This window comes from Stegodyphus dumicola, chromosome 2 (assembly GCF_044657685.1).
Source record: "Stegodyphus dumicola isolate Sdum_Otavi_A_Nest chromosome 2, ASM4465768v1".
NCBI lineage: Eukaryota > Metazoa > Arthropoda > Arachnida > Araneae > Eresidae > Stegodyphus > Stegodyphus dumicola.
Genome location: NC_140769.1, coordinates 256,117,367 through 256,181,391, shown reverse-complemented (window position 1 = coordinate 256,181,391; position 64,025 = coordinate 256,117,367). Strand labels below are relative to the sequence as shown.

At 34.5% G+C, this 64,025-nt stretch overlaps 2 protein-coding genes across 2 annotated transcripts in view; both read left to right on the top strand.

The window, feature by feature from the left end:
* Positions 1–11,360: 11,360 nt before the first annotated feature.
* On the top strand, positions 11,361–32,144 carry LOC118193787 (protein roadkill-like). Its single transcript, XM_035364929.2, has 2 exons — positions 11,361–12,468; positions 31,944–32,144. The coding sequence occupies exons 1-2, from the start codon at positions 11,539–11,541 to the stop codon at positions 31,974–31,976; spliced, it is 963 nt and encodes a 320-aa protein (XP_035220820.1). The 5' UTR covers positions 11,361–11,538; the 3' UTR covers positions 31,977–32,144.
* Positions 32,145–60,845: 28,701 nt separating this feature from the next.
* Positions 60,846–64,025, top strand: part of LOC118204261 (uncharacterized) — a 5,712-nt gene continuing 2,532 nt past the window's right edge. The window contains exon 1 of the mRNA XM_035376601.2: positions 60,846–64,025. This exon is cut by the window's right edge and continues 2,532 nt beyond it. Within this exon, the coding sequence (XP_035232492.1) occupies positions 61,307–62,521 (1,215 nt within the window). The 5' untranslated portion in view covers positions 60,846–61,306 and the 3' untranslated portion in view covers positions 62,522–64,025.

Sequence of the window (64,025 nt, the reverse complement as noted above, 5' to 3'; positions counted from 1 at the left end):
TTTTTTTTTTTTTTCATTTTACATCTTCGTGCTTAACTTTTGGAAGTGAGTGCATAATTTATCCCTGGGGCATTAACCTTTAACACTTTTAAACGGTATAAAATCCCACTTAACTCTTTTTCAAACTATCCTTCAAAATTAGAAATTGTCGCATTAACAAAAAATTTAGTTGTTGTGGATGTATTTCCGTATTAAGTAAAGTAGTTTTTTTTTTTTTTTTTTTTATTAATTCATTCATTACCAGCGATGAAAGAACAGGGCTGTTTTGATTACTTGCGTTTAGAAACATGAGCTTCAAACACTTGCGCCGACGGCTAAAGAGAATATTCGTATATTCTTGGAGAGGGGGGATGAGAGTCTCGACCACCGGGCATTATTTATTGCATTTCTCATTTCGCAATGTACTTGAATTTCTGGGATAACGCAAAGAAAAATTATGACAGCTACTTTTTCTATTCCGTTTGCATAAAGAGCAAGAAAATTATGATTTACAATTATTAAGCAGATGTTTTCCCAAACAATAAAAACAATGATTATTTTTTAATTACTTCAACTCTTTCAGAAACAGGCTATGATATATATTTTTTAAATTTATATAAAGGATAATTTTCCGAACATTTATGATTATTTACAATCGTTAAGGGTTTTTCCCCCCGATATAAAAAATAAAATTGCTTCTTTACCCAGTGTTATGGAATCAAACCAGTTACTGAATTCTCTAACGCTAATATGAGACAATGTTTCTTTTTCTAACGTTTGATATAATTTGTCTGACACAATTAATTTTTTAACTATTCAAAACCTGACATTTCTCTAAATTTTATATAATAAGCAAGGCATTGTCTAAAATTAGATAACAATCACGATGAAAATTGAACATGGGTTTAATTTTCTTTATCTGGTCGTTTTTCTGAATTTCTCCAAATGTAATTGAGGGGTTGGTTCAAATTCCCTTGATACTATTTTCTTTACTTTATCAAAATAACCCAACTTATTCTCACTTATATATAAGAAATTACGTATGAAGTTTTTTCACCTAGTAAATTTAAGAGAACTTCAGCTTTATATAATTATCGGTTACGTTTTTGTTACAAAGGCTCTTTCGAAAGAAGCAAAATATAAACCCCATTAGGATTAACGACTGGGAATTTTCATCGTTAAAGTTTTTATACTTTTTATTAGCGAATCTAGAGGATCATCTTTCTCAAGTTTATTTTCAAGTTCTTCATTAGAATTTGAAACTGTTTCGCATGCGTGACAAATCTAATTCAGCTTTCGCTCTCTCGAATTTAATTTTCTCTAATTATTTATTTTTCTCGGATGTCTCTAATTCTATTTTCCGGTCCCCGATTATACTCTATGAGATTAGAAACGAATTCAGGATCTTCTCTAAATTTATCACTGCTCTTTATAATATTAATGAGATCTGTAATAGTCATTTTATTTATTAGCTCTCCTAACTCTGTTGCAGCAAGCTGCAAATCAAATTTTCTAGCGTTATTAAACATTTTAAAAAACGGAACACAATTACAAAACACTACACACAATTAAGACCTAATTAATAAACAAAATAATAACAAATATTATTTCATGGGCGCAAATGACCAGAAAAAACTCATGCACCTACTACTTCATTACTTTGATTATTAATCCGATACATTGCTCGCCTTCGATGTTACCACATCGCGCAAAAACGAAAATGAAAGTTAATTTCAATAAATCACATATATCCATAGGTTACTGATTCGACTCAGGCTTGACGGACAACGAATGTTAATTAAGGAATAAATTCACCAAATGCTGAATAGGCAAGTGCCCGCCTTTAGATGTTAATAATAATAATAATAATAAAATCTGAAATATTTCAGATTTTAACTTACGTTCAAAGGGGCGTTTTTTTAACATGTGAGTGTTACATTTATTTATTAAATATCACGTTTTTCGCACTTAAACCATAAAATTCAGTTCAACAACAATATCGCAAAATAGTTTTAAAATGAGCATATCTTTAGAATTTCCGGTACAGAGACTAGCGCGTTGGAGATAAAAATGTTTTTTTCTGTACAACGTTGCCATTCCTTGCTTTGAAATCCTTGAGTTTGTTAATCAGAAATTCGTTAAAGTTTTGAAAAATATGAAATCGATAATATAACGAATTCCAAATTTCAAATTTGGTCTTCCACATGCCCATATTCGTAGGAGGATTACGTCATTCAAAATTTGACGGCTCTATGTATCGTTGTTTTATCACAATGCGCGAAATATACATACATTTATGCAGAATTTTCATTATTTAATTTCTTTAAATATAACACAGAGCGATAATACTTTGTGGCAACAGTTTGAAAAGTGATCCGCCGTTTGTAGTGAATCGACGCAAAATCGCAAAACGAAGACAACAGTCCTTCAGGGACAAAGCCTCTTTGGACTAAAAAATTCAATTAAAATTCTTTTAAAATTTCTAATTAGCCGCAATATGTCATTCAGACACTCGGTTTTCTTTAGTAACCGAATTCTGATATCAGGAAAATATTATTTTGTTGTTAATTTCGGATCCATGCCATTTAACAATAGCTTGCCGCCCAAACGGTAGAGTGGTTAGCGTTGCTAACTTGCCGAACCGAAAGGCCCGAGTTCGAATCCCGGAGAAAGCATGGATGTTTGCAAATGTATAGTGTCCGTGCGGCACGGGAGGCACTCTAAATATGCGGCGATCTGAAAGTCCTCTCGAGAGGTTGTAGGGCAAGGGAAGAGGGGTGGGAGACCCTCGGACCCGCCCCCGGTCAACTGCAAGGCTGTTGCCAACGGCAGGCGTAATCTTGCGCTCCTTGCCACGAGGAGTTTCGTGGATTTGGGTTGACTATAAGTCACACAAGGGAGCATTAGCAACAACAACAACGAGTAGATTCGAGCAATATTCAAAATCTCCATAACTGACCAAAAACAGACCAGCATTTAAAAAACGAAATACTTTATTCCTTTAAATCCAGTGTCGGAAGTAGGTAATTGAGCATAATTAGGTATTGTTTCGTGCGACGAGTTCATAATGGATTGAATGCACACACAACCGATGACAGTTTGATAACATTTATTTCCCCAAAAGAAACACTTTACTGTCCTGAAACCTTTCGCAAAAACACTCGTACAAAAACAGCTCTCCTTTGTGTGACAGAGCCATAATCAGTAGTTACCACTTCAAATACCAAGAACGTGAAACACCAGATAATATAATAGTTCTCAATGCGTAGCTCGTACAATACTCTCAAAACTCTGAACTCAAATTTGAGCTAAACTGATGCTCTCTGTGGTCTTATACAGTTTTCCCCAGTTCGCAGAGCCATGCTGGAAAGCGAACACAGTTATAGTTACATAGAGCCGGATATGATAACAGTTACATATAGGAATCAGACAAATTACAGTTATGCAAGAATCGGATCGAAATATCGCCAAGTGTGGCTGGCGACTTTTAGCGATCTCTTCTAAATTTTGCGTTAAAAATGAATCGCCAAAAACATCTCCAGAGATTCGCCAGTTTTATATTCTCTGTGGGAAAGTTTTATACTCTTTATGAAAACATAAAATTAGAAGAAGTTTGAATTACGTATGATAAAAGTTGACTGAGATATGTAATTTCAAAATTTGCATTTTCGATGTCTTTTTCAACTTTCCTGAACCGGTTCATTAAGTTAGAATAATCCGAGGAAATAAGTTTATACATGAAGTTCAGCAAAAATATGTATAATTTCATAGGGTAAAGCAGCCATGCTCTGTCTACATTAGGTATTTTATTTTAAAAAACTTCCTAAAATGGATCAATGGGTAAAAAAAGAATGTTTAACAACGATAACGATGGTGTTAGCGATCACCTTTACGAGCCCGAGCCCAGTACAAGTACAGATTGTTTCCTCTATCAAAATATGTACTGTTCATTGCAAGTATAAAGACTTCTTCTTAAAATTTGGATTTGTATCTACAACGGAATATGATCAAACTGTTCCCGAGTGTGTGTTGTGGGGTTGTCAATGTCAAACAATGCTATGATTCCAAGCAAAGTCAGTTGCTCAATTATCAAATTAGCAAAGGTTTAGAAAAGTAATTTAGTGTGTCTGAAAGAGCTCAGAAAATTAAAACATCATAATTTGGCTGAAGAAATTATATTACCTACGAGTACTTGTCGTAAAACAAGATCAAAATGATCGGTGAATCAGCAGAAACTGATATTTGTAATACCACTTTCAAATGATACACTTCAACGCAGACCGAATTATTGAAAAATACTGCAGAAACTCTTGCAAATTCAAATTCTGCTTTATGAATCGACAAAACAACTGATATTACCAGAAAAACTTAATTGTATTCCTTCTACTCATTCACAAAAATGATATAATTAGTTAATTTTTATGTTGTCGTGAATTATCTTATTTAACAAAAAGGAAACATATTACTTATATATATAAGCATATAGGAATCAGACAAGATATATATATGTAATATTAAAAGCACAAGGAAATGACGGAACACTGTAGATGCTTGATTAGACCCATACTGAAGAAGAATTTGATTGCGTAGTATGCTACTAATGCTAACTTGGTAATATCTAAAGAACTTGGCAGTCGAAGCAGTTTTAATTCCATTTTTATTTCCATTTGGTATTTGTGGCCACAATCACTTGGCACTCTAGTCGTGCCTTTCCACAGAAGATTTACATTTTTCATATTGTTGGGATAGAAAGCAAGCCAGCGAAATTACATCTTAGCAGAGTAGAGGGCAAAAGCTGAAGAGCGTAGTTATGAAAGATAGAAGCACGCGAAGAGAAAAGTTTTGGTTTACAATTCAGTGATTGGTTGTCAAGAGGCATCTGGTATTAACGGTTACGTAAGATCGCATGATTAATCTGAATGACGCAATGCAGATAAGTTATTACGATTTTAGAATAGAGAGGAAGAATTAATGTTTATAGTTATATTATAATTCTGATTCATACATTTTTATCTTACATATATATATATATATATATATAAGCGGCTAAAGTGTGTGTCGCCGATAGTTTATTGTTGCCACTCGGAAAAATGAGCACGGAAATTAACGTTTCCGCAGTTTTTAATTAATATCTTGGCCGATTAAAGTCGTACGAAGATGAGAACGGTATCGATGAATTAGGAGAATTTTTTGGAATCCGAGGATACGAGTCTCGAATTTCAATTCGGCGCCGTTCCGTAGTTATTCGAGAAAAAATTTGGCACATAGCCAAATCCCTCTAATAGGAAAATCCCAAGAAAGAAAGCGGAAAATGTAAGGGTATACGTAGGGGAAAATTAGTTTTAAATTAATATCTCGACTAATTTAAGTCCCAAGAAGACGCGAATGCTCAAAATGACGGGCCACGAACCTGAGGAATCCAACGGTGTGCTTCGCTAATGTTACTTCACCCCATATATATATGCGGCTTAAGTGTCTGTTTGTCGCCGACAGTTTATTGGTTGCTTGCGTAACTGTACTAGCCAATGGGGTGAAGTTGCCACGGCACAGGTTTGCCGTTTCAATTAAGGCTTAGACAATTTATTGTAAAATTGCCTTTGCTATGACCATCCATAAGTCTCAGGGTTTAAGCGTTAAGCGTGTTGGCATTTTTTTACCTGAGCCTGCATTTGCAACTTTATGTTGCCTGTTCAAGAGTTCGCGAAAGAACGGACGTAAAATTAAAAATAATGGATGGTCTTCTGCAAGGCGAGCTTAAAAGTGATGGAAATATCTGCACAAGAAATGTTGTGTACAAAGAGATCTTTGACATGTGAGTTAACATTTTATTATTAAATCACCTTTATTGATTGAGCTAGCGGTGACTCTTAAGAAATGTACCGCCAGTGGCTTTCTCCATTGCACTCTACTTTAAGCAATTAAGCAAGTAGAATGGGGAAACCCCGTGGGGCAGTAAGCAAAGGAGCGTCCTCGCCGCCTGCCCTGGATTTTCCAGAGCCAGTTTAAATTAGCCGACACCTTTGCACTAATCATTTTAATTACATTTTATAATATCTAGAACAGCGGTCATTTCGTCATTTCGGTCATTCTAGAACAGGGCCTTCTAGTTACTTAATAAGATTACAGATTTAATTTGAATGTACCTTAGGCTTTATTGGATGGCAAAACGCTGGCGCGTGGGAGATAAAAGTATTTTATATCCGGCCGCGGCAACACATTGCTTTCATAGAGCCGAGTCTGTTAACTAAAACTGAAATATAAATATCTTAGATTTTTCCGAATGGCGACAGTCTCGCTCACTGGAGATAAAAATGTTTTCGAACAGTGTTGGCACTGCTAACTTTCCAATCGTTGAGTTTGTTAATCAGAAATTCATTTGAGTTTTACAGAAGATGAAATAAATAATAAAACTTCGAAATTCAGTATACTAGCATCCAGGCGCACATGTTTGGGTAGAGGATAACGTTATTCAAAATCTGATGACTTTAGGTATACCATCGTTTTTTCACAATTCGAGAACATACATACTTGTAGATTTTTTATTATTTTATTTCTTTAAAAATGGTGGCAATAATTTGAAAAGCGAAGCAGCCATTTAAAGTGAAACAAGATTTATAGTGATACGCCGCAAAATCGCGTTTCGAGACCTTTTGAAGTTTAATAACAATAATTATTATTTACCTTTTACGGGAGTTACCATTTAAATCCCTTAACTTAAATGATCAAATGGCGGAAGAGTAATGGGCAATTTTGCCTAAACTCCTTTCCTTCTTTTCATAAGAAGGAAGCGCCCTATTGTTATGTTATGTTGTTATGTTATGTTAATAACAATAATAATCTAAAAGGTTCCAGTTTTTAACGTTCGCCCAAAAAGGTTTGTTAAGGTTTTTACGCTCTGGCTTTTCCTCTTTTTATTACTAAACATAAATTTCTTCGCACTTACGCCGTATATAGCAGCAGAATTACAATTTTTTTTTTTTTTAGAATTACCGATGCAGCGTTAACTGTTGGCATACATCTATCTGCTTTTTTTTTTCAGTCTTTTCGCAGTTCCGCATATCAATATTCAGTTTTCTTACTAATGGTTTTACAAAACTTTTTGTCTTTTTATTATTAACGTTTTGTGAATTCACTTTCTTCATTAAATATCACCTTCTTGGCTCTTACGCCAAAAATTCGACTCAGCAGCAAAATCACAAAATATTTAAAAATAAAAGATTTCCGACAGACAGTCTCACGCGCTGGAGATAGAAAATTTTTTCACCCGTACAGTGTTGCCACTGCTCGCTTTGAAATCGTTGAGTTTGTTAATCAAAAACTCGTTAAATTTTTACAAAATAAGAAATCGATAATAAAACAAATTCAAAATTCGGGCTTGCAGGTGACATGTTCGGGTGGAGGACTGCGTTATTCAAAATTTGATGGCTCTGGTATAGCTGTGTTTTCACAGTGCGAGAAACATGCATACATTCATACAGATTCTTCATTATTCAATTTCTTTAAATATAATACAGTGCGATAATATTTGGTGGCAATAATTTGAAAAGTGATTTGTCTTTTTTATAGTGAGTCAACGAAAAATGCCGTTTTGAGATTAATATCCTATTCGGGGCTAAAAGTAGCCTTCACTCAGGTGTCACACACAGCTTTATAAGGGAAAAAGTAAAATTCAAACGTAATTTAAGAAATGATTAACAAAATTTAATGCACAATGTTTTGAATATAAAATTTAAGCATGTTTTTAAATTTCGTAGAGAAGGGTCTGATGAAACATTCCATATAAAAGAATATTAATGGTAAAGTATCCAGATGATAAAGATGAAATTTGATTGTGCTGTATGCATCGATGCCGTACTAGAAGACATATCGTGACTGCTCCAGTGAAGAAAGTGGAAAAGGAAGCGAAATTGAAGTGTGATACACTCATCTCCTGATCAAGAGGATGACAATGCAACGATCAAAATTAGGCCATGCTGAAACTTTGATTTTGGTTATGGCAACGTCTATGAGGTCTATCTGCTTAAGTGGATGGATGCCTTCGTGGATTAGCCTATCAGCGGTTTAGCGCTGAACACTGGTAGTTCGATCTGACGCTAAATTCCGGTGAACGGGCTGGCTGCATAGGCCTCTTCATGGTTTTTCCCATGTATAACATATATACAAGACAATTTTCCCTAGAAAATTCTCCACGAAGTCATCCTTTCCCTCAGGCAGACACCTCTCGAGTGCTTTGCCATAATCAAAATAAATCAAACCAAGCTTTCCAAGATTAAAGGCAATTGGATCATACATTCTTATTACACACCGAAAAGCCGTGCTAACTCCTATATAGTCAGCCATTTTGCCGTGATTTGAACACAGGTCAAAGAACCAGAGTTGAACGGAGTTACCTCTGGTCTGTCCCTGGGTGGGTTCCGAACATACCTCTAGAGCAAAGTTCTGATGCTTCTAATGGAGATCATTTGTAAATCAAAAACTGGCTTGATCGAACAGCGACTAATCGAATTATAAGACAGTTACAGGAAAAGATAAGTGACTTATCGAACAGTGACTAATGGAATTACACTGGTGTGCAAAAATTAAGGACGAAGTCGAAAAATTAGCATATCAGCTGAACGAAGAGGCAGAGCGGACAGAAAGACCAATCAGGAGATTAAGTAAGGTGATGTACGGTAGCACATGCGCAGATATGCAGGTAGACGTAATGGGGGAGTGTCTGAGTGGTTGGTATAAAGCATGTTGTCGGTGTAAGATCAGTATTTCTGGCAAAGCGATTGCACGCCGTATAGCAGTTAAAATCACACCGAGTTGCTGCCTCAGCGAGAAATGGGGAATAATCAATCTGTTAGACGACATCTGGATGCTTTTACCCGAGGTCGAATCATTGGGAAGTTGGAGGAAGGCCGCAGTGTGACAAGTGTGGCTGCAGAGTTCGGAATTGCTCACAGCATCGTTTCACGACTATGGAGACAATTTCAAACTACAGGAACAGCTATCCGGGGGTTTAGTAGTGGTCGTCCACGAGGAACCACAGCCGCAGATGACCGGTATATTGCCTTACAGGTCAGAAGAAACAGGCGGCAGACAGCGGGAGAAATCGCTAGACACACAACACAGGCGACTGGACGACCGATATCGCGTTTTACCGTGGCCAGAAGACTGCACGGTGGTGGTCTGTTTGCACGACGCCCTGTACGGTGTGTAACTCTAACGCCTGCCCATCGGAGAAGGCGTTCTCTGTGGTGCCGGGAACACCGGAATTGGAGAGACAATGAATGGGGATGAGTACTCTTTACAGATGAGAGCAGATTCAGTCTGAGTAGCGATTCTCATCGCATACTCATCTGGAGAGAGCGGGGAAGCCGCAATCATCCCTCGAACATCATTGAAAGGGACAGGTATGGAGGTGGAGGTGTTCTCGTTTGGGGAGGCATCATGCTTGGTAGTCGTACAGACCTTCACATCTTCGACGCAGGTTCAGTCAACGGGACTCGTTATTGTAACGAGATTCTTCTTCCATATGTGCGCCTTTTTAGAGGCGCTATGGGTCCGCAGTTCCTTTTCATGGACGACAATGCACCATGTCATCGCACAGTAGCTGCCGAACAGCTCTTAGAGAGCGAGGATATTGAACGTATGGATTGGCCGGCACGATCTACGGATCTGAATCCCATCGAGCATGTATGGGATTTTCTAGGCAGACGCTGGGCAGGTCGTACCTTACCACCCGTAGAGATTCCGGAGCTTCGATTGGCGCTGCAAGAGGAATGGGCAGCAATGCCTCAACAACTCATTGACACCCTCATTCTCAGCATGGGCAGACGCTGTGAAACCTGCCTAGCAGTCAGGGGAGATCATATCCCCTATTAAAGACCGGATGTTTCTTGCTGGACACCCATCACAGGGATGTTTCGGCCTTCAGTCGCATTGCGCTCCATGCTACGTTTTATTCCTCTGATTTCTCTTTTAGTAAGTGTTGCTTACATTACTCATGTCCTTACGTATTGGGGATCTTACGGTATTAAATGTGGTGATTTGGAAAGCTTTTGTACAAAGTTATATTGAAAAAACCGTCTCGTCCTTAATTTTTGCACACCAGTGTATAAGACAGTTACAGGAAAAGATAAGTGACTTCTGAAAAAAAAAAAAAAAAAAAAAAATGTCTCGTAAAAATGCAGGTCAAAGAACCAGAGTTGAACGGAGTTACCTCTGGTCTGTCCCTAGGTGAGTTCCGAACATACCTCTAGAGCAAAGTTCTGATGCTTCTGATGAGGATCATTTGTAAATCAAAAACTGGCTTGATCGAACAGCGACTAATGGAATTATAAGACAGTTACAGGAAAAGATAAGTGACTTATCGAACATTGACTAATTATAAGACAGTTACAGGAAAATATAAATGACTTCTGAAAAAAAAAAATTAGTGTCTCGTAAAAATGCGCGTGTAAGAAATTTGACAAAATTTCTTAATTTGCATAAATTTTGATAGCTTTTTTTCCCTCCAGCTTTTCATAAATATATTCGTCATAAGATAAAATCTTGAATGTGTTATTTATTTAACTGAATGAAGCAAAGTTTATCTACTAAAAGAGTTTTTTAAAATCTTAAAATGGTACTTGTTCACTTATTTTTTAAATTCCAAATAAAACAACGGTAAAAGTTTACAATTGAGTGCCCCTTGTTTTTTGGCGATTCTTTTTTGACGCCACGATAAGCGCCTGGAAGGCACAATTTCAAGATGGCCGCTACACAAAACTAAAATAAGAAGTCCAAAATTGCACAAGCTCTGTGTTCATGTACACATCAATGTGTTTTCACTTAAAAAACAATCCTAGAAATGTACTTTGTCCATGTACACTTCAATCTATTTTCATTTAAATAAAATCAGGAAGCTAAAACAAAGTAAAAACTATCATGGTAACCAGAAGTGAGGTTTCATCGCCAAAATTAAAAAATAAATAAATAAATAAATTGCCGCTGATCGAAGGGGCACCCAATTCTACACTAGAGCCAAAACAACTTCAGAAATACTGGTTGGAAAGAAATTCGTATCATTACAAATTTCTTCTCTATTAGGCGAATTTTTGATTATCCGAAATGACTGTAATTTTAAATATTTCAAACGGTCGAGGTTGCATTGTACTACATCTAGAACTTGTATTAAAAGTAGCTGCGCTTGTCACGGCTGATATAAAACATCTGGAATTTTACACCGGATTTAATCAGCTCGTCGTTAATTTTGGGGCTGCTTTGAATCGCATTTACAGTAATTGCCGTTGTTTACATTACTGCGCTTGTTGAAAGACTTAGCTTTAGTTCGCAAAATGAATGACGTCATAATATGCGCACTGGCTGTGATGCGCACTCTGGTGTGTGAATAGTGAGAGTAAGCATTAGCGTAATTCGTTCCATTAGGCGTAGTGGTGCAGCAAATACTTTTGTGATAGGTGTTTTGAAAAGAAATAAGTTTGTGTCACAAAAACAGCAATTCTGTACTTCTCTCTCTCAGCAGACTCTGTACTGTGTGAATTTATAATTTACGTTTCATCAAAAGAAAGAATGGAAGAATATAGTTTAACATACCAATGGGTACAGTATGGGTGTACAGGTTCGTCGCCATTTCGCAGCAGTAATTTTGGCTTTCGAGGAAGGAATTGGTTTTTCAGTTACATTGTGGAGGCTAAACTACGCATTTTACAACTTTATCGAGAAGAAATCGATGAACCTGTTCAATTAAAAGGATTTGTAGTAATAAGAACAAAAGAGTCATGTAATAAGGTGTTTGAAGTTAACTGTAGAATGAATGCTGGTGTAATGAAAACTACAATTGGAAGTCTACCATATTCCAAAGGATATTACAATAATAGCACGATAGACATAACATGTGGTATATTTATTACAAAATTCGTCGAACGGAAAGAGGAAATTGGATGTACATGCCATAAAAGTATAGAAAAAATACCACCAAGCATGAATTTTTTTTCTAAACTTTCACGTGACATGCAAGCAATGTATGACAGGCATGACTACTCGGACTTCGTTCTTGTATGCAATAATTTGGAATTTCATGCTCACAAATGTCTACTTTCCGCCAGATCTCCGGTTTTTGCCCAAATGCTTCAGCATCCCATGTTGGAAACTACTGACAACAGAATGCTCATTAAGGATATAGATGCGGACACCTTGGAGAAACTACTGCTGTTCATGTACAGCGGTCAAGCAAACCCGTCATCTTATTCGCAGGCTCGTGACCTTTACTACGCAGCTGACAAATACGCCGTGTATGATCTTAAACGTATCTGTGGTGAATTCATTCCTTCATTCCTGTCGAGTTCCACAGCTCTTGAGACTTTAATATTATCAGATAGACATCAAGATGATGACCTAATGAATGAAACAATGACATTCATTGCCTCTGTGTTTGAAGAAATTAAATCTACTGAAGCGTGGAATATCTTTCTGAAGGAAAATTCGGCTTTGGGAACAAAGGTACTGTCTTTTGTGGTGGAACAATTGTATGAGGAAACTGAATACTGCTTAAACATTTAATGCCTGCTTCTTGTTATGATACATCCTAAGTTTTCTTTTGAAGGTATATCTTAAGGACATAAAAATAACTGTTTTGAAGCATCAGAAATGCTTTCTAAATTTCATTTGTTACTGTAAATGATTATTATCATTTTTAAATATTTATCGGTGGTGCATTTTCAGATATATGAATAGGAAATAATATAGTAGTAGTAATATTAGAAATGAAATAATACAGTAGTAATAATAGAAATGAAATAATAATAATAATAGTAACAGTAGAGAAAATGAAGCAATATCAGTGAATAGAAACTTATGTACTGAAAGGTAATTGTTATGCTTTATTACAATTGGCTTTTTTCAGGTACGGTGACAATCTTAGCAGTGTATTGAAGGCATGTTTAAGAATGTCGAAATTGAAGTAATACATAAAATTTGAGTATATATAATATTGAATTACTTTTTTTACGCGCAGGTTGTTGGGTTATTCAATTATGGCAAAGCACACGAGGGCTATCTGCCTAAAGGAAGGGATGCCTTCGTGGAGGACTTTCTAAGTACGCGCAGGTTGTGTCTTTTGCGCTCAAAATAATGCACATTTCTTTTCTGCTCATAACTCATTTTTAAAGTTTTCCTCGTAAAATGAACTTATTCATCGATATCTTCATGGTCATAAAATTAACTATTTTGAAGCTTTAGAAATGTTGTCCACCTTCAAGTTATTTTAAATAATTTTTTACTTCAATTTTTTCCGCTTTAAGTAGTTCATTCTTAAATATAAAATAATAAAGCAGTGCCTAATAATCAATTTGCTATTATGCTATATTATTAGTTTCTAGGTATGATAAAATTTAATTAACGTGTAAAAATTGTTTATAGTTATATCCTCAATTTTATATATAATAATTGTGTAATAAGAAATGTGTTTGTTCTATTTGCAATTGCTTGCGTATATTTTCGTGACATAGAAAACTTATTTATGCTGAGGCAAATTTTTTAGCATTTTATGGGAACTATGTGTAAGAATTATTAATGTTCGAGAATGTCAAAATTGAGTATATACTTGTAAATTTAAATTATTAAATTTTAATTCCGAAATTTTCCATTTGAGGGCATTTGGACGTGAAAATTACTATCTTGAAGTGCCAAAATGTTTTCTGAATTTCATTCATAGTGTTAAGTGCTTATTAGTATTTTCAAAGATTTATTCTTAATGAGGGCTTGTTCTCAAATATATAAGTGAAATAAATAGCAACAGCAGTAGCAGCAATAATAGATGCGGTAAAAGTTTCAGCAGAGTGTGGAAGCAATGTTTATTAATACCGAAATTGAGTATGTAGGAATTTCATATATAAAATTTTGTGAAAAGTAGAATTTATGTTCATGCTTTTTAAGGTATGGTTTGTAAATACTATAAGTGTTTTAAGCGCATAAATTTAAGGTTTAACATTTTTACTCAAAACTTGTTCTCTTACTTCTTCCACATATGTGTGTTACATGCATAAGTATCTGCATTGCTAATTAAAATGTAAGTTTGTTCGCATTAAATTTGCTAGGAGTATGTTTAAAAAAATTTCATGGTATATTTTTTCGTATTTAAATAAAGGTAATGTTTAATAATTCGAAATCATGTGAATTGAGTGAATCATTAACTTATAAATGCTTTACAAAATAAAATTAGATGATAAAAAATTTCCAAATTCGGTCTTCCAGATCCCCATATTAGGAGACGTACTTTATTCAAAATTTGATGGCTCTAGGTACTGTTGTTTTTTCACATTCCGAGAAACATATATACATTTATGCAGATTCTTCATTATTTAATTTATTGATTGATTAATTTATTAATTACTTTGGGCTCTAATATTTGGTGGTAACAATTTAAAATGTGAAAGAACGCTTGTAGTGAATCGGCGCAAAATGCCAAAACAAAATTAATAATCCTTCTGGGCAAATTGCCCATTTGAGCTAAAAAACAACCTACAGTTTGACATATGATTTTTACAAAATTATTTGTATATATATACAAAATTTGTAACAGTTCTAACAGGTTAAGTTAATCACTAGACAACTGACTTTAATTTACCCAGAAATAAAAAGTTAATAAAATAGTTTTAAAAAAAATTGCAAGTTACAAAATTTGAGAATTTATCTGTTAAATTTTTCTTCGAGGCATAAATTAATGTAACGGTGGCCATAATTAAACTGACAGTGCTCACAGTGTTCTGTAGCGCGATCTATTTGCGAGAATGACGGGAGACGAAGGATTCCGCGAAAAAACAAATTAGTTCCAAAAGTCACCGCTAGGGGAATAGAGTGTTAACAAATGCAAATCAATGCGGAAATTACCTTTTATTTTGCATTCAAATGAAGTTCAATGTGGCTGCCGTTGTTGTGACCAATATATTGCATTCTGTGCACAGTATGCACAACAGCAGAAAGTAACATGTCTGCAGGAATCTCCCGTACAGTCCGTGATGTTATCCTTCAACGTAGCCAGGTCCTGGACCACTCCTTGATAGACCTTGGACTTAAGGTAACCCCATAGCCAGAAGTCGCATGGGGTAAGATCAGGCGACCGAGGTGGCCATGCAGTTGGAAAGTAGCGGCTAATGACTCTCTCTGTTGTGAATTTCTGTCGTAGCATCTGAGCAACATGTGAAGGGGCTCCATCTTGCATGAAAATGATTTCCCCCCAGGCATTGTCTTTTATCGCTTTTTAAATCTCTTTTTTAAAAGTGTTGCCATATTGCACTTGAACTAAATCAGAAAATGTGCATAATAAAAGGTAATTTTATTCCGTATTAATTTGCATTTGTTAACACTCTATTTTCTATTACACAGCGCCACATATTCCCCTAGCGGTGACTTTTGGAACTAATTTGTTTTTTCGCAGAATCCTTCGTCCCCCGTCTTGTTTAATCTTTCTACAAAATGTGGCGTCATTCTCGCAAATAGATCGCGCTACAGTTTAATTATGGCCACCCGGTATATATATATATATATATATATATAGATTTTCAACTGCGTTATTCGAGTTCATTTTTAATGGTAATAACCTAAACTCAAACGTCAAATAACTTAAATTTTGAAATCTTAGCTACAAATGCTAAACTAAAATGTGTTCGCGGGTAGCATAAAATTGCTTTGAGGCTTGAGAACCGCCAGTTTGAGACCACTTCTAACTGACACTTTTTAACCCTTCCCTGATTCACCCGAGTTACCTCTGGACGAGAAATCCATCCCGTAGTGAATCGCCCGAGTTATACTCTGTGTCCTCAAACGCTTAACATAATTAACCCGAGTTCCAGAAGTAAATACCGCCATTTTTCACTGGAAAACCTATTCCCCCCCCCCATCAAAGCGACTGCTAGCAATCACCGCAACAAAAGATGTAACCACAGGAATATCCAAATTCGGAGAAAAGAATTAAACTGATTAAAGAACAAAACTGCTTCTCTCTTCTTTGGACGCTTATGGTGCTTTACAAGTCATTTGGGTGTCGACACCGCAGGATTGCAGCTATTACAATAGGCTCCTATTTCGCAGAAAAGCGAGTAATGCAGTGTCAGGCAGGGAAACAATGTATATTTAAAGCAAACGCAAAATTTTTCAGAGCGGTTTTTTACTGTGACTACTTACCACTACGGAAAGAAATTTTGTTTACGTTCCATTCAAAATATTCCCGTCTAAATATAGACTTAAACTAGGAAATTAGGTATACATAAATAAATAACGAGCTTTTAATAAAAAAAACTAGTCGAAGGCTCGTTATATTTCTTATCAGAGTTCCTATTAAGAGAGAGATGAGTAGGGTTCTCACTTTCCCAGAATTGAGTCCTGAAAATTAAACTCTCCCGGAATATGAAGTTTCTCGAAAATAACGACAAAATGTGCACGGACGAAATGGTTGAGAGCATCAAAAATCACACGACAGCGCATAGTACCCAAAGAACGTCTATTTCAATATATATTTCTTTACAGCAGCGACCTACGATGAGCTGTGAATAAGCGCCTTACGGGATGAGTCGTGTTTTCATGCCGGTGTGTCGCGCATACGCGCCCTCATCTCCCCTCATTAAACCATTCTTTCATTTAGTCTGCAGTTAGCTAGGCTATCTACAAACAAGTGCGTATTTTGAAAATGTTTAAATACTTTCATAATAACGTCTAGTGAAAAAAACAATTCTGATTCTGCAAGTAAACAAGTAAAAAAAAAAAAAAAAAAAGACAAAACATTCGACGTCGTTTCAAGACAAGTGGTTAACTGAATTTGATTAGCTTATGAAGAGAGACAACTTTAACGGAGAATGTAAAGTATGTCGGAAAACGGTTAATAAAGTACGAGGATGTTAGAGCTTTAACTGTACATTCGCAAAGCAAGAAACACTGGTCGTTAATATTGAATAGGGGTTCTTCGCAATCAGTTTGGAACTTTCTCATGAAGTAATCTCCAGAAGAACAAAACAATATATCAGCAATTGAAATTACTTCAGTCTATCATAGCACTCTGTTGTTATAGCACTTTAATTCCAGATTCTTCTTTGCCAAAAACGATTTCTTGTAGTAGAACAAAATGTACTAGTATTTGCGAGAGTGTGCTTGCTCCTACAGCTCAAAAATTCCTTTTAACGAGATTAAGGAGGCAGAAAGTGTTTCAGTTCCGACTGAAAAGTTTTTTTTTTTCCCTTCTCCCGGAAACTTTTTTTCCTCTCCCGGATTTTGACACCTAAGAGGTGGCAACGCTAGATACAAACTGTAAAGAAAAACAATCTGTTTCATGTCGTTTCGAATGTGACTGCCAAACAATCCCTGTGTACTCGCCATGGTCGGGAAATGAATGCGTAATTATTACAATAGCACCGTATATGTGCTTGTCGTACGTAATTACTGCAGTTGCGACATATTATCAACATACCAAAAGTAAACACACTTTAGCAATTTAAAACTTAAATTATATTTAGTATTGCATGATACATTATTAAATAAGACATTTTTTAAAGAAATCCTCTAGTAATTTATTTACTTAGTTATTTTTGTGCTGTTTTCTGTCCATGTGTACAGTGATCTATTTTAGCTTTACAAAACATTGGATCAAAACTACACACTGGCTGACCACCAATCGTTATCTAATCACTGTTCCCTATATTTATTTTGCGGCAAAATACGCAAATCATCATTTTGCAAGCTGATATCCACTACAGTGAGTTTTTGCCAGGAAATTTTTGATTGCCCTTAGCCCAATCACTTTCTTTTTAAATGTTGAGGTGAACCGTTCACCCGTAGGCGTGAATGCGTGACGTGATATTTCTCCGGAGATTTTATCACAAATTTTTTCAATTGCTGGCAAACTGATATGAGAAAAGAAATGTGCACATTCTTTGAGCTTTTGAAGGGTTTTCAGCAGCACTTCTACTCTTTGTCATTAAAAAAACAACAATTAAGAAGTTTTGATTCAAAGTAAAATTATTGAATCATTTTCGTGAATAACTAGCTACCCTTACAAGCCTATTAAAAAGGTTCGCATAATCCAACCATTCGCATAAATCGTTCATTAATAAACATTGAAACCCTTATTTCTCAAAATAATGACGCAGCTTGTCAAAAGCGAAATACTTCATTACAGGATGTTTATAGTCCATCAAACTTCAGCTTCGGATTCATCTGAAGAGGTCAAGGACAGACAAGACAGGAGCGTGGGTTCCGATTGCTCAATTCTGCAATTTGCATCAACAATTGCAACTACGCATGAAAATCTTGGCGCCATGATGTTGTTGCATAAGTTTGGCATCTGGAAGCAGAGTCCATGTTTCAAATGCTAGCCAACGAGTCCTGTTTAAGATCATAATGAGCAAAATAATATCGGGGCATTTAACAGACAATAAATAAATAAATTCATTCTACATTTGTGGAGTTTAACTTACTTTTTTTTATTATTTTTGATAAGTTCATGTATAAATATAATTTTACAAGGTTAAGGCTCCTAAATGAGGTGAAATTTGCTTTTTAATGATTAGACAGAACTTAGAATTAATTTATAGCGTCATTAATAACGGTAAATTCTGCTCAATTTTCCTGAAGCGTGATTTTTATTTTAAACATGAAACGAAATTCTTTAATTTTAAGAATACTCTTGAATTAACTAGCTTATGTTTCTAATTATGTGCGTAACTGAATATACAGTTTTTGCAATAATATTTTATGAATAGATGCTTGATATAATTTATTGCAATCATAAACTTGTTATTTCACTGATAATAATACGCGTCCATCGTGCCTTCGTGTAATATTGAAAGGCTAGGTTATTGGAATATGGCAAAGCACACGACGGCTGTCTGGCTAATGGATGGTATTGTGGAAGACTTTCTGAGGAAAACTGACTCTATTCACGTTACTCATGGGAAAAAAAAAAACATAAAAAGGCAACCATGCGGCCAGCCCGTTCACCTGGGATCAAAATCGATTCGAACTTCCGGTAATCAGCTCGGCCACTGGTGAGGCTGCGTATCTAAATAATCAGTAATTGTAGAATAAAGGAATCGTATCGTACGCAAATTTACTTTTTTATCTGAATTAATTAATTACTTTTTAATTAAATCACGAGGATTCTTCGCTGGCTTGTTATTCAGGTTAGGTTAACTCGCTATACTTTGAAAAGGCGAATTGCTCTTATCTCGTTTTCAAACGCTTTGAATAAATACTTATTGGTATCATTTGAAAATCTGATTTACTTAGGGATTTTATAAATGTTGTTTTTGTTATATAGTATATATATATCCTCCTCATCGGAGCACAATTTACCTCAAGTTCACGAATTTATTTTGGATACAATAGTTTAGATTATATGCAGAAGCTGTCCGCACATTTTCTAGACTATTTCCATTGTATTTACTGAAATAGTTTACGTAAAATTTTTGTATTTTAAATATTCTATTGGATAACACTTATTCTTTACTACCTTTCTACATCGCAGTACAAACAATAAAGTATACAATAACAATAAAGTATTTTGTAGTATCGGAAGAGGTATTTTATCCCATTCCTCTTGAACCACTTTCCAAAGTGTAAGTCGACGTTTGGACAAGCTGCTCTTAAAAACTCCAAAAGCGCAAGAGCCCATGGATGATACATTAAGAGATATAGTAGGGATATAAGAAGGATATGGCCTTGATGTCACTTAGTGTTCCATTTTGTTTTCAACAAAATAACAGCGGATTCTTACATGTGGGCTGCTTGCTTTGTTTTGATGCAGTTCTACTCATTAAAGTCAGAATGAAGAGAAGGTATTTCATATTTAAAAATTATGAATAAAATATGTTCTTGATAGTATGTGGAGTTGATCTTAACAGTCTCCACTCTCTTTATTTTTAATTTGCCGATGGAAAACCAGCAACAATCATAAATCCCTTAAAAAACTTCCTTTAGATTATTTTGATAATAAATGAATCTTTTTTTACTGCAGTCATTTAAGTATGCTTAAGATTCATGTATTGTGAGAAACGTTTTCCATTTTTATGGGGCTAAATGTGTCTCATAAAGAGTTCTTCAGCGCATTCTGTGTTCTATGTCGTGGAAAAGATGGTGCACATTATGGTTTTTCGCCTTTTTAAGATTCAAATCAGCATTAATTACTTTGTTTATAGTTGACACGGAGCATTTTAATGATCTGTCCGTTGACTTGGCGGGTTTTCGTTTAACATTTATGATCTTACCTTTGCAACATTCGAAGCATTCCGCTTTTTCCTTGGCTATGTATTTCCAACAGTTTTTCCACTTGAAGCCAAATTTGGATGTGTTTTTCTTTTCTTGTTTGACAATATTACCTATCGTAGCTTTAGATATCGAACAATTATGCCTTTCATAACTTTTTCTAATAACTAAATACGAATAAATTTCTTCGGAAAGACCACAAACATAGCCTTCCATTCACTGCTTCTTTAAAACAGGGTTCGTATGGTCCTTAAGAATCCTTAGATTTTTTGGAATCGATTTTTGGTTTTTAAAAGTCCTTAATTTCGGACAAATTCAGCAGAAGGTCCTTAATTTTAATCATCTTAAATTTCTGTCTCTTTTTACGACTGCCATTTTGACTGTGAATTAGCATTTTGGAGGAATATTTTTGGCGATTTACTGACATATATCGTTATACTAATTCAGAAGTCAAACAACAAAAATCAGCGTTAATTTACAAAATTTTCACAGGACTAGTTTCGATGGTTTTACCGAACCATCATCTTCAGCTGCAAAACCGCAAATGAACAAGATAGGAAATAATGTTTAGATAAGATAAGAAAGCCTGGACAAGAATAAGCAAGTGGCGCCATCTGTTGGCGAAACCAGAACTAAAACAATTTCTCTAAAAGCCGAAGGCAAATTTGGATTGGAATTAGGATCGTTAACTAGAACAGAAAGATTTTTATGAATGTGAAATGCCTCTAGAAAATCCAGTTCTCCAATGGAAGATGTTTTTTGAATAATTTTGGCAGCAGAAAAATTGAAAGTGTGATTTTCGGACCAACAATGTTGAGCAACAGAAGACTTCTGTATTTCCTTTTTTCTAACATATGCCTCATGTTCTTTGACGCGAAATTTTAAGGCTCTCTTAGTTTGGCCAATGTAAATTAAACCGCACTGGAAAGGAATCCTATAAATACCCCAGGAATTCATATCCGGAATGGGGTCCTTGAGTATAGAAGTTGGAATTTTATTGATGGGAGAGTAAACAACCCGAAAGTTAAATTTCTGCAAAATATGTGCAACTTTATAGCTAATTGATGGAAAGAACGGAATGACAACAGAATTTTTATAATCTCCTAAAATAAGAGTGTGGCTTTTAGTGTGTTGAGAGGAGAATTTTTTAACTGCTTGATTAATAATGTTGGGTGAAAAGCCCCTGTCAATAGCTATTGCTTTTAAATAATTTAGTTCTTCATCAAGGGCTAGTTTGGAGGAGCAAACTTGAAGAGCACGGAAAACATAGGAATAAAATGAAGCTAACTTTTGTTTAGTCGGATGACATGATTTAAAGTGTGGTGGAAGGCAAACCGATGAAGGTTTACGGTAAACTGTAGTACTGAAGTTGGATGTGTTACGTGTGACCAGAATGTCGAGAAACGGAAGAGAATTGCAAGTCTCAAGTTCAAAAGTGAACTGAATAGCAGGATCAATAGAATTCATTGTTGAAAGAACTCTATTTAAATCATCTTTATTACCTTCAAACAGGGTAAAAGTATCGTCTACGTAGCGGAACCATGCCGGGAAGTTTAAAGTTTCAAATAATTTTGATTCATAATAATGCATGTAGATATCAGCCAGGATGGGACTGAGGGGGCTTCCCATGGCTAATCCCTCAGTTTGCTTGTAATATTTATTTTGGAAAACAAAATGTGTTTGTTTCAAACAGAGTTGAGTGAGAGAAATTAGCTCATCAATTTCGATGCAAGAGAAATGAAATTCGCGAAGTCTGGTTTCTAGACATCTTAATGCACCCTCCACTGGGACATTGGTGAATAATGATTTTACATCAAAAGAAACCATGAGTAAATTACGAGGAGAAATGTTTTTAACCTTTTTTACAAACTCAATTGAATTTTTTATGGTGTAAATGTTATTGTCTAATAGAGTGGAAAATCTAGAAACTAAATATTTAGCTAATGGATACGAGGCAGTACCTAAATTTGATACAATAGGGCGGAAAGGAAGACCACTTTTATGAATTTTGGGAAGAGCATATAATCTGGCCCAATTCGCAACAGATGGGATAAGCGAATGTTTTAAGTTGCTTGAAATGATTTGCGAAGATTTGATCGCAGTTTTTATTTTGGATAAGTCCGAAGGTGAAGGATCTTTAGGGATCGGATTATATGGTCCTTCGTTTAAGAGTTTAGTGACACAATCGATGTAAGTGTTCTTATCCATGACGACTATCTGGCCACCTTTGTCGGCCTTTGAAATGACAATATCCGGGTAACACACTAAAAGCCACACTCTTATTTTAGGAGATTATAAAAATTCTGTTGTCATTCCCTTCTTTCCATCAATTAGCTATAAAGTTGCACATATTTTGCAGAAATTTAACTTTCGGGTTGTTTACTCCTCCCATCAATAAAATTCCAACTTCTATACTCAAGGACCCCATTCCGGATATGAATTCCTGGGGTATTTATAGGATTCCTTGCCAGTGCGGTTTAATTTACATTGGCCAAACTAAGAGAGCCTTAAAATTTCGCGTCAAAGAACATGAGGCATATGTTAGAAAAAAGGAAATACAGAAGTCTTCTGTTTCTCAACATTGTTGGTCCGAAAATCACACTTTCAATTTTTCTGCTGCCAAAATTATTCAAAAAACATCTTCCATTGGAGAACTGGATTTTCTAGAGGCATTTCACATTCATAAAAATCTTTCTGTTCTATTTAACGATCCTAATTCTAATCCAAATTTGCCTTCGGCTTTTAGAGAAATTATGTTTTAGTTCTGGTTTCGCCAACAGATGGCGCCACTTGCTTATTCTTGTCCAGGCTTTCTTATCTTATCTAAACATTATTTCCTATCTTGTTCATTTGCGGTTTTGCAGCTGAAGATGATGGTTCGGTAAAACCATCGAAACTAGTCCTGTGAAAATTTTGTAAATTAACGCTGATTTTTGTTGTTTGACTTCTGAATTAGTATTTATTAAGCGTGTTATTGTGTCTTAATATATCGTTATCTTCTTATGAGTTATAATTTTCTATTTCTAATATAAATGATAGGATACTCGAGTTTCTAAGCAAGAAGTGAAACATAAGCATTTCGAAATTCATTTTTTTTTCTAATAAAGAGCTTTTAAAAAACTTTTCGCTTTTGGGGATGTGAATTCTTTTATTAAAGCCCACCAGCGGCCGAGCGGTAAAGTCGCTGAACACTGGTAGTTCGGTCCGAGGTCGAATCTCGCGAACGGCCTGGCTGCATGGGCGTTTTCAAAGTTTTGCCCATGTGTAACCTGTATACGAGCCTCCACGAAGGCATCACTCCCCTTAGGCAGACAGTCCTAGTGTGATTTGCTGTAAACTCAATAAACCAAACCAAACCAATCTTTTATTAAACGGTTCTAAATTTGGCGACTTATCAACATTTTGGCGATTTTAAGATCGGTGTCTGTAGAAAATTTTTAATTCCGTGATCCGAGAATTTTTCGACGATTTTTTTAAAACATCATGACATTGATAAATTTCATTAAAATAATGGTAATATATTGAAATTATATTTAAAAATAACATTAAACATTTTTATTTTTCGCTGTCATACTATAAAGTTTCATTTTGGCAACTTATTATACAATATTTTGAATCTGAAAAATAAACAAGGTAAAGAAAGCATTGCATTAATACATTGAGCGCAGTTATCACATTCATTACAACTGAACATTTGGACAATTAAAATCTGTGATTTTAGGCCTGAAAACATATTTACAGTTTTAAAATTTAAAATAATAAAAATACGAAAGATAATGAAGCTCAAATCTAATAAACCATTTTATTTAAACTTTTGTTCATATTCTTTGTCTAATTATTTTAAATTTTGTATGCGCAATTAATTTGTATCATGATTATATTGTAGGCTATATGTTATAAAGAATAATTTAAGGGGGGGAGGCAGTCAATGAAAAAAACTATTATTTTGAAAAATGTCGATGCAAGAATAAGTTAAGAGAATCCCGAGACTCTCGAATGCAACGAATCTTAAAAAATATTCGAGATTCGAATAAATGATTTTTTTTCGCCATTCTAAGTTTTTGAATCCTAATCTAAAAAAATCGATTAACGTTATAACGGTTAATTTCGGAAAGATTAGTTTTATTAGCTTTAATGTACATATTCACTGAAAATCAAATACAGTTTTTGCAATTTAAAATGTACTTGGATAAGCAGTAAGAGGCCTGTGTGGCACATTTTCAATTTTCTGGAGAAAATTTAGCGTGCTGTGGTTATTATTCATCTGAGTTATCTCTTAAAGTAATGTTTACCCCTGTTTGTATTGCTGTTTTGATTTAAAATAGGTCCGGTTTGCTTATTTGACTATGACAAAGCACATGACGGCTCTCAAAATACTGGGCAGAATGCTTTCATGAAGGTCTTTCTAGGGGAAATTGGCTCACATTAGTGTAAAACGCAAGGAAAACCCGAAAAACATTGAACGATAGCTCATTTATATGCATGTAGTTAGCCCCTTCGCCCAGGTTACATCCCAAGACGAGCTCACAGTGGCCGAACGGTAAAAGTCGTTGAGCACTTACAGTTCGGTCCAAGGTTCGAGTTCCTGCGAACGGGCTGGCTGCGTGAGCGTTTTCGTGGTTTTTCCCGTGTGCAACGTCCGTACGAGCCATTTTCCTCTAAAACCTCCTCCACGGGGCATCCCTCCCTTTCTGTGTAGTGCCTAATGACGAATCATGTAATAAATAGCAATAACACAAAGAATATAATACAACTAAAGACAAACTATTAGTATTCGGCGATTTTTAACTGTTCGCTCACAGGTGGGCTGAAAAAAATTTAAAACTTTTAATGATTACTCAGATAATTCTGGCAAGTTGTATCGACAAAAATAAATCTGGAAATTCAACGATTTTAATTATGCGCTTAATTTTTTTTAAATTTTAAATTTTAACAAATGCGAACGTAATTTTATAAATTATATTCTTAAATTTGTTTGTTATTAATTCCCTGTTTCAAATTTTACTTATAAGTAAAAACCTTAATATTAAAGGACGTTTGGTTTATTTAGATTTTTGCAAGGCCCACGAGAGCTATCTTTAGGTTTTTTGATTTCCTTTGGTGCTGTTACTTATCTTCCTAATCTGAGATGATCTTAATCAGTTCCACGAATTCAACATGGTCTAGTAATACGAAGTATTACGTAGTAATACTTAGTACTACGAAGTATTACTAGTAGAAAACGTATCCTTAGGGAAGCCTAGGGCATTTTATAAGTGACAATCCGGTTTTGCATAACTGCGCTCTAGTTTTGCTGGAGAGCATCCAGGGAAGAAAATCAAGGATCTCCTACTCCTTTTCCCATATCAGCCACTTTTCGAGGGGTCTTTCGACTCGATGTTTGAAGTACCTTCATACCACAAAGACACTATATATTTAAATACATCCTTCTATGGGATTCGAATCCTGACCTACTGCCATAAAAGCGGATATTGGTTGACATCATACCAGTGAGAGTGACTGAATTCCTTTTTTAGAGAGAGTCATAGAATGTATGGGTCGTCTCGAACACAGCTATAACATATATCATTTATAATATAGAGCCCTTTCCTCAAGCTACATAAGCACTAAGAGTAAAAACCATGGAACAGAGTGAGCACATTTTTCATGCCATTCATTTATTTCGTTAAAAAGTAATGTAATATAGCAGATAATGTATCCTCATATGAAGGTATAGTTTTCCTTAAATGAAAATTTTTAATATGTAAACTTGAGTACTTCATTACATATGTATTATAATTTTATTTGGTATTTTCTTCCTCCCTTCTGCGTGCCTTCGTGGTGTAACTGGAAGAACACTCGACACGTATTCGGAAGGTCTGGAGTTTGAATCCCGGCGATGGTATTGCGGATTTCTTCAGTTTCCTCACCAGAATGCAAATTTAGTTTGAGAGTATTTAAATTGAGGTTTTCGGATTGTTAGACAGAGCATGTCAGAGCCTCCAGAAGCTACATTACTAGTTTCGCTAGCTCTGCGGCGTTGCGTTATAGCTGCCGAATTAAATAATTAAAATTAATTAAATACTTATTTAAAATTTAATTTAACAGTCATTTAAAGAGCTACGCCGGTGAGAAGTTTCTGAGCCAACTTCACGTTAAGTCAATTGAGTAGTCTAATACTATTAGGTTTAGTTAAATTTGAATTTTACAGTTACTTTAAGCTATATCGCTACAAGTGATGTTTGATTTGTATGCACGAGAAGTACGTATATATTCACTTTCTGATTTAATAAAAAAGGTTTGTTTCTAAACATTCCCAAGACTTTGCAGTTCTTTTCAAACGCAGCGAGAACTCGTTCTAAGTCTGTTAGGAGTTTGGACTTAATTTATGCTACTAAAGAAGACCAAATTCTATACTTAAAGAAATAATAATTAATATAAACAATTATAATTGTAACTTATTTTTATTTGCTGCTTTTATGATTAGAATGTGTATCTATGTAAGATATAACAAAATATGATAGCTGTTTCCAAAAATAATTGGCGACCTCAAAATTAACATTCTAAATTTGGTGATCTGCCTCTAAATTCATCTATTCTCACAGGTTCCAGATTTTTCTATCTTACGTAACGTTTTAATGCAGATAGCTCTTGTCCAATCAAATTAATTGTAAACCAAAACTGTGAACTGAAACTTTCCCAACCTTCTTCCTCTAAAAGTACTATAACTCTCCCCATTTTCGCATAGAGCAAAGCCGTCCTATTTTTTTTTTTTTTATATTTTAAATCTTCAAATTAATAAAGCTGTGATAGTTTAGCAGTCGTGGACATGAATGACGAAGCTTGGCATCAAAGTCCGGGCATTGCGACGCAGAAGGATTTTGCTTTTAATTGTACATCTTTAATCAATTCCAATGGCAGATAATATTTCTTTTAAATGAAATTCTCCTAATTACATATCAAATAGTGTTTCAATCTAAGTACGATGAAATCTAGGCTTTTGACGTCATAACTATTCTAACAAAGGGAAGAAAGATGAGAAGTGCCGCACAGATCTTAGCAGCAGAGGGAGAAAAGAGCTTCTGACGCAAAATAGCGCGAGTTCTCTATTTATAGACGCGGTTACGTAATAAGCTCGAATGTTCTGGAAAGTACTGGTCTAGGGGGGAGATCCTGAATTGCAGAAAGTTAATTAAAGGTTGCTGGTTCGCATAAAGGAAAGCCGTCCTTTTTTTTTATTTATTTATTTATTTTTATTTTACATCTATAAATATTTATTTTGTTTAAAACATAGCTTTGCAAGACAGAAGAGAAACATGCCAAAGTGAAATTATAAGTGAAATTTTGGAAAATAATTAAAAAGTTAGAAGATATTTTCGTTATTATTCCATTCATACATTTTCTGATATAGTTTCATTAATTCAAACAAAGTGACTTTTCGTTCTCTCTATCTTATACAGTGAATTTGTCATTTAGGATCTGACAGTAAATCATTCAGATTCAGGCATTCTATCAAAATTTCATCAGTTACGTTTCAAATTCATTATATGGATTTTTTATAAGTTAAATTATTGTGTAAATTTTGTTTCACGTAAAATTTCCTGTAATAGGCGTAACTAGTTTAACTTAAGTGTTGACTTTTGTTTCACGTACTGCCTTTTGCTGGAACTTGTAGCTTGTGCTTTGATATCTGTACATTCACTATAGCTGTTCTGAGGCTTTGCAGCAAATGTACAAGCTGATAATCTGACTCGAGATTACAAATATCTGACTGGAAATAATAAATTTATTTGTATCATAACTATTTTAACTCTAAAAACCAAAATATACTTTCATAATAGAGACTGAAAACTTTCAATATGTGTAAGCTACTAAATACAAACAGTTTCGCATTTTAATTAGTAGCACTAAACATGATTACTTATTTAAGCTACATTTTAAAGTAGCTGCTCAAATTCTGTATATTTTTTAACTACTGAGATGATAAAACAAAGGGAGTACTATCTGAATTCTCTATCAAGGTCAAAAATATGCTTAAATCTTAAACCAGGGATCGGCAATCGTTTTTGGTTCCGGGTCAAAATCAACCAAAATGTCTGTATTAAAAAGACGTTTAGGGTCAGCGGTATTTCCATTTTATAACAGTCTTAAATAATAAGGTAAATATTATTAAGGAAATAATTAGGATATGCTTTAAACATAAAAATTAGATCCTAATTTTAATTATTATAAAAATAAACGTAACTGAATAAACTTTATTTTTCTCTTCCATACCAGTGTCTTCCTGATGCTGAACTTGTGACGCCAGTTTAGTCAAGCCTGGCTAATAGTTAATAGTCTTAAGAAGAATACAAGCATATGAATATTCCGTAGTTAAGCGTTTCCTGTTTTTACTTTAAATTTCGAGTGTCAAAGCACAAGGTGATTCTTTTAGAACTGACCTATTTCATTCGGTTGTAGTTTTATGAAAAGTATCCGATTTTAATGCGGTTTGCGGCAAAAGATTTAAGGGAGTGTGAAAATTTAGTGGTCCGTTCCGTTTTTTGATGTAGAACCCGAAAAACAGAAGAAAAAAAAATAAAAAATAATAATAATAATAATAATAATAAATAACGAATACTACGATATTCCATACAAAAGTACTGCATGCTGTTGAAATCAGAACAGTTTGGCATTTCGCCAAAAAAATATATACCTGCGTCGTCTGCACGGTGCTCGTGATCTGCGAAGGCCGCGCAACGAGTCTGCATACGCTTCCCAGGTTAGTCGAGTGTTGAGTGTTGTCCTCCGCGTGATTCTTGTGATCGGATAAATCGAAATTGGTCACGATGTCGTATCCGTTGTCGGCATGTGTGTTTATAGTGAAGATGTTCTGGAAGTCCATTGTTTAAACCCAACGAGCATATCGGAAAGAATTTCGTGGAGACGTGCTCGCAAAGAATACAATATTGGCCGTTACAGGGAAAGGGAAACAACGGGTTTTCTGCTTTCGAAAAGGGAAAAAGCACATAACAATAAGTGAAGGTGTTGTGGACGATGTCAGAGAACGCTTACTAAAGTCACCAAAGAAATCTCTCCGATGCGTATACCAGCAGACTGGATGCAGTTACTCTACGTGTCAGAGAGCTGCTAAATCATTCGGAATGAAACCGTACAAAGTAACAACGGTGCAGGAATTGCAAGACCTAGACAGGGCGAAGGGGTGGACTATTGTGAGTGTTCTTGTTGTTTATCAACCGTATCCCCAACATTTTGGAGCTGACATGGTTCACAGAGGAAGCTTCGTTTCACTTGTCCGGATATGTCAATTCCCACAATACACGCATCTGTTCGAATGAAAACTCACTTGCGATAATGGAAATGCCACTCCATTCAGACAAAGTTGGAGTCTGGTGCACTCTGTCCGCCATTCGCATCGTGGAACCAATATTTCTCGAGGAGACAGTAAACAGTGAGCGCTACATACACATTTTAAATTAATTTGTAAAGGAGCTTGATGACAGGGAACTACAGATCTTCCCATCCGATGGATAAATTTATCCCACGTAAAAAAACTGTCGATAATAACATTAATCTGGATTCTACTTAGCATTTCTGCCGCGGTCTTTGCCAGTTTGGTAGAGTATTTTAAATTGCCCCACAATTTCCTCCTTAGTCTTTTCGGGTGCTTTGATCCACAAAATAATCCTGTCTTATTCTTTGTTTTCGAATTTTGAGCCTAAAGCTGAATCTCTTTCTGTTATTGCATGTCACTTCTGAAACATCCTGAAATAACGTAACTCGGGGATTCTTGCCTTCATAGTCATTGGCTGTTGAGCTATAGTTTCAATAGAGCTCATTGTTTTTATCCATTATGTTCATCTCTCTGCTTAGACTGTGCACCCGCTTCTTCATTGGCTTGTTTTCTCACTTCTGTTGTCCTACTTCCATTTCCTTTTTGTTGTCCACCCACTCTAAGATGTTCATTTTCTATCTCTTACTCTTTTTCTCAATAGCTGAGTGAGGACCAATTCTATTGCCTTGATTCTGTTTTCTCAGATTTTAGTGCTGCTGTTATTTTATACCGGTGAGTTTCACATTTCTTCAAAATCGAGGCATCTATCTTTTTAGAGTATCGTACATCTTGTCGCCATTTGTTAAGCATTCCATCTTCAATCTCTTTCTGATGCTTTAGTATGAAACTGATCTTTAACTTCGGGCAAAATATACTCACAATATTTTGAAAGCCACACCACATGCCATGAAACTGATCTTTAACTTCGGGCAAAATATACTCACAATATTTTGAAAGCCACACCACATGGCATAAAAGTTTCATAACCCTCTATACCAGTGGTGCCCAAACTTGTGCTCGCCGATCGTTTTGTATGTGCTCGACAGCCCGATTAGGTACTGTGATACTTCTTCGGCGATATGAAGAAACTCCAATGATGGAACACAGCAATAACTTTTATTTAACACTCAAAAATGGCGACGTACAAACAAGAGAAAACATATTCTATCATTTAAAATTAAATTACATTCTTCGTGCGAGAGTCGCACGTGGCACTCGAGTCTGGTTTCAAATATTGCCATACACAAATACCTTAATGTTCATCTATTTAAATTGTTTAAACTACAAAATTTTAATATTATTTAAAGCTGTTACAATACTATGAACAAAAAATATTTTAAAAATAACCATTCATTTATATTTCTTAATTGTTAAAATAGGGTAAGCATTTACAGTCATAAGAGATATCTTGCAAGACGTTATAAAATAATCGATTGCTGACTGATGAACTTGATAGCGAACATGGAATATTATTGCTTCATTTCGATGTTAGATGGCTCAACAGTGGAAAAGTACTGCAACGATTCGTAGAGCTTCTTTCGCCAATAAAGCAGTTTTTGGAAGTTATAATTGGTTATATCCGATCTGTATTTTTAACGGATATAACTGCAAAACTGAGCAAACTGAACGAAGATCTCCAGAGAAAGAAAAAAAAACCCTTTTTCAATTGACTGGGACTGTAACTGCTTTTCAGATAAAGTTAAATTTTTGGATAAATCAGACGAAAGAAAACAATTTCACCCATTTTCAGAATTTATTAAGCCATATTAATAACCACAAGGCAATTGAAACAGCGAAATACTCGGAAAACCTAAATGCACTGAAAAATAAATTTGAATTCCGCTTCTCTGATTTCCATAAAGTTCAACCAATATATTATTATTCATCTCAAACCCATTTACCGTAATTAATATTTCAGATGTATCACATAAGATTGGAAATATGTGTAACAAAAATGTTGATGTTTTGGAAATGTGCTCGCGATAGGCCAAAGGTTGGGCACCACTGCTCTATACTGAGCAAGTACGCAACGCAACAAGGAATAAAAGAAAGAATCAACGTTAGTTTAAATAATCTTGATTAAACTTACACGCCGAATGACGATTATTGGAGGTGCTAAGGCAACAAGAAATATATTTGCATGACTGGAATCAAAGGTTTAAATATAGAAACTTCTTCAAGTGTAACCCTCCCAGTGGAATGGTGTTTGCGACACCAGGGTGCCTGGCCAAGGCCCTACCCCTTGTAGAATAAATTAAGTAGCTTAAAGTGTCAGTAGCTAACTTGATCAAAAGGATTTAAATTTCAGTATGAATTTCATAATTTTTTTAAAGAATAAACATGTACTTTAGAGTTAAATGTGAGTCTGATAATTTGACTTAATGAATTAATTAGAGATATGTTATAATTTTAGGTAACGAGGCTGGGAAACGAAAGCTGCTGGTAATGTGAGGCTCAGAAAAGCAGTCGAGCTGTGACTTGGAGAGAAAACATCGTATTTAACAAGTTCATAGCAGTCTGAATCCATAATAATAATGAGATGTAATACATACAACATATGTAAAAAATAAGATAAGATAAAATACATGGTACAAAAATAAATGAATATACAAATAACTACAGGCATGAAGTGATGGTACATAACATTGGGAAATAAAGGAAAACACAGGGGTTTACATGATGGTTACATTCAGCTAAGCCAGTGGTCTGTCCATGTTAGTTAAGTAATTATAATCATAGTTACAGATTTTAATGCATGAGTTATTGATGAGTTGTTATCGAGCATGAAATTTAGTTCCAGGTTTGTAACAAAATGATATTAGCTACTCCATGCCAAGCTCCTCCTGGATTCGGTTGTTACGAATGCACCAGTTAGCACTGGTGATTCGGTTGTTACGAATGTACCATTCAGCACTGTCTGAGCACTAGGTTCTGGCATGCCTGCAGTTTACCCCTGTTAGTTTTGCGTGTCTGTGCTCATATGGGACTAGCATAACAAAGTAATGGTTTGAGAATGGACTTGTAAATAAGTAGCTTGTTATCTATAGATAGCAAACTGTTCCGAGCAATTAAGGGGTTGAGTTGTGCTTTACGAGCCCGGAACTTCTGGATAATATAAGTGATCTGTGGGGACCATGTAAGAGTATTATTGAGGATCACCCCATGATAAAGGACTTGCTTGGCCCATGGAATGCTGGCATTGTAGAACTGCAAGTTCTTTTTGATTTTGGTTTTTCTGGTAAATAATATAGTCTTCGTCTTGTTCACGTTGACAGAAATTTTAGATTGGGCAAGCCAAATCTCTAATGTGTGGATTGGAATTGGGATCGTTAACCAGAATTGAAAGATTTCTACGAATGTGAAACGCTCCTCTAAATTCTATTTCGTCAACCGAAGGTTTTTTTTTTTTTTTTTTTTTTTGAATAATTTTGACTGGAGAAAAATGGAGAAGGGATTTTCCTACCAACATTGTTGAACAACAGAAGGTTTATGTATTTCCTTTTTCCTAACATATGTCTTTACGCAACGAGTGATGGTGAACCACCGGGGTGCCTGGGTCAAAGGACCCTACCCCCAACCGAAAATAGGTACTTACGTATTATCGCAATCAGGTTGACACGATTTGTAAGTTTGAGTAAAAAAGTATGAATAGAAAGAAAATGTACATTTATTAATTACATATAATTTTTAATACAGTTTTTTATATTATTTTGTTTTAAAATATAAAATAGCAATTAAACCCTTCCAGTTTCGAATTTGAGTAAGTTGCAGAATTATTTTTTCGGCCGAAATCTTTTGGCTATTGCTTTTAGCACTGATTGAAAACCGTCTTCGCCATTAACAGCTTGAGCTTGGCGCCATATAAATTCGATAAGGTATGAGTCAAGTGATGACGGGCTGTTCCTCTCTGCTTTTTGTTGCGCCATTTGGCTGAACCCCACATGCGCTCTACATGTGTGTGTGAACGCCCGTGTTGGGATCCACAAAGTTATATTTGTGATTAACAGTTCCATGCAGAAATCCAGCATTTTCGAACTCACTTGTATTGTATCCTTACCAGCAATCCGAATAAATGATGCTTCCTTCCTTGATATTTTCGCAAATTTTTTCCATGAGGGTAACGGCGCTTCTGTTAGGTACAGTAACCAAAAAAGTCTCTTTCTTTTCTCGGCAAATTCCGCCGGAAACCCATTGCTGTGGTAGTACACGTCCAGTGTTATTTTTTCTTTTTACAAATAAACTTTCGTCTATTTTCACAATAAGTCCTTCGCCGCCTATTTGCTTTCTTTCTTTTTCATCCATTTCAAGGGCACATATCTCCCGCATGTAATTATTCCAATCTATAACAGTTTTGTCAGCAATTCCCATCTCTTCTGCACAAAATTTAATTGAGGTTAACTCTTTACACCAACAATAAATGAAGCGCACCGCTGTCACAAATGAAATTCGGCTACCTTCAAACCAATTTCCGGTTCTCACACCCAAATGTTGATTGCACTCTTCGACGTTACGTTTCCAGAAGATTTGCTTTCCAAAATACAGTTTCATTTTATGAGAATTTTTACAAGTACGTTCGTTCGGTATAATTCCATATCCCTGCAACAATTCAACAGCATCTTTTTCACTCGCAGGCGGATCCCAAATACCCATAGTTAAAGTATTTCAGGGCATTCAATCTAACCAGTAAGAAAAATAATTTCTTTACGAAAAACTACGTATAACACGTAGGGTTGCCGTAAGTAGGGTCGCCAAATTTGGCGATTTATGCGAATTTTGGCCTGGTTGCGTTAATACGTAAGTACCCGAAAATAACATATGCCTTTAAAGCTCTCTTCGTTTGACTAATGGAAATTCAACCACATTGTCTTGTTTATCAATAAATTAAGAAACTTCCACGGTCTCTGCACATACTGACGATATCTGTAAACCTTCAAATTTGCAGCTAATCATCATAAAGCTTAGCTAGCATCTGATATAAACTATTGAGATGTATCATGAAATTGGCGACTAAAGACATGTTGTTCCAATCTTTGTCCCGCTTCTATCGCACACTGAGGAAGTTAAGCCCGAGTTTTATTACTTATGTATTATTCCTATAGCTATTTCTTTTGCATGTTTAAGGCTTATCTGAGTCGGGAATAAATAAAGTGTCACATATATTTAAGGCCTAACTGCGAAAATTTCAGAAGAATATTTTCCCAGTAATTTTCCTTTAAATCCTTTAAAGAACTCAATTTTCAGATGTATCATGAAATTGGCGACTAAAGACATGTTCCAATCTTTTTCCCGCTTCTATCGCACACTGAGGAAGTTAAGCCCTAGTTTTATTACTTATATATTATTCCTATAGCTATTTCTTTTGCATGTTTAAGGCTTATCTGAGTCGGGAATAAATAAAGTGTCACATATATTTAAGGCCTAACTGCGAAAATTTCAGAAGAATATTTTTCCAGTTAATTCCTTTAAATCCTTTAAAGAACTCAATTTTCGTTTCGCTTTGATTTACAGTTTCATTCTTTCATTCCTTAAGGGGACTCATAAACCTTAAAACCTTTGAATATATGAATCTTTGAATCTTTAAAATCTTTGAATTTGTGACTGTTGCAAGAATTGAGACATTTTATTTATTTAAAAAAAAATTACTAACAACTTTTTACAGCTGGCTGCATAATATAGCTGCTTTGGAAACTAATAACCAGAAAATTTGTGTTCCCACAAATATTTTTGTAATTTAATCCGCTTTGTGACAAAAGTTTTCGTCATGTTTCCACCTCGCGCGCATATTTTAAAAATGGCTAATGGTACATAATTGAAATTTGATGGAATTCTTTATATGGGCACTATTTTCTAACAACCCAAAATCTGATGAATATTTTAATATTAAAAAATTTTATGCACGAAAACATTACAGATTTTTTTAATAAAATACATTTTATAAACTCAACTCTAAATAAAATAAAAATTTCACATGAAATTCTTAGAATTTTTGGTTCACAATAGTTTCCAAATGTTATAAAAGCTACATATTAAATATGGAATTAAATTATGCAACAGAATGTTTTAAATAGTGCGCGAAAGGTGGAAACATGACGAAAAATTTTGTCAGAAAGCGAATTAAATTATAATAATATTTGTGGGAAAACAAACCTTTTCAGAAAGCATGTTGCACCAAATCAGATGTTCAATTTATCTTGTGACTCTCAAATTGCATTCCGACTATTTTGTAATCTACTTATGTCCTACATCGTTATTTTAATTAAATACTGGATGCAGGGCGTACTGTGGGATTGCACGATGTACCATAATAGGCAAACTCTAGACATTTTGGAAAGCTTCAGTCTATGTAAATTCCTATAAAACTTGCAATTCCAACCCTCCCTTTTTTTAAGAGTTAATATGGGAAGGTATTACCAGTTGACCTATGGTACATCGCTGGTGTTCCCCAGACTTTACCTTTACCTTTACATATTTCAGAAAGCAGCTATATTATGTAGTGAGCTGTAAAAAGTTGGAAGTAATTTCTTTTAAAATAAATAAGTTATCCAAATTCTTGGAACAGTCACATATTCGAAGATCGTATGGGTTTTAAAGTGTAAGAGTGCCCTTAAATAGATGAGAAAGCAAGCTTAGTTCAGAACTTGTGTAACGAAAATATTATCAAAAAATATCAGAACTACGCCAAGACTAACCGTCAACGGTTGTTCTGCACAGGTTCTTAATATATACGTATATAAGCCTTAATAATAATTAGACACAGTGAGTTTACTATTAGAATATCTGTTTACAATTTCAATATTTATAGAAAAAGAAATAAAGCTTATCTACTTTAATTCTGCATATGTTTCTTGACGAATAAACAACTTTGTTAACACTTGACATCAGTATTTTCACAGTTTCACAGTAAAGCAGGAACTAGGATATTATTCAATAAACAGAACACAAATGCAATATAATAATTCAATTCAATTCATATCAACATTAAATTCATAGAACACTTCTATCACTAAGCAAACACGGATCAGAACGTGCATGGCAACGCCGAAAACTGATGCCATCCACAAAAAAAAAAAAAAAAAAAAAAAAAAAAAAGAACTTGCGACATTAAAACATTAATAGTCTCGTGTTCATTCAATAAAGTTATTCATAAAACTGTCTCGTGGATATCTTCCGAAGTTTATTGATGGCATTACGTAACATCCTCCCACCTTTATTTGCCACCTTCGAGGTAAATCAACAAAGTTCGAAAGTTCAGTAGCCCAGTCTCTTAGGTATCTTGATTACTCTGCCGCTTCTTGACGTCCGAGGAGCTGCTGAAACATCCTTTTGAATTGGAATGTCATTCTGTGATGTTGCTGGTGGGTCATTAGTAGTATGTTGATCTGGTATAATGGGATCCCCAGAAGAATTAACCTCTAGAGGGTAAATTTTTTGGACTGGACGAACGAGATGACCAAGTGGAGTTTTGACTTTGACGACTCTCACATGGCCGTCTCTCCCTGGATACAGTTCTTCAATTACTGCAAGTGGCCAATTAAGTCTCTTCTGGTTTTCAGAACCAACAAGGACCACTTCTCCAACTTTGAAAATTTTGTCAGATGTGCCAGCTTTTTGCACCAACTGATCTAAGCATTCTTTCCGGAATCGTCGCCTGAATTGTTCACGTAGTTCTTGGCAATAACGTTCTCTCTTTACCAGTTTGTTCCTATCCAATTGATCAAGATCAGCCGTTCCAATCTCTTTTACATCTTGGAGAAATTTGGATGGTGTTAGAGGCCTCATTTCATCTGCATCGTTGGAAATGTATGTTAACGGGCGTTTGTTAACGGTGGCTTCTGCGTTGCAAAGAACTATGAGGAGTTCCTCTAACGTAACCGACGACTTACCAAGAACTCGAACAAGTAGATTTTTCACTATGCGAATTAGTCTCTCGCACCATCCGCCCCACCATGCTGCGGTTGGGGGAATGAATTTCCAGTTAATTGGATTTAGAGTTTCAAGAGCAGCTATCTTTTGCCACTCAATTTGGTTCAATGCACCAGAGACATCGATAAAGTTCGTGCCGTTGTCACTATAGATAACTGTCGGACGGCCTCGTCGAGCGATGAATCTTCTCAACGCGAGTGCACAGCAATCTGCACTTAAGGATGTCACGATCTCCAAATGTATAGCTCTGTAGAACTGCGCATGTAAACAGCACCACCCAGGCTTTAGTCCTTTTCCTAAGAATAAGGGGACCACACAAGTCAATTCCGGTGACTTCTAAAGTTAGAGCGTCTCGTACTCTGTCTAAAGGTAAATGAATAGGTATGGTTGAAGGTGACTTTGTTGTGAATCTCTTGCAGGTAATGCATTTTTTGATTATTGATCTAATTGTTTGTCTAGCTGAAATAATCCAATATTCTTCTCTAATCATTGACATGAGCAATTGAACACCGGCATGAGAATTCTTTTTATGGTATTCGAGCACTAGACTTTGCACAATATGATGCTTTGACGGAAGTAGAATTGGATATTTAAATCCAAATTCATCGTCTCTTGCGAGAATCTTTGTTTTCACTCTTATCAGTCCTATTTCATCTCTGACGACTGAAAGACCATTTATTACATCTCCAGTCTGAGAAAAACTTTCACGCCGAACTAGTAGACTCAAAGTGTTTTTTGAATCTTTTAACTCGGCTTCAGACAAGAATTTTGCTCTATTTACAGATTTTGCCTGACAGTGTCTAATAAATCTTAGAACCCATGCTAAAATTCTTACAATTGCTGAAAATTTAGAATATTTTTCATACCACTTAGATGTATCAGTACTCACACTAACGTTTAATACTACAGTTTTCTTTCTGATTTCGGAAGAAATGAATGCCTCATTGGGTTTAATTTCAAGGCGTGGCCAACTATCCTTCGGATTCTTTAACCAGTTAGGACCCTCCCACCATGAATTCTTTAGAATTTGATGAGGGGTACAACCACGAGATGGTATATCAGCTGGATTTAAGTGGCTTGGCACGTAAGACCACTGATTTTCCTCAGAAAGTGCACAAATCTCTCTGACACGATTTCCTACAAAATTTCCCCATTGATCATTGCGCTTGATCCATGACAGAGCTGTGGTGGAATCAGACCAGTAATGTTTTTTACTTTCGTCTAAGGATAATGCCTCTACAACATACTTTGCTAGACGTACTCCTAAAACACAGCCTAAAAGTTCAAGACGTGGTATTGTCATATTTTTAAAGGTGCAACACGAGATTTTGCGATCAGAAAATTTACACATGTGTCACCATTATTTTCGCAGGGTAAGAAAATCACGGTCGCGTAAGCTGTCTGGCTCGAGTCACAAAAAACATGCAAAGTCCAAGTTTGTTTGTTTCCATATCCTGTTCTGCGGGATATTTTCAAATCTGATAAGATCTGTAATTCACAGTACCATTTCAAAAATTTTTGTTTGACCTCTTCTGACAGTGGAGAATCCCAATCTGCTTTAATAGACGAAACTTCTTGAATCAATAACTTAGCCGGTAATAATACAGGAGCTAAGAACCCTAGCGGATCGAAAATCCCCTGTGTTAACGACAAAATTTCTCTTTTTGACAGGTTGTCTAGATTTCGCATAGGCTTAATATGAATAGAAAGGCTATCATCCGTTCTATCCCATAGAATACCCAACACTGAAATCTGATTCTTAGAAAGAGATTCCGAATTATCATTCCTCGAAATTTTATTAACGTCGTTTATAGGACCGAATGTCCACATCCGTAGGTCCATCTTAGCTTCTGCCAAAATGTCAGTTGATTTATCCATAAAATCCTTCAACTCTTCCTCTGTGTGAAGAGACGTGACACAATTATCGACATAAAAAGAATTTCGAAGCCTCTCTGTTACGTGACTTTGCTCTTCATTTTTACCTAAGGAGCCTAAAAAATGTTCACAAGCAATATCTTCTTCCGCGTTCTTTGTAGAATTACTGCTGGAATCTGAAATTCCTCTTGTCTCTATGTTCCAGGGATCGGATACGTTTAGGTCCCGAAACGTCAGACTTACATTCAGAGTAGATATACCATTACTTTGTGGTTCGGAATGCTTCTTCAGTCGACCACAAACAGTCCATCCTAATGTAGTGTCAACTGCAGTCAAACCTCCATCGAGCTGTTTGACTTTCCGTGTAAGAACTGAACCGTAAATGTCACTGCCGATTAGCATCTCTATCTTCGGGCAACCTGTTCCTATGTCTGAAAGCCATATCTTTTTACACTTAAGTTCTTTTAAAATAGGGCCTTTAGGTACCCGTGCTATATTTCCACATATAGCTTCCTGATCCAAAAACACAAATTCCATTTTTCTCATATACGGATTGAGAGAGCGTAGCTTGATCCGATACTTTTTATGTACGTTCGGTTCAATTTTAACCCCGCCAAAAAGCGTATGAGCTACAGTTTCCTCTGCAATGGGAATTAGTCCTAATTCCTGTACCGTAGACTTCAAAATGTATGATTTTTGTGATCCGCAATCGAGAAGCGCTCGTACTTCTCTTGTGCCTGATTTTCCTAACACACTGACTTTAATTGTCATGAGAGCTACCTCCGTGGAACACATCTATCCCGCCGTAGTTGCCTGAACGGTGTCTGGCTCTGTTGCCTTTTCCTGCGTTTCCTGTATCTGCAGATCCGAGCAGAGAGAAATTGTGTGAGCCTTAACACACACATAGCAACATACAAACTGTTTACACGACTTAGCAATATGTCCAGGCGAAAGGCACTTTAGGCAACACCTCTTAAGCCTAATTTTATTCTTTTTCTCATCTAATGACAGAGAGCGTGCTTCGAAACAATCCTTACTATCATGTAGTTTATCGCAAAAAATACAGTTATTATCTTTTGTCGTAAGGAAACCTGCCGCCGTAGGGACATTCGTTAACTGTTTCGATTTAAATTTGCTTTTTAATTCTCTTTTCGATTTATTGCTATACTTGTCTTTTTGCCCCAGAATTTCAAATCCACTCCTCATTAACTGAAGTCTTTCCTCCCCTTCCACTTCGCATCTTAAAAATTTCATCAAATTAGTTAGGCGAGAAATATTCTGACTTTCCTTTATTTCTCCAAAAAGGGGGCTTCTTAGCCAGGCTCTCAGGACTTCCTCGGAGAGGCATGATTCTACCATGGAATATAACCAACAAGCATTGTTTTCCGTTTTAATATCTAAGGATTCGAGAGCTCTTAGTTGTGCTTCAATCTTATCAAATAATTGCGGCAATGGTAATTTTTCACTACTGCCTGTCTTAACATTCGTTACAATCAACTTTACAAGCTCTCTCACGTATACCTCAATTAATAAATCATGATTCCCAAAACGTTTTTTAAGAGCACTAATAGTTTTTGAATAATTTTTCACAGACATTGGGTAACTGTCAATAAAGTCTCTAGCGCGCGTCCCTTGTTTCATGCTTTGCACAAGATACTGAAATTTGTCACTTTCGTGCAAATCAGGGTCCAAAACGGAAGCCAGTTCAATAATTCTCCATCGAACTTCTTAAGCTCTATTTTCGGAAGCTTCAACGATCTAGTACTACGAGGTGAATTACTAGAAACACTACCTTGCGACCTAGTTTCTAAATTTATCTGTTCTAAGGTACCTAACTTCTCACTAACTAAGCGAGAAATGGTAATAAATTCATCCTTATAAATATCCCAGCTTTCCATTTCACCGTTAACCTTTTCAGGCATTACATCAGTCGAAATTATAAAATTCAAAATCCGGTACTTTTCCGTTTCGCCGGCGCAAATCTCGCCAAGCAGACTTTATTGGCGACAACATACGGTATACACATAAAAAATATTTAAAAAATGTTAGTTCTAAGAATTCTTTTTTTGAAGCCATAAACATTTTAATATCGCTTAAAATTTTATAAAAAGCCAATAAATAAAGACAATAAATTCGTAAAAAGACATTAATTTAAGAATTTACTATGCTTTCATGGTTCAACATCCTGATTCGCCGGTTCATATCACGTGAACCCAAACGATCTCATCTCACGTAAACTACTCTACAAAAATCTAATGCTCTCAGTAATTATCTACATTAATTTCAAGTTAAATCTTAATTTGGAACACAAATTTAAATGCAAGAAATATTTTAATTCGTACGAATAGCTTACACAGAAATTATGTAAAACTGCAGTGCTTTACTTCGTTAATGCATTCTCATTAGAATTGATGAATTTAACCCTTGACTTTACCTTTTCTATATTTTCGGCTTCGGGTAAGCGCTGTGATTGCATCCTGATTGACTTAATTACCGAAAATGGCCTTAGACATAAAACTAAACTAGTATCTGATAAAAGTTCTATGTAATTATATGCTAGTATTGAAAGAAACAATCAATCTGATAAGACAAAGCGGCGACTTGTTTTGAAAATGAGGCGTAAAAGGTTACCAGCGAGAATATTCCGTTTGGCATCGGTTGTACCATTATTGGCGACTTCATCGCTTGCGCCGGCAAAACGGAAAAGTACCCAAAATCCGCTCGTTAAGTTCCTCAATATCTTTCTGTAACATTTGGAACTTTGTAAATTTATCTTTAATTATACCTGCTGAAAAATCATCCTTACCCATTTCGCTTTTCAAAACATTAACAGTCTTGGTAAAGGAAGAACGCAATCCTCCGCGTTTTGCAGTTAAAGGGTTCATAATAAAACGATAAATGAAACCAGTTTTACTTCACAAAATACCATTCAACAAAATAATTCTAAGAAAAACCTCACTGCGTCCTGTCGCGGACGCCACTTGTAACGAAAATAGTATCAAAAAATATCAGAACTACGCCGAGACTACCCGTCAACGGTTCTACACAGGTTCTTAATATATACGTATATAAGCCTTAATAATAATTAGACACAGTGAGTCTACTATTAGAATATATGTTTACAATTTCAATATTTATAGAAAAAGAAATAAATCTTATCTACTTGAATTCTGCACATGTTTCTTGACGAATAAACAACTTTGTTAACACTTGACATCAGTATTTTCACAGTTTCACAGTAAAGCAGGAACTAGGATATTATTCAATAAACAGAACACAAATGCAATATAATAATTCAATTCAATTCATATCAACATTAAATTCATAGAACACTTCTATCACTAAGCAAACACGGATCAGAACGTGCATGGCAACGCCGAAAACTGATGCCATCCACAAAAAAAAAAAAAAAAAAACTAGCGACATTAAAACATTAATATCGTGTGCATTCAATAAAGTTATTCATAAAACTGTCTCGTGGATATCTTCCGAAGTTTATTGACGGCATTACGTAACATCTTGCTTTTAATTATGAAATTATGAATATCTGTAGAAATTCTTTCGATGACATGCAATTTAGAAACATATTTCATTGGCCTAAATTTCGTTTCTTTCTTCATAAGCTGTTAATTTTTTGATCTTGAACAATCTCGAGATTTTCTGCAATTAATATGCTTGCGTCGTTCGTCAACAAATGGCAGAAATTTCTTCTCATTACAAAATCAAGTGGCAGAAAAATCTTCTTAATGATTGGTTTGTTAAGATAACTACTTAGTTTTCTTGTTGTAGTTGAAGCATACAGATATTTTAGAAGTAATTGCTGGAAATTTTCCCTGAGCTTGTTGAAAAATTTTATGACAATCATCAAAATTTCTATGAGGAAGTTTAAGAGTACAGTAAGTTTTGTTATATATAGGAAAAGCACGGTTGAATTTGAATTTGATGAAATCAAGAATTAAATCTTTGATGAGATTATTTCCTGTAAATTTATTATTGACGAAATTTTGAATGATAATTAAATGTCTGTGAGGAACTGATTGAAAGTAGTTTAAAATATTTTTCTTGAAATTTGGTTTTTCAAATAAATCATGAAATTTGGACTGTAGTAAATTAGTATTTATAGAAGTTTCAACTGTTTTCCTCTTTCCTCTGGTACGTCTTCTATTTTATTTATTTATTATTTTTTTAAAGGACTCAACTGCCCATAAACTGTAGCATAAAAGTCTGATTTAGAAGAGTTTTAATCTATATGGATAAAGCGTTGTGAATTGCAAACCATACAGACATTCCTTAAAGAGTCTACTTTTAAGATTAGGCACAATGTCTACTGAAGTCATGAAAATTAAAATGTTCAAGTTCCTTGGTAGTGGAATTAATATTATTTTTGTTAACCGCAAATTTTTTAATATGTGCTCTATGGTTGTTTATTCTAATGTTAAGATGATTCTTAGTTTGTCCAATGTAAACTAAATTTCAGGTATTACACGTAATAAAGTTTTTTCAGAGCGATTGTTGTTTAGTAGCATTAGGGTTTATTGGAGTATTGTTATATCTATAAGTCAATCAGATGGAACTCTGACATGCCTTAATTTATATAAAGCAACAATTTGAGCTTAATTACTCGAAAAATGTTTTTTTTTACATGAACCATTTGTTTACTAAATTCAAAATTATTTCACATACTAAGGAGTACCACTGAATTTATAATATACCTATTTGAAATATGAAATGAAGTAAAAATATACAAGGTGTTTTGAAATTAAAAATTGTCTACTTTCCGATTCTTAGCTATACGGAAAACCGATAATTTGTTTTTAATGGCCGGGCCCTTTATTTAATAACCATTAGCGTTGCGTCTCTACAAGGGCCGGAAGTGATCGCCACGTCATTATGGAAGCACCTAATAGTGGCCACCGTTGTCTCCTATGAACAAGGAGGTTTCTATTCTAACCTCCTTGCCTATGATCTTACCATTTCTACCATTTATATCCCCATGTGTCTTGAAGTGAAGCATGATCTAACCACCGATCACGTTCCTCTGGTTGCTACTCTAGGAATCTCTAACAGCAAAATTCCTGAATTCAAGAACTGCACCGACTGGAACTTATTCCGTCCGCTCCTTGCTCAGAAAAAGACTAGTAACTGCTGTCTTAAGACTCCTAGCGACATTGATAAAGCTGTTAATACGCTCACCAAGGAAATTAATGTTGCTTATAACAGTTCCACCCGTAAAATACCAGCTATACAAGGCTTACTTCCAAGCTGCATTACAGATAAGGTCAAAGAACGAAATTGAATACGTAAAAGCTGGAATCTCACGTGGGCCTCATCTTAAGAAATCATTAAACAGACTAAATAGAGAAATCAAGAGAGATATTATACAACAAAGAAAGGAAACCTGGCAAAATAAAATTTTTGATTTCAACGAGCCGAATAGCTCCTTTTCGGCTTTCGCGCGCAGACTCAAGCAAAACTCGACTTCCAACAGGTCCCATCTATACGGAAAGCAGTATTGCTATTATTAATAAAGAAAAAGCAAAAGTTCATAACTGGCTGCACGGTTAGAAACTGTGCAAACTTTACCTCTCCGAAAGAAGTTACAACTATAGTCAAAAGACTCAAGATCAGAAAAGCACTCGGACACGATGAAATTAATCCACTTCAATTTCAGTAGAGAAACTGTGCAAACTTTACCTCTCCGAAAGAAGTTACAACTATAGTCAAAAGACTTATCAGGGTTAATGTTCCTTCTAACCTTCTTCGGGAACATGCAAGGACCTGACTCGGAACAGAGAGCTTACTAAAGCTATGTTCACAACTGTGGGAAGTAAACAGGATACACAAGAAGGGTATACAAAACCCTTTATTTTCTCTATTTACAATAACTTCCGTACTTCGTAATACACCGACCCGCTACTTGGGGTCTAACGTAAAAATATAAAAAATAGAACTAAACTCTAATTTAACTTTAAGATAATACACGTGGAAGATTGGCCTTATATTAACAGGAAGCGTATGTAGTACAGAGAACTGTGAACACTAAAATACGTTTAAAATTTATCAAGAGGATTAAAACCTCTGGCCTGAAAGGCAAACAGCAACTGCGTAAAACTTCTAAGGTAAGCGGCCTGCTTCGACTCACTGCTTCCCAAGTACAAGCCTTGGTAGAAAATGGTCCTAGATATTAGTTTCCCAAAAGACAAAAATGGACGTACATTTTCTGAGATGTACTTTTGTCGAATCTCGCCAAACAATGAAAGAGTTAAAAAGGGTTGGTTGCTATATTTTGTTGCGAAAGATTCTGTTTATTGCTTTGTTGCAAAATTTTTAACGATTTTAGCAACGTAAAATTGAGTAGTTCTGGTTTTAATGACTGGAACCACTTAAATGAACACTTTAAAACTTCACTAAAATAATATTCATTTCTGGAATCTATATGTTTGGTTCGATTTCTTAGACCAATTAGGAAAGGATAAACTGTTGATTTGGAATTTCGAAATTTGTTAAAAAAGAAACTAAGCTTTGGTGTGAAGTTATTGAAAGAAGTATCTATGCCATTCAGTTTTTAGCCGAACAAAACAGCCTTTCCTGGTTTCATCAAGAAATTATTCCAAAGAAATAATGCCATTTTTTTTAAAGTATGTAGAAATGGTCGCAAGATTTGACCCTATCATGTCTGTACATATTGTTAAAATTTCAACTAAAAAATTATGCCTCATTAGCTTTGAGATAAAATTCAAAATGAATCAATTAGCTTCTTAGGGGATAATATAAAACAAATTGTTTTAAATAATATCAAACAGGCAAAGTATTTTTCTCTTTTACTTGATTGTACCCCAGTAATCAAGTACTCTTTTACTTGATTGTTATTGGTGCCAGACATCAAGAACAGGTCTCAGTTTGTATGAGGTATCTTAATTTAGAAAATACAGAAGTGAGTACTGAAGAAAAGGATTTTAGTATTTTGTCCTGCAACAGGTACGACGGTGAAGGACTAACAACATTCTTATTAAAGACTTTAGAGCAAAATGGCTTAGCTATTAGTAATTTAGGCGGCCAAGGATATGAAAATGGTTCAAACATGAGAGGTAAACGTAGCGGTCTGCAGACAAGAAATTTGGATATCAAATTTGGATAGTTCCAACATTTGGAAACTTGGATTGATTAGGATACCAATTATGAGCATTTTTTCGCCTTGTTGTAATCACAGTTTGAACCATGTCGTAAACAACGCTGCGAACAACAATTTATTCGATGCAAAATTGTTTTCGATTGTTCAAGAGATTTAGAATTTTTTTTTTCCGGCTTCAATTACGCTGGTCTGTTTTAAAAAGGCATGTTTCAAATTTAGCATTGAAACCTTTATCAGATACGAAGTGGTCGAGCCTTAACTTTGTCCATGTAAACATCTGTCTATTTTCACTTAAAAACATCAGGAAGCTAAAACAAAGTTAAAACTATCATGGTAACCAAAAATGGGGTTTCATCGCTAAAACTGAACAAAATTTGTCTCTAATCGAAGGGGCACCCAATTTTACACTAGATCCATTAGTTCTATTGTGACATAAAATATGTAAGTTTTGAAATTTTTTTAAAATTTCTGATATATATATATATATTACAAATTGCTTGACTATTAAAAGTCAAATGTAGAAAATATGATGATTTTGGAAAGTACGAAAACTCTTGATATGATATATGACAAAGTAAAATATCGTTAGCAATCTCTTTCAACTTTTTTTATTCTCGCTAATAAAACGTTCAATGATTCAGTCAATTCACATGATTTAGAAATCTTAAAATTATTTATTTAAAAATTAGCTTTACTGAAATAAGGAAACATATACTTTAAAATTCTTTAAACGTACAAATATACTCTTAGTAAGCATGCTGAATAAATTGTAAAACCTTAAATTTATACGAAGCAACACACAGGTATTTACAGTATTTACAAACCATATTTTGAGAACCATGAACAGAAATTCTCCTTTCCACAAAATTGTATACATAAAATACATATACACTCAATTTCTGTATTTTTGAGCATTAATAATTCTTAAACATACTTTCCATATACTGCTAAAGCATATACAACATCCATTATTGAACTACCGTTGTTTCTACTTATTTCACTTACATATTTGAGAATAAACCCTCATTAAGGAAAAATATTTGAAAATAGTATTAATTACTTATACTATGAATGCAGTTCAGAAAACATTTTCGGTGCTTAAAGATAATAATTTTTATGTTCTTAAGGTATAAACAGAATATAAATATCCTCAATTGCAAAAATTCGACCTTTACAAGAAAGAGACATTCAATGTTAAGCAATATTTAATTTCCATAATTTATCAATTTACAAATATATACTGAATTTCAACAGTCTCGAATATTAATAATTAAGCGTAGTTTCCATACAGTGAAAAAACTTTTACGGTATCTTAAAATAAAACTATTTGTAACAAGGCATAATAGTTACTTTCAGTGTGTACGTTATTATCTAATCAAAATACTTCATTACTTCACTTTTCTATATACTACTATATTTTCTCTACAGTTATTACTACTTCATTATTTCACTTTCATATTGTTGATAATGAACCGTCTTTAGGGATAAATATTTGGAAATAATTATAATCACTTACAATTTTGAATGAAATTTAAAAAGCATTTCTGATCCTTCAAGATCTTTATGTCTTTAAGTTATAAACAGAAGCAATACCTTCAGAGTAAAACTTACGATATATTATAACAAGAAAGATTAAGCGGCGTCAAGTTTCTTATACAATTGTTCTACCACAAAAGACAGTACCTTTGTTCCCAAAGCCGAATTTTCCTTGAGAAAGATATTCCACGCTTCAGTAGATTTGATTTCTTCAAACACAGAGGCAATGAATGTAATTGCTTTATTCATTAGGTCATCATCTTGATATCTATCTGATAATATTAAAGTCTCAAGAGCTGTGGAACTCGACAGGAATGAAGGAATGAATTCACCACAGATATGTTTAAGATCATGTACGGCGTATTTGTCAGCTGCATAGTAAAGGTCACGAGCCTGCGAATAAGATGACGGGTTTGCTTGACCGCTGTACATGAACAGCAGCAGTTTCTCCAAGATGTCAGCATCTATGTCTGCAATAAGCATTCTATTGTCAGTGATTTCCGACATGGCACACTGAAACATTCGGGCAAAAACCGGAGATCTGGCGGAAAGCACGCATCTGTGAGCATGGAATTCCGAATTATTGCGTACAAGCACGAAGTCCGAGAAGTCATGCCTGTCATACATTACTTGCATATCACGTGAAAGGTTGGATAGAGACTTAATGCTTAGCGTTGACGATAATTCCTTTGTGTCATCCAGTTTTGGTAATTTTTGTACATTGGTATGCCATGTATATTCAGCATCACTTTGAAGTGATTTTTCTTCAAATTCGATGATATTTGTTATAAATACAGCACATGTTACATTTATTATGCCATACATAATTGCTGTGACGCGGTCTACCTTTGCAATTGTAGTTCTGATTACACCAGCGTTCACTGTAAAGTTCACATTAAGCGCTTCCTGCATATATCGAGAGCGTTTTGATCTTATTTGTAGAAAGCCTTTTATTTGAACAGATTTAGATATATCTTCTCGGTGAAGTTCTACACTGCATGTGCCGTCTTTCGAGGTGTAACTTAAAAACCATTCTTTTCCACATGGGCCAAAATTATCACTACGATATGATCTCTGAAGCTGCCAGTCAGCTTCACATACCCACTGGTAATGTAATGTATATTCCTCCATTACTTTTGTTTCCTTTGATTAAACGTAAGTTATAAATTCAGATCGTACCACAAAACTGATATATAAAACTTGTGTTCTTTTCCAAACACCCAACAGCGAAAAAGCATTCACCTTCGCTGACGCCGCAAAAAACGGAAATGATGCTTATAAAGTTCCTCAACACACAGCGCATATTGTGACGTCATTCATTTTGTGAACTAAAAGTCTTGCTTGCTTACAGTAGGGTAAGGCTCCTCTAAACCAGGCTGAATCACCAACTTTTCTCTCTTGGCGAGGGAGTGAACGCGCTGCCAATTTTGGCGCGTTTATCGCACACGCTGGCTGAATGTCTGCTGTTTTTTTAAAGATTTATTTTATAGACGCGCGGCATTCAGCGCATATAAACTTTTCGGATAATTTATTAATTCTCGAATAGTATATAGACGTTTTCACTTAAATAAAAATTTCGCGTATATTTTGTAAATTTCAATAGTGTCAAATGGGGAAATAGTTAAAGCGTAGAGTGTGCAAATAAATTTATCTTAATGACATTTTAACAAAAATTTCCATAAAAACACTGTAAATTCATACTAAAAAAATAACTTAAGAATATGTTGTCATTTAAGTCTGAGGTATATGGAAATAATTGTGCAAGATTCTGAAGAAACACTCTCTTTTAAATGTGTGAAATATTTCATAACATATATGGAAGAAGAAAGTACAGCATTCTGTGTTTTGGATGCTTTTCATCAAATGTAATATAAATACGAACTAGAAACCGTAATAAAAAGTCCTTCCTCTTCAATCAGATCACCTTTGTGTTGCATTGTATTTGTAATACTTCTAAAAATCTAATTTTTACCTAAATTAAAAAACAGTTATCCCATAAAAGATAATAACTTTGAACGTATATAGAATGAATTTTGTAATTTGAGTTATTTTACAAAATAATTCATAGTTTATATATTTTATACTAATAATTTAGATAAAACCTGTCCAATTTAAGAATGTGTGTTAACCACATTCTTAAATTGTAAAAGGACGACTTAACCACATGTAATTCATTTCAAAGCATAAAAGAAAGCTTATTTTTTATTTTACACAGCAACAACATTTTCATGCAGTCAAGTTTTTTTAACTGCTAGTTATTATACATAATACTTAATTTTAAACCCATTCTTATTAGAAAGCATAACTAAGAAACTTCTTTTTAAAGCACCACAGTGATTGCAAAGAATGTCGTTAAATTTACAAAAGTATTGAAGATATATTGAACAGCATTATAACAAGAAAATACTGTACAAAATATGTAAATTTAGCATAACTTCTTTTTTAGTATTTGCATAGTTTCCTCCAAATGAACCTTAATGGGAAGTTATCTTGCGAAAATATAAAAGTATTAAAATGGCCTCTATTTAAGATGTAACTGCATTTATAATTATTTTGTAATTGCGAATAGATTAGATTATTGCAATTAGATTATGCACTTACACAACATAATTGCATAAAGTAATGAAATTAAGAGTTCACAGATACAATGTAATATAATTACAATGCAATTACCTAAATTGTAATGATAATCACTTATTTAATACCACAATATTATTACAATCACAATGTAATTTAAATTGGGTACTATATTTGCATACCCTCCACTCAAAAGGAGGTACTGATAAGCCTGGAAGTTAATATCAACAAAAAGCCTGTTCAGGACAGTTTGATGACAATTTCCACCGGGCGAAAAGTACATTCTTAAGCCCAGGCAAATCATGACAATAAAAATCATTTAATCTTATGATTGACTATATTTTAAACCCTAAATTTGAATTCTGCACCAAATTATTTACTATATTTTAACATACTTTATGAATTATTAGAAGCGATATGGCAAATATCTTCTAAAAATACCTGTAAAATATTTGTATCCATTAATTGATTCAGATACACACTTTTATTATTTAAGTATATCAAAATAACAGTTTCATGTTCCTGAAATACAAAAATTATGGAAAAAGTTAAAGTAATATTCTTAGAAGCATATGATATTAGTCACCAGATGCAAAATTATAGTTAATTTTTTGCCCTAAATACAATTTTATTACACAGTAGTCAAATGTGCAACTTAATAACATGTTATATAAAAAATTAATGATAATAAGTTTATCAGAAATGAATTAATTCTGCAAATAAACTTTCTGCACTTGAAAATTTTCTACACCTGGGGGGAGGGAGAGATCTAGTAAAGTTAGATTTATTATAACTTCAGTTGGACCAAACACCTTCTCTCTCTATATATGCATCACTAAAGAAAGAAATAAAATTATCATGCTTAAAAAACAGATATACCATACCAGTTTTTTTCCCCCTTGTTACCCTTTACATTGAGAAATAACAAACAGTACAACACTGAAAAATACTATCCTTGAAATTTTGTTTAAATGAAGAAACACACACATCATCTTTTTATTTAAGCATTACACTTCAAAAACAGATACACATACCAATTTATTTTCACTAGCCTTTATACTGCATGCCATATAAAAATGAAAAGAATTATCCTTGAAATTTAGATAAAATGAAGTAACACAATGGGAAAATTTATGCACACGGACATCTTTTTTCTATTGCATGTTGTCTGACATGATCCACAAGTGCCTAAAAATGTACTCAAAGAAACGCATTTCAATATTAACAAAAAATTGTTTACAGATTAAAATTCATTCATTTCATACCAGTATTATAAAGATCATGCATGAAACAAATCTGCTTTCCCATACTTTTAAGTAAAACTTTTATACTGGAAAATAGACTATATTTCTATATATTAGAAACAAGAAAATACTAATTTGAATGTTCTGCATTCATTTCTAAATCTTTACTCCATTGCCAAATTGTATAATACTGTGATTATAAATAAACTTGCACAACCCTTGCAATTATTGAAGTCAGATTATATATATTTTGTCTCACACTATTCAATTTATTCTATTGACTTCAGATGTCAATGTCAAAATTCTGGAAGTTATTTTAACCAAGAAACAGTAGTGGGCACCGTGCATAAACAACTCATCTAACTTTTTAACAATAATGATTATAAAATAAAGAAAAAATTATATATCATTCCAACGATATTGCAACTATAGAATAATGTTACATATATCTTTAGCAAACATTCAGATTTTATCTTGACTTTCCAAATTATTATTTATTTTTTAATAAATTTCAATATGCTAATGATTTTCATGTTACATTAGTATAAATTCCACAATTAGCACAGGAAAACAAAATCCGCGCTTTATATTAGAAGAGAAATTTCTTTTCCAAATTCAAAACATCTACATTGGCGATGTTTGGCGACGGGTACATTAACCCTAGACTAATTTAATTATAGCTATTATTACAGAAATTAGCAGATACTCAGGTTATTGTACACAAGAATTTCACTTTACTTGCACATTATAAACATCAGAGAAGATATAAACTCTAAATGAAGGCGTAATTAACATTATACTTACTAAGCAAAGTTCAGCGCCTGGACCAGGTTTCCAATTGTCTCTTCGGCAATTATTTACCCATATTTTTCTTCTTTCTTCATTTTTAGGAAATTTTACCAATGTATGACCTTTCCGTGATTGAACAATTAATAGCTGTACATCCGCCCATTTTACACACACACACACACACACAAAAAAAAAAAAAAAAAAAAAAAAAAAAAAAAAAAAAACACAAAAAATTGTTGCACCGTAACTACACAGCCGCCATTAAATCTCCCACTTGGGAGCGCGAATGCCTGATGATTCAGCCTGGTATATAGGAGCCTTACAGTAGGGAAGTTGGAAGCATACGAAAACATACGAATTCGAAAAATATTATTATATTTGCTGTTTGCTTATCAAGCAAAGAGTATTAAATTAGAAATAATAATAAGGTAGATTTTCAACAGTCTGATTTGGAATTCTATTCTTAAGATATGCAGCTGTCTGTACAGCATAACCCCAAAAGGATTTAGAAAGCTTTGCTTCACATATTAGAGCTCGGGCCTTCTCTAAAAGATATCTTTTGGCTCTCTCAGCGACACCATTCAAAGAAGGTGAATATGGAGGAGCAGGATCTATCATAACACCATTTTTCTTGCAATAATGAGCTAGTTCATCAGACACGGTATTCCTTGGCATTATCGCACCGGATTTTGTAGAGATCAGGATTCTACTTTAGGAACAATTTAAACACTTCATTTATGTCACTCTTGTGCTTTAAGAGATGCACTTCAGTAAATCTAGAAAAATCGTCTATGATTGTAGCAAAATACTTTTCACCTTCCCTAGTGGGTGGATCAATCCTGAAAGGTGTATTGGTGTATTTAATTATGGCAAAGCACACTAGGGCTATCTGCCTAAGGGGAGGGATGCCTTCGGGGAAGACTTTCTAAGGGAAACTGGCTCATATACACGTTAGACATGGGGAAAACCACGAAAACACCCATGCAGCCAGCCCGTTCGCGGGATTCGAACCTCGGACCGAACTACCAGTGTTCAGCGACTTTACCGCTCGGTCGCTGATGGGCCTCAATCCTGAAAGTGAAAGTCACTTGATGACAGGCGCCTGGGCAAAAGCCTCATCCTGAGTTTAACATCATTTCCACGGCGCATAACTTTTCTTTGACCTAATGTAGTTGTAAAACCGAGCTGAGGGTAAGATAAGATCTCAGTGCGTTAGATTGAATAGTCTTCGTATATCATCTTTCAAGTAGTCACTCTGTCAAGCAAAGTCGGTTAAGAGAATCAGCAAACTGGCGTGGGTATTGTGTGCGTAGTCTCAAAGATTTAAATACGGTAATAACAGGTGAAAACATTTTCCGAATAGGACCGATAGAGGAGCCTTAGACCGAAGGGTGGAGCTAGCTGATTCAGGAGTAACGCCGTCCAATACGAAACCTAGAAGGCAAGCAAGGAATTTCGAGCAAATCAGGCACAGATGGGGGTGGGGCTTTGTTAAACTGCGGAGTTAAGTTAAAAACTGAGTGGACAAGTAGCCACCATGGACCTTATAAGAAATAGACTAACCCAGTAAGCGGGGCGTGCGTCACACACATGTCGGGAAGAGAGAGTAGGGACGATTTAGTTTATCGTAACATTGAAACATATGGCGTTTGTATCACATAACTCTTTTTAATTATTAAATGTGATACGTTGTATAAATAATGAGATAATAAAAATCACAGTTTTTGCTAATAAGATTTTATGTATCTCATGAAACCACTTTTTAGTGCATTTTGAGTATTTTTTTTTACTGCATTTTGAGCATAAGCGTAATTCTTGTATAAACATCATTACTTTGATAAAACGGTAAAAACGCTAAACAAAAAATTTATGAATTTACTACAAATAAAGTAAAATTAAGTAAGATTGATAGTACATGATGCTATGAAACAAATAAGGTAAAATTAAACAAGATTTGGTATTATATTTTTTTAATTTTATGAACATTTTCAGGCTGTAGTAGCAAATATTTATCATTTCAAATGTTTATAGAAACCAAGGATTGTTTTATTTATTTTTTCCGTGTTCAAAATTATTATGGTATTAAAAGATGATCATTTATGACAATATTAATAACTCATAAAATTCGGAGAATAAACTTTTCTGAGTGTAATGAAAAATTTTTAAAAAAATTCGCAGTAAATAAAAAAATCTTATGCGGAACTAGAAATAAATTAAAAAAAAATAATTACTATAAAATACAAGATATTATATGTCCAATCTTAAATTTTTATTAATGCGCCTAAAGTAACCTTGTAATTTTATATACCTGTAAATACTTTAAGGAGAATGACTATACATCCATAGATACATATGTATGAAAGTAAACAATTTAGAATATTTGTTGCATTGAAAAATTCGCTTACTTCACTTTTTATTTCAAATATTTGTGAAAACAAGATTATATCTATTTATCTATTAATGTAAATACACACACCTATATATATATATATATATTTAGAGAGAGAGAGGAAGAGAAACAGATAATATGGTTTATTGATGCTTAAATAAAATTAATTTAGTAAATCTGCTTCGAATATTTTCTCTCTGTTCAGATTCATTGTAACATGCAACTGCATGATGCATTCTGATTTTTAAATATTGAAATATCACTGCTTTAATTAATTTAATCAGGTGCTTTTTATCTGGCTCAACATCATAAATATGGTCTTGAAGAGAAGGAAATATATGTGTTCCTACGCTTTTTAAGACTTTTAGAGTCATGAAATTTATAATATTTTTTTATTCAATTTAAACTCCTTTTCAGTCTGCCTAAAAATTATTTCTACATTTTTGCAGAGAAATTCGGACGTCACTGGAAGGAGAAGTCAAACCTTTACACCCAGGTTTATAATATTTGAAACCTAGCAAACCATCATATGGTTCTGTTGAAACTAAAGCTGAGAAACAGGTATTACATTTTAAGCTAAGCTTTTAACAACAAAACCAGCTATATAAGATGTATACTTTTCGTTCTTAAATATTCTTATTTTTTATTAGTTATAATGCTAGGAATTAAAATTTACCTATAATTTAAAAAAGCAGCAAAAAATTATAAATTTTAAAGAAAAACTTCCAAAAATTCAATTTTAGGCATTTTAGTATTTAGCTATAGTTTAGTATCAGTTATAGTTTTAGTAATTGTAAGAGAAAATTACTTCGCTGAATTTTTCTGTTAGTTCAGATTTAAAATATTATTTTCTAAAAGAAGAAGTTACAAATTCACCTACATCATAGGAAAAGCTAAAAATATATACAAGCCTGAAAGCATGCAACAGCTTTATAATTATTTAGAACGTTAATTATGCTTGAAAAACATGCTAAGTATTTAAAAAGCAATCTCAGTGTCAAAAATAAAAATATTTAAAAATTCTTACTTGTGAAATGAGGCACTACCACTAGCTTTTTCGTGACAATGGTACGCGCTGCAATAGCCAACTATTGCTAATTTCTGGAAGTCGTCCCTACTCCTCCGGATGTGATCAAGGTGACAGCCGGGAACGCGCCAAACAAGGGAGTAAACGCAATCTAGTCTAGTCTAGTCTGTGCAACTATAGCCGAAATGTCGCGCGGCTGCGCGACTTGTCCGGCTCATGAAAATAAGCCCTAAGGGCACATGACTTTGCAGTTTCTTGACAATTTTAGAAAGGTCAAAGGTAAAAACACAGGGGGCGACCATGCGTCGCAAGGCCGTAAAGGCGCGCACAATGAGAAAATCACAAAGCAGGAGCCGTGAGGTTCTGTGTGAAATGTACGTGTCGTACAACAGGGAAACACAGACAAAATCTAACAGTTTCAGTCATGACGTATGAAGATGATATATCATAAAAATAAACATATCATAATTTAATACATATATACTACAGAAACATGAAAAGGAAATACATAAAATACAATTGTAAAATAAAATGAAGATAATAAAAGTTACATTATATACAATATTTACAAGAGCAGTGCATACCCATCATGAAAATTCTTATGTCGGGAAATTTAAGTCCCTGGCGAGGTGGGCAGCAAGTGGTCTTAGTGAAGCGTCTTCATTCAGAATTATGTAATCCAATACATTGAGATCAGTCATGTGTGCACAATTCTGAGCCTTATTAAAGAAATTGTTGTTGGCATTATGTAAATACATCTCAACGGAGTCAATTTTCAAGTCACGGTGCAGAGTGTGATTTGACACGTAATAGTGTGCATTAGTTATCATCCGGAGAGCTTTATTTTGTAAAATTTGTAGCTTCTCTATCTCCTTCTTCTGAACAGTTGCCCAGGCGGGAGAGGCATATGAGAAGATAGGACGTATGATAGAAATATAAATGTGTCTTTTCCTTTTTAAGTCTAATCTGGAAGTCGCAGATAGAAGCGGCGTGAGACTTCGTAAGACTCCGATAGTTTTTCCTCTAATGCTGTTAATATGTTCTTTCCAGAGGAAGTTTGAACAATATTTTAGTCCAAGGTAAGTAGCACTTTTGACAATAGGTACTACAGTGTCAAATAGTATCAGTTGCGTCGTCAAGGGATGATTCATCTTATTTTTCTTAAAGATCAGCAGTTTGGATTTATCAGCATTGATTGCTATTTTCCATTTGGCGCACCAATGTTCCAGCTTAGGCATAAATCTTTGCAGTTTCTTTAGTGCAAAATTCGGTGTCCCAGACTTTACAGCGAACGCTGTATCATCTGCATAACACCCCATGAAAAAGTTCTGATCAATGTGCTCAGCAGGTAAGTCTGCTACGTAAAAGAGATAGAGTACGGGCCCTAAAATTGATCCCTGAGGGACCCCGGCCTTTACTTCTTTTAAAATCGATTTACTTTCTCCAATTTGAATGTGGAAAGTTCTGTTGGTCAGGAAAGAATAGAGGATTTTAATCAGCGCATCACTGAACTTTAAGCTGATTAATTTATAGATAAGCCCCTCATGCCAGACGCGGTCGAATGCCTTCGCCACGTCCAGCATGAGTAAGGCAACATATCTCTTGTTGTGCAGCGCACTGCCTATGAATTCGTTGAGCCGAACTAGTTGTTTAGTCGTGGAAAGTGCTTTTCTAAAACCAAATTGTTCTAGAGGTAGCTTATCCATGTGAGGCTGAATACGGCTAAGGATAATTCTTTCTAGAATTTTACCCATGCTGGGTAACAGACTAATGGGTCTATACCCTTCTGATTTAGTAAGATTTTTTCCCGGCTTAGGGAGTACAATCATCTTAGCAGATTTCCAGATTTGTGGAAAATAACTGTTATAAAGGCAAGCGTTTAGAATGCCTGTGAGCTTGTTGACCATGTTAATCGGCAGCCACTTAAGCGCCACATTATTTATATTGTCCTGCCCAGGGGCCTTCCTATTCCTGAGTTTTTTTATGATGTTAAGAATTTCTTGAGGTGAAGTGAGCTCAAGATGACTCTGTAAATTAAGGTTATCCATCCAGTTAGAAACTGTGGAGTTTACTAAGGTAGAAAAGTCCTGATTAGATGGTGATGTGTTCTGGGTAAATTGTTTTTCAAAATGTTCAGCAAGCGTGTTACATTTTTCACTATTAGTAAGTGCAATTCCATGCTCATGATAAATTGGCCTGTTTACCGTATTCTTATTTTTTAGTCGTCTTACAAAAGACCAAAAGGAATTACTTGGCTCATTAAAGCTTTCAATCTTTTCATCCCATAGTTCCTTACGGTAAATACTTATCTGCTTTTTGATTTCTCTACTGAGCCTATTCATGTCTTTCTTAGTGTTCGGGTCATATGTAAGGTGAAACCTCTTTCTGAATTTGTTCCTGTCACTGATGAGATTTTTAATTCTAGTTGGTAGTTTATTAGTGATATGCTTTCTTGGAATCTTTCTGGTGGCAGCGTCATAAGCATTTTGTAAGTCTGTCGTAAGCTGCCTCGCAGCATGCTCTATGTCATCTGGGGTGCGTAATATAAGATTTGTGCGATTTTCAGAGAGAATTTCATTATATTCCCTCCAGTTTGTCGTATTGATAAGCTCTTCCATGACCTCCTTTGGCGTGCCAAGAGTCGCAATGACTGGGCAGTGATACGAATCCAGATCCTGCAAGACCTCTAGGCTGAAAGATAGTGAGATGGTAGAAAGGAAGATATCTAGAATATCACCCGAATTACCGTTGTTGGGCAAATAAGTGTGCTCACTCGGCACATGTAAATAAACCGGGTAATTATTAATGAACTCCGACAATTTAATACCGTTATTATTAGTCCTCCTGCAGTTCCATTCTTGGTTCTTTGCATTAATGTCACCCGCCAAAATAACCTGTTTGTTAATATCCAATATCTTAGCTAAGTAATTGACGTCGAGAATATTCCTCGGAGGATTATACAAGGAGTTAAAGTACACATTTCCATAGTGCGGGAGATGGACAGATACCGTGACCAGCTCGTGTCCATTAAATCGTTCGTCATTGATAAGACAGGACTGTAGGGAGCTGCGGACAAAGATTGCGACCCCCCACCTCGGTGACTTAGTCGATCGCATCTATAACAAACATAATTCGGGATTTTCATCTGGGTACTTGGCGTAGCAAAAGTCTCTGTAATCATCTCCACGTCAATATCATGATCCCTGAAAAAGGTATAAAGTTCCGTAGTTTTATATGCAATGCCTCTAGCATTCCATGTCATGATCCTAATAGGAGCAAGCATATGTCTAACTTGACCCATTAACGGTTGTAGTGGAAGTTTTTATCTCCTGATTGTTTTCATGAATTCCTCTGACCTGCTGGGAAATTGTAAACGCAATTGGGTTAGTCTATTTCTTATAAGGTCCATGGTAACCACTAAATGGCGACACAGTTGTACAATTTACTAAAGTAATGGAAGAAATATGCCTACTAGATGGGTAATGCCTACTAGATGGCGACACAATTGCCAAGATTTAAGTAACTCTTAGACATAGCAATAATAAGGTAACAAAAACGTAGAAAGATCCAGGACTCAGAAAATTATGGGGCCAAAACAACATTAAGCAGATTAAATAAACTGTGAAATAATTTTGAATATTAAATTTAAATTGAAAAATACGTCAAGTTTATTAACTGTTTAAATGGAGTAAGACTACCCCTGATCTTTTCCTGTTTGCTCTATCTTGAATATTGTAGTCCATAACAGGAATTGAGACGTTATTAAATTTTTCAATATTACGAAAGAATTTTTTGGCAATTTTAGCAATGCATACGCTGATTTTATTAACGTCTAGTTCTCTATGAATTGCCTCATTTCGTATGAACCATTGGCAGTTTGCCATTTGTCTTAGGGTGACATTCTGCGTCTGTTGAATTTTTAGTATTCTCGTATCACAAATATACCCCCAGACAGGACAGGCGTATGTAATGATGGGACAAATCATTACATACGCCTGTCCTGTCTGGGGCGTCTGAAAATGGATTTACACACCAAAACTTTATTGTCTATAGATAAACCAGAATTTCGGGAAATTAGGGGGTTGAGTAAAGCTTAGTACCCCGAAATTTATTCAAGATATATGTAACGTGTGGGGCCTATGTGAGTTTTTGGTTTAAAATAACACCAAGGTAATTGACTTGCTTGTGGCGCGATTTTGTAAATTATCACCAACACCAAACATGATCCAAAGAACGTCTATATTTATACTATACACTATATACTATAGTATATATACATTGTATATACACTATATATTATGTATAACTATATATATTCTTCGAATGACCCGTTTACTACTCATCGTATATGTCCCGTTTTTACTGCTCATCATCAAAGTCGCCAAAAGTAGCTAAATCCCGTGCGCACCGGATACTAGGATTAAACCGAATGCTGCATGGTTCTTCAAAAAAGATTTTCTTTTTTAATCTACGGTTCGGCTGCGCCATGTCTTGATTTTATATGTTGTTCTTTATAAATGACTTCAGACATTACTTCACAGACTGAACAAGTAACTAATATTCTTGTCAAATTTGCTGGTTTTTCTTTCGGCAAAATTTGCAATTTGCCTATTTTAAAAAATATTCTTGAAAAAAGATTCTTAAATGTATGAAACCTCAAGAAGACAAACTTTAGCTCGCCTTGCAGTTTATTAGATTAATCGACGAATTGAACATTTAATTTTCTTTCAACTATTTCTGGCGATGACTATGAATAATTGCATCAGATCTTAATAGATGGCGCCACCTCTCAAGCACGGTTCTTCAAAGGATCCCTTATTAGAGACTCTTTGATACACCTTTTGGTACGTCAGTCACTTCATAACAAGGAATTTATAAGGGACTCGCTCGAATTCTGTGCTATATGAATATTTTCTTTTCAAGCCAATTATGCTTTTCTCCACTTCCTTTATTCCTCATGACTTTTAAATTTCTTCTTATGGACTTTTACACCTGCATCACCCTAGAACACTTTTATTTCATTGATCTGGCACGCACAGCTGGTTAAATATACCTGCTACGAAGAACCTGCATTTAATGCAGACCATGAACATTGTCGTGAGTCTCTAGCAAGGTACAATAATCAAGGCTATTAGCTAATATTTTTTTATAAAGGTCATAATCTTTAATTTCTACATAATGATTTAGATAAAATAATATTGTAAAAGTGCATATGCATACACGTACAGAAGAACCTCGTGTGTGAAACCAGTTATTCAGACTAAATTGAACTGTAAATGAGCATATGGAAATTCACAAAGGACAGAAACTTCATGTGTGTGAAGTATGTAACAAGTCATTTAATCAAAAGAGTAATTTTAACAAGCATATGCATACTCACACAGAAGAGGAACCTTACGTGTGTGAAGTGTGTAACAAGTCATTTAGTCAAATAAGTAGTTTAAGGATACATATGTTTATTCACACAGGAGAGAATCCTCTTCCCTGTGAAGTATGCAACTATCCATTTAGTCGAAAGGATAGTTTAAACAATCATATGCATATTCACTCTCGAGACAAACCTCATGTGTGTGAGGTACGTAACAAGTCATTTAAAGAAAAAAGTGCTTTAAACAAACATGTGCTTATTCACGATGGAGAAAAACGTTATCAGTGTCAAGTATGTAATAAATTATTTAAAATGAAAAAGATTTTAAACAAGCATATGCTTGTGCACACAGGAGAGAAACCTGAAGTGTGCGAAGTATGTAACAAATCCTTTCGACATAAAAGTTGTTTAAAGAGACATATGGTTATTCACACAGGAGAGAAACCATATCAGTGTAAAGTATGTAATATATCATATAAATATAAAAACAATTTAAACATGCACATGCTTATTCACACAGGAGAAAAAAATCATGTGTGTGAAGTATGTAACAAATCATTTGGTCGAAAGAGTAGTTTAAACAAGCATGTGCTTATTCACACAGGAGATACATCTCATGTGTGTGAAGTATGTAACAGGTTATTTAGTCGAAAGGATAGTTTAAACATTCATATGCGTATTCACACAGGAGCAAAACCACATATCTGTGAAATATGTAATAAATCTTTTACTCATGGCAGTACTTTAAAGGAGCATATCCATATTCACTTTAGAGATAAACCATATGTGTGTGAAGTATGTAATAAATCATTTAATCAGAAAACCGGTTTAAACAGGCATGTGCTTATTCATACAGGAGAGAAACCATATGTATGTGAAATGTGTAATAAGTCATTTAATCAAAGGACTAGTTTAAAAGAGCATTTCCTTATTCACACGGGAGAGAAACCACATGTGTGTGACATATGTAATAAGTCATTTAATCAAAAAGGTAGTTTAAAGGAGCATATGCGTATTCACTCGGGAGAGAAACCTCATGCATGTAAAGTTTGCAATAAGTTATTTAGGCAGAGGGGTAATTTAAATAAGCATATGCTCATTCACACAGAAGAAGAATCTTATCTGTGTTAGTTATTAGAGCTTATGCACATTCATACAGAAGAAAAACTCATAAAGTTAAAATATAGAATACTAGAAAGTGATTGAAATAAGAATTGGAGAGTGTAGGAGAGAAATTGCAGTAGTTATGTGTATAACAAGTCATTTGGATAGATGAGGAATCTGAAGAAATATGTTTATCTGCACAGAATATAAGGCTGTTGTTTCTTGAGGAAGAGTTAGGTTAGTTAGAACCTTTAGTTATCTGTATAGTATTTAGTACTTTTTCATGCTGCAAGGAAATCATATGAGCTATATAATTACAATTTGATCAAAATGCTTAAATCATGAGCATGCACATAATGTTTATTTGACCACACTAGCATAAAAAAGAAATTTATGAACAATATCATAGCTTTTCAGTGTGTAAAAAATGTTATAATTTATCAGAAAACAGTAACATTTTATATGAATGAATTTTTATAACATATTTATGGAATTTATTTTTAGTCCAAAGGGGCATTAGACCCAAAGGGCTATTAGTCTCAAAATGGCATTTTGCGTCATTTTACTTTTCAAACTGTTGCCGCCAAATATTATTACCATGTGTATAATAAAGAATTATAATAATAATAAAGAATTTGCATAAATGTATGAATGCTTCTCACATTAAAAACAACAGTATCTAGAGCCATCAAATTTTAATAGTCCTCCAACCAAACATGGGCACTTGAAAGCCTGAATTTTGAATTTGTTTTATTATCTAATTCAAATTATATAAAAGATTAACTAATTTTCGGTTAACATACTGAATGATTTTAAAGCAAGCAATGGGAACATTGTATAGAAGAAAACATTTTTATGTTCAGCATGTGAGACTGTCTGTCAGAAATTCTGAAGATATGCTGTTTTCGAATATTCTGTGATATTGCTGTTGAATTGAATTTTATGTGGTATAAGTGCGAAGAACATGAAATTTATTAAATAAAGGTAACACAGAAAATGTTTAAAAAATGTCCTTCTGGGTGTAATATAAAATCTGAAAGCCGTCACTTTTTTTTTTAATTAATAACTTTTTGTATTATTAAATTTTACAAAGTTTTATTTTGATTTTAATGAAAATACTATAAGATTGGAAGATATATGATTATTAAATCATTTATGTATAGAAAGAAAATTTCCTAATAAGAATCCAGTAATAATAAAATTTTAATACAGAAAAAAAAGACATATTTAATTATTTTTTTTAGCATTTTAATACAATAATTTACATGATTTTTTATTTTGAATATATATGTAATTTGATCAATTTTAATATTTGTATCAAGATTTGTGGATAAGTATTTGGGATATGGAATATAAAAATAAAGATTTTACGGAGTATTATTATGGAACAGTATATTATAAATTTATGAAGTATTATAAGAATAGAGATTTTATGGAATCCTGTATTATTATTAAATGAAACATGTACAAAACATGTTTCATTTAATAATAATACAGAAGAAGGAGTATATTGATGATTGGGTCAAATATA

What these genes read in the sequence shown, in the direction of transcription:
- LOC118193787 (XM_035364929.2), top strand. Translation starts at nt 11,539, where the DNA reads ATGGAAGAATATAGTTTAACATACCAATGGGTACAGTATGGGTGTACA. An exon ending in ATTCGGCTTTGGGAACAAAG is followed by an intron (nt 12,469 to 31,943) that starts GTACTGTCTTTT and finishes TTATAATTTTAG; the next exon opens with GTAACGAGGCTGGGAAACGA.